This window comes from Spinacia oleracea, chromosome 1, assembly GCF_020520425.1.
Source record: "Spinacia oleracea cultivar Varoflay chromosome 1, BTI_SOV_V1, whole genome shotgun sequence".
Lineage (NCBI taxonomy): Eukaryota > Viridiplantae > Streptophyta > Magnoliopsida > Caryophyllales > Amaranthaceae > Spinacia > Spinacia oleracea.
This window is the reverse complement of record NC_079487.1, coordinates 100,781,626-100,853,714: the sequence shown is the minus strand read 5'-3', so window position 1 is coordinate 100,853,714 and position 72,089 is coordinate 100,781,626. Positions and strand designations below refer to the sequence as shown.

Genomic DNA, 72,089 nt, shown 5'->3' with positions numbered 1-72,089 from the left:
ATTAAATACTCTATCTATGGATATTCGGAATCGACGGATCTTGGTTTCAGTGGGAGCTGAGATCGTCACAAGCAAGAAATGAATACTCCGGAAACGATGATATTGCCGGAAATGGAAATATGGATCGTATCGGAAATATAAATATTATCCAAGTCGTAGATGTTGCCGGAAACAGAAACATGGTACGTATCGGAAAATATTATCGGAAATGGAAATATTGCCGGAATCGGAAATATTGCCGGAAACGGAAATATTGTCAGAATCGGAAATATTATCGGAATCGGAAAATAATTCCGGAAACGGAAATATTAAATATTTGTTCGAAACGGAAATTAATTCCGGAATCAGAAATATTAAATATTGTTCGTATCGGAAATGAATTTCGGAATCGGGAATTTAATCGGAAGCGTATCGTACGAATTAGCATCGGACGAGGCCCGCTAGACGAAGGCCCAGCACGAAGCCAGGCCATCGCCCAGCGAGCCACACGCACCAACGCACGCCTCGACCAGGCCCAGCGCAAGGCCAGGCCCAGCCAAGGGCGCGCGCGCGCGAGAGCACAGCAGCGTGGGCTGTGCGCCTGTCGTGGGCCGCAAGGCTTGCGCGGGTGCACGACTTGTGCAATGCTTGTGCGGGAAATCCTAATCCTATTAGGATTTGTGCAAAGATTAAAATCCTAATCCTATTAGATTTGTTTTGTTATTTAGAGTCCTAATAAAGTTCTAACTAGCAAATCCACATCCTAGTAGGATTACAATTCCTTTTCCATACTCCTATAAATAGGTGCCTAGTGTCACAATTTATGGGTACGATTGAAGTATTCAAAGGGTAGGTTTTTGAAATAAAAATCAGCCATACACTTGCAAACACTAGCCGAAATTCCTAAGCACCTTAATGGCGATTCTAGTTGGTCTAACTTGAGGCGGATCCGGACGTACTGTGGACTATCTACGGAGGGACGACATTTGGAGTCCTAAAGACTTGTTCTTGTTCGGTTCGGACGCAGCTAGGGAAGGCACGCTACAACATGTATGCATCTATTCTATGCTAAATGATTATGTGTAAATAATATGCTTTCCTGGCTTTATGGTTTTTTCAGCATGATTTATGAATTGTCATATGTATCATAACATAACAATGGTATCACGAGCCTCTTATTATTTTCATAATCTAAATTGCATAAACATGGTTAAATATTACAAATTTGCAAGAATTAAAAGGGGTGATTAATTTTCGTAATTGTTATTAATTGCAAATTGCGTTTATTTAATTATACGTACGCATTTTTTTGGCAGTTTCTTCGTTACTCATCCAAAACGAGTGATTTTTGTGTCAATTCCGCATGTAAAAGGCATTCTAAAATTTTGACAAAAACAAAATTTTTCGGCCGAACCCAGAATTCTCAAATTCGAAGCCTAACTATGACTTTTCGGAGGTTTTAGTTTTTCGAACGCAAAATTTCGTAAATTTAAGATGTTAAATTAAATATTTGCGATTCTTGTTGATAAATCTTGAATTTTTGATTGACCTACTGTATATGTTTAACAAGTTTGAATGTCTAGCCTTGTTAATTATGCAATCTAATTTGTAATTATGATTAATTTGTTGAAAATTGGAATAATTTAGAATTAATTTGATTTTCATAATTAGTTAATAATTTAATTAGATACCTATGATTAAAAACCACCATAAAAATTGTAAATTTGTGTTAAATTTTAAATTTTTATGACCTAGACTTGAATCCATGTTAATCGGAAATCAATTAATTAATAAATTTTCGATTTTTCGCCCTAAAATTATGAAATTAATATGATTTATTAATTTGTCATTAATTTTGAAAATAAAATTTTTAATTTTTATGCAATCGCTCATATAACTTGCACGCACAAAGCAATGGACGCTACGTGTTACCCTTAAGGGGTGTTGTATAGTGCGGGCGTGCGACGACGAGCAAGGGAGCTCGTCGCCCACGCGGTACGAATGCAGCGAGCAAGGCGATGGCGCGCGAGCACAAGGCAGCAGTCCTGCCTTGTGTCGAGCGCTGTGCGCGATAGGCGAAGCCATGGCACGCTGTGGGCGCACGAGCGAGCAAGAGCTGGTCGCCCAGCGATCGCTGCTCTGCGCACCACAACGCGTGGCCTCGAGCGAACGAGCGAGCGAGGAGCATCGTAGCTGCTGCGATGCTATGGGCGGGCAGGCTGCGTGCAAGCGTGGCTAACCTTGCTGCCTTGCGCGTGGCTGCTGCGACGTTGTGCCATGGACATCGATGGGTCGTGCACTCGACGGAGCTTGGGCGCAAGCCCAAGTGCTCGTCATGTCACGATTGTCGAGTTTTAAAATTTTAATTTGAAATTTTCAGTTTCCGTAATTGTAATTAATTTTAAAATTAATAATTTAAATTGTTTTCTTGGATTTTAATTTTGAATATTATAATTATAATAAATTTCATTTATTTTAATTATTTTACTAAAATTAAAATCATGAATTAATTTAAATACGACTGAAAAAAAAATTAAATAAGCGGATTCAATTATAAATTTATATGAGCTTTAAATTTTGATTAAATTTGTATGTTTCCGGTTAGACTAGAAATACATTTTTATGTTTAAAATTAGTAAAGCATATGAATTTATTGGTTTAAGTGGGAGCCCTTTTAGTCATAAACTCTTGATTAGGTCTACAAATCCTTAAGGTTAAAACAACTTGATTAGAATTAATAAGGACTGAATAATTTGTAGATTATTGGTGCCCTTGATTAATTGCTGCAAATATTTATGTGATGCATAACGTGTTTTACTAACCAGCTATGTGGGCCATTCATGATAATGAATGGGTGAATGGTATATATTGTATATGTACTGTTTTGCAGGTTATGAAGTGACTAGTATGGCCCAAATAGGATAGAAAATATGGTTTGCGTACCATTAATTTGAATGTAATTGGTCTAAAGTACCAAAATTGTTTTTCAATTCAAATATGGTCTGCGTGCCATCAAATAGTTGTAATTAGTTTTAATTATAGTTTATCCTATTTGAAGAAAATGGTGCCTCCAACGGAGATTTTCAAGACGGACTTTAAAGTTGAAGCTTCAAGATGAAGTCGGGCCATACTAGATCACATTTATCTTATGCATGCTTTAAGTTATTTATTGCTTTAAATATGTCTTAATTATGCATGAGATTATGGCTTGATTATGTTGCATGATTAAGGATTTTAGTTCACTTAAAATCTAACCAACATAGTAAGAGCCTTAAGTTCCAAACTTAAAAAATTGAGTTAAAAGGTGCCATGCCAAAATATACACTTGCTTGGATATCCTTTACATCAATCTAGTAATAGTTTTCGCTCAGCGAGGTGTTACTTATTGGTCCTAAAGGGGCAAGGTACACAAATAATTGTGAGTACATGTTAGTTTTGGTGAAACTCAACGATATAAGTAAGGAGTCCTTTTATGTCGTGGCAAAATCGATAGGTTTACCTAATAAGTTCTTAGACGTACCTATCAACCAAGAATATTTTCTAGACTATTAGCAAAAGGTTTTTGCTTACCTAAGATGTTTTAGGATTGAGTCGACAAACTGTGCTTAATTCTTTAATGATTTTAGGGTCTTGGAATCATTTTATTCACACCTGCCGGAACAATAAAATCGAATAAAATGCTAATAACTTGTTTGAATTGCATGATTGCTTTAATTTCAAGTTATTATTCATGATAAATGTTTAGACTTTGCATGCTTCAATGTATGTTTTAATTATTGTTTATAACTAAATATCTTGCACCGCAATAAATCCTTTTAGAAAGGGAACAATAAAATTCCTTGATTGGTAATGAATCCAAGAACGATTCACGGAAATGAGAGAAAATGAGCAATTTAAATGTACGTTTCTTTTAATGACTTTTATGGTTGTTTTCGAGTATCAAAATCGGATGGCAAACCGATTGGTGCTTGTGAATTCAAAATACAATGTAGTTTTGAGATCATAAAGCATTGAGTTTAAACACTCAGCTTTACCAATGGTTAACAACCTAATATCTTTGTCCATTTAATTCTCGAATGAGTCTAGTCCCTAGACATTCGAATAGATCGATGCTTAGAGAACTTTAGAAGCTTCTGGTAAGATCATCTAGTTGAAACAGAATATTCAACATAAATTAAATGGTAAGAACCTTGTTGGAGTGACATTGGACATGTCTAACAAAGTATAAAAGTCAACACTAAAGAAATCAATTCTTAAGACTATAAGAAATGGTACAAGAAATAGGAAAACGAGAAACAAATGAAAGGAATTTACGATTCCGTTTCTACCTATAAGTTTATGTTTAAAGAGAAGTGACCTAGCAATCAAACTTCCTTGGTATCATATACCGCTTGAGGTTCTTACTTCGGTAATAACTCAAACAATGGAAGCTAGGATACACTAATGACCTACAAGTGGGAAATGAAGCATGGCAATGCTACATTAGTTGTAGGGTCATCTAGTTTGTTTTAAGTCCTTTCAAAGGCTGGAACTTAATGGCTATTTTGTTCCATAATCAGCATACCTAAATTTCTGTTTTCAAACACAGAAAGACTCACATTCAAGAAAAACAAAAACAATGTTTGTTTGTTTATTTGAATGAAATGGTCAATTACGGGTTGAGTCAATATGCTTGATTAAAACAAACAACTCTTTAACAAATAAGAACTTTACTAGGTTCAAATCAACCCCTTGATTTGTGTTCCACTAATCTTTGGCATTGTTACTTAGACCATGTTAACAAGTTAACATTCAAAAGCTCTGTTTTGATGGACTTTTGAAAGTTGATTGATTTCTAGATCATTCAAGACAAGCTAGTCTTACTTGTTGAAAGTAACAAAAGATATGAACTATTGTTAGAACGCCTAGACAATAGAGTTCAAAGCTAAAGAAATGTTTTATGACTTTATTATTTCACACTGATTTGAGTGAATATAGGTTTATTTACTCAATGATATAAGTTTGAATCTGTTTGGCTAGTTCAAAGATTCAGAAGTATAAATCCCACTTGGCAAGAAATCATAAAGATCTAGGTTAGATCATGTTGTTGATTACTTATACCAAGAATGATCATCAATGATTGTGTGTTGTAATTTCACGATCTAGCTCCATAAGATATGGTATATCTAAGTTGGAATGATCGAAGTCGATTATTACTTGATTCGATCAATGATGAATCATAAAGACTTTTTCTATAATTTCTAAAACAAAATGCTCAACTACCACCAAACTAAACCAAATTCGTCAAAGCTATTGAAAAGTAATTTCAAGATATCTTTTCGATCTAAAGAGTTGCTAAACTCAGTGGGAGCTTAGTGTTTGTCATTCGACAAACTAAGACCCAAGAATAGATATATGTTTCATTGTGATTTATTCAAATAAGACACACGGGTATTGTTTCTACCACGAATTTTTGAGAACATAATGTTTGTTTGCTCGAAATAATATCCTTTTGGAGATTCGTTTCCAAAATGACAAGTGGGAGAAAATAGACCTCGAAAGTCTTCGAGACGAACAACAAACATAGACGGACATTCCGGAGGCTTTTCGAAGTTCTTTAGAAAATCCGAACACGTATTCTTTAAGGACTTTAGAAGTGGCTTTAAAAAATAGACATCTCTTAGAAGACTTTACAAGTGCTTCAAGGAGAACAGAATATTCAAAGGACTCTCAAAGTGCCTGTTGATATTCTATTGTTTGATGTTCTATACCCAAGTAGGCATAGAGTTCAGGTCAATGAAACTATGAGATTCTTCTATTAATAGTGAAGAAACCTACAACTTGCAGTCAAACTATTAATGAGTTTGTGACCTGTAAGAAAGCTATGACGAAACCCAGATTCCCTAAAATGGTTAGAGGCCATATATAGACTCAAATGTTTTAGATGGTTAAAGGCCATAAAACATAACCAATGTTTTGATGACAAAATTGAAATTTTGTTGATTTGCAAGAATAGTTTCACACCTATTGGTTGCAAGTTTGTTTTAAGGATAAAAACCATCAAACATGGAATTGTGTTCACACACAAAGCTAGATTAGTTGCTAAAGGTTACAAGCAAATTCATGGCATGGATTGTGTTGAAACCTCATGCATAATCGTAATGCTCAAGTCTATAATTCAAGCAATGATTGCATATTGGTACATATGACAATTGGATGACAAAACGTATTCCTCAATCAAATGTTGGAAGAAAACTATGTACATGGCATGTCATAGGATTTGTGGATCAAAATAAATGCTTGAAAAGGAATGCTAACTTATGAAATCTAAGTACAGATTTAAGCAAGCAATTGGGAATTGGAACTGTATTTTAGTGAAGATAATAAGCATTTTAGTTTCATAAAATGTACATGATTCTTATAGATATATAAGAAGTTTAGTGGGAGTACGTAAAACTTAATTGGTCCTATGTGTATCACACATATCTCTCTATTGTGGAATAACATTCAAATGCTAATGACTTAGATTTGAAATTATTCATCAATGATGGACCATGGCGAAACTTAGTACATACTGGGTATTAAGATCTATTTACAAAGATCTTATGATATTGTTTTGGATTAAGTAATGGCATTTACTAAATCAAACACGAAATACTCCATTGGAGATATTCGACCCATATGAATAAATCTAAATAAAGAATGTTTGAACTATGTATAAGCATTTACTAAGTTAAAACATCAAAGGATCTAAGTGAGATTCTTAACCTATATTATATGTCAAAGAATTTAGCTGGATTCAGTATCTACTGAAATTGAATGAGCTAAAGTTACATGAATAGAATTCAATTGAGAATTATTCTGCAAAAGAATTTATCATGTATGATATAATATGAGGATCGCCAAAAATGTATCGTATGACTTTAGGCATGACGAACATATACCAATCTCTATTGATCTAAGTGAAGATCAACTAGATTGAGATCAAGAATACTTATGGTACTTAAAAAGGTACATAGGAATAGTTCTTGATTCAAGGAAATAAAGATGTGCTAAATATTGATGCTACACGCATAAACACTAGCAAAGGATCAAGCAAGACCCTATGGAGTTAACCATTGACAAAGACGAGCTATAGAGCATCGTGTTTTTAAATGGCAACATGGATTGGAGACCATGAGTTGTTGCGTGGGAAATTAAATTTCTAAGTTCTAAGATATAGTTGGAAAGTCTTCCGCACATCTGTGAACTGCTTGGATAAGTAAATCCAAACAAAGCATCACTAGCAACCTATACAGTTGAAGTAAAAGTACTTATTGCCTAAGAAGAAATAAAATAGAGTTGTTTATATTAAAGAGTTCTTCATTGAACTTGGGAAGATCACATGTTTGTTGACTTAATGGTTCTTCATTGCAAAATGCGTAGAACCACTATTGTAGCAAGAAAGACTAGATCACAAAATAAACATACTCAAAAGATCTTATCATCTATCTCGAAGAACATTCGATGAAAAGGATATTAAGATTGGCAAAGCATGATAACTAAACCTATGCAACAAGTGAGAAGCAACACTCACATTGTAGCACTGGAAATCAAGCATAGCTTTGAATTCCATGAACTGTTTTAAAGATGGGTTTTGAGGCCCATGGTTCTTAAACAATGGGGTTGAACATTTATCATATATGAAATGTATTTTCATATTCCATTTAATCTTGGTTTAGTATTAAATGACGAGTCCCTTCAATTTGACGATATATTCAAGATAGACTGTCAGGACCAGTCCTGTGACTAAGAAATGTCTATCAAGTGAACTTGAATGTCAAAAGTTGAAAATGGTCCCTGGTCGGAGTTTTCTATAAAATTGGACGCATAGAATACGTTAGACGACTAGAATGCAAGATGACTAGTAGTTCTGTTTCTTGAACTATGTGGACATGGCAATGTCATAATCATTTGCATAGATACTTACTTTGGGAAGACTAGTATCGGACAGACCTATGAAACTTTACTGTAAGAAATGAAAATCTGTCATAAGTAAATTTCATTAAAATTATTAGACACTAAATCCTCAATACCTGAGTGATTTGAGATTACTTGTTTGAGAACTGGTTGCTTTGACGTTGACCAACCGTCGCACCGTAAAAGGAGGCTATAAAGGCAACGCTCAGGTAATCACCTATCAAACAAAGTCTAATCTCAAGATCGCAAGATTGGGATTGTCTTCCCATAAATCGGGATGAGATGCTTAAAAGTTGTACAAGGCCACTCGGAGAGCTAGAAGCTGTGAAATGCATGGCCGTGCTCGGATGAATCATAGGCTATGATTATCTGTTAATTTGATCAGTTGAACTCTGAAACCGAGAAACACCTCTGGACATAATAAGGATGACAACTCTTACCTTATGTTCAAGAGCAAGCATCGAGCGACAAAGGAATTAGGAAATGCACACTTGTCCCTAAGGACAAGTGGGAGACTGAAGGAAATAATGCCCTTGGTCCAAGTATGCATTCAATGTTAAGTCTAATAAATGCGGTTCAGTATTAATTAACAAGTTAATAATTCAGTGAGATCAAGTGAGCTGAATGCCTAGCTAGAGGCCGCTTCAGTTCAAGTGGAATTAATGATATTAATCCACAACTTACTCTTGACTGAACCCGTAGGGTCACACAAATAGTACGCAAACGGATCAAGTATTTAATGGCATTAAATACTCTATCAATGGATATTCGGAATCGACGGATCTTGGTTTCAGTGGGAGCTGAGATCGTCACAAGCAAGAAATGAATACTCCGGAAACGATGATATTGCCGGAAATGGAAATATGGATCGTATCGGAAATATAAATATTATCCAAGTCGTAGATGTTGCCGGAAACGGAAACATGGTACGTATTGGAAAATATTATCGGAAATGGAAATATTGCCGGAATCGGAAATATTGCCGGAAACGGAAATATTGTCAGAATCGGAAATATTATCGGAATCAGAAAATAATTCTGGAAACGGAAATATTAAATATTTGTTCGAAACGGAAATTAATTCCGGAATCAGAAATATTAAATATTGTTCGTATCGGAAATGAATTCCGGAATCGGGAATTTAATCGGAAGCGTATCGTACGAATTAGCATCGGACGAGGCCCGCTAGACGAAGGCCCATCACGAAGCCAGGCCATCGCCCAGCGAGCCACACGCACCAACGCACGCCTCGACCAGGCCCAGCGCAAGGCCAGGCCCAGCCAAGGGCGCGCGCGCGAGAGAGCACAGCAACGTGGGCTGTGCGCCTGTCGTGGGCCGCAAGGCTTGCGCGGGTGCACGGCTTGTGCAATGCTTGTGCGGGAAATCCTAATCCTATTAGGATTTGTGCAAAGATTAAAATCCTAATCCTATTAGATTTGTTTTGTTATTTAGAGTCCTAATAAAGTTCTAAGTAGCAAATCCACATCCTAGTAGGATTACAATTCTTTTTCCATACTCCTATAAATAGGTGCATAGGGTCACAATTTATGGGTACGATTGAAGTATTCAAAGGGTAAGTTTTTGAAATAAAAATCAGCCATACACTTGCAAACACTAGCCGAAATTCCTAAGCACCTTAAGGGCGATTCTAGTTGGTCTAACTTGAGGCGGATCCGGACGTACTGTGGACTATCTACGGAGGGACGACATTTGGAGTCCTAAAGACTTGTTCTTGTTCGGTTCGGAAGCAGCTAGGGAAGGCACGCTACAACATGTATGCATCTATTCTATGCTAAATGATTATGTGTAAATAATATGCTTTCCTGGCTTTATGGTTTTTCCGCATGATTTATGAATTGTCATATGTATCATAACCTAACAGGTTTAAGGCAGACTATCCCCTTTTCTGATACGGTACCACCTAAGGTAGCGGCCTTTTCACAAACACGGGTCTTAGCGTGGGCTAAGTATTATGATGGTCTCCCGCGTTGGGCCGTAGCTACAAATGGCTTTGTGGGTCTTTCTGAAAATTACAAGTTGTGGATGAGCTCCGATGACAAAGATGTGAGGACCGAGGCTCGTAATGGGGAGCCGGCTGAGATTTTGATACCTCGTATTCGTGTTAAGTATGAGGGTCCTGATTCTGCCAAACCTCGTACCTATAGTGTTAAGACTGTGAAAGCTCGTCCTGATCGAAAGCGAAAGGAAGTTCCTCCCCGTTCCAGTTTCAGGCCTAAAAAGATGCCTAACATGAAGGGGCCTGCTGTTGTCAAAAGAAATGCAAGCTCTCGCGGAGATCATCGCCGGAACAATGTATGGGTTAGGAAGGCTCAGCCGCCTGTAGAAACAGCGGCTAGTCTAGTTGATGATAATAATTCTTCTCCCATCATTGCCTGTGCCCTTGAGGCTGAGCGGGCTATAACTGAGAACGTTTCTGAAGCCTTGGCATCTTTGGAAGTTAGTGTCCAGGAGCCGGTTCTTATGGAGATTGACATTAGGGCAGCGCAGAGGACTGTGGGAGTGGATCCTGCGAATATTGCCCTCTACAAGACTTTATTTGATGATCCAGAAGAACTAGAGTAGTGTAGTTCTTGCTAGGGTGTAGGTGCCCTCTATTTATTTCAGTCGTGTTTGTTTTTATTTTTAGGACTCTTTTTTCCTTCTTATTATATTTTAATAAAGGCGTATTTTTAGTTTTCATTTAGTTTTCTTTTTAACACTTTTTTACACAAAGAATATTTTTTTTTTTTTATTATTTGGACCGAATCCTTGGTAAGGATTGCCTACGTATCTTGTCAGAATCAGGTCGCGCGTAGTTCTAGCTTTAGAATAAGTTCTAGTATGCCGGATTTCGGTAGATATGTCCTGAAGTGGAAACATATTACTTAATTGGTCAAATGAGTGAAGTATTTATCATTATTTTCATCTGCCGTTTTTTTGCCATAGGTTGCGTAAAATTCGACTAATTTATATAGCTATATTCTTGGTAAACCTATTTGGATACGTACTGTACCCCCCAAGTGTTCGTTATTTTTCCGTTGTGTGTGGATAAAATGACGAGCACTTTCGAAAAAGAAAACTTTTGGCAGGCAGAGAGTTTCAACGCCCAGGCTGGGGCGTCAGAAATTTCGGCGCCCAGCTCTGGGCGCTGAAAATGACTTGGGCGGTCAATTTTTGACGCTTTGTTTCACATGTTCTTGCGTTTATTTTTATTTCTTTTTTTTGTGCCTTGATATTTTGCTTCGTATTTAAAGTTAATTTTGAGGCTGTTTTGGAGGCCTTTTTTGACTGTTAGCTTGAAACGCATTTTTGTCCAGATTAATTTTTTCTATTGGTGACTCAAAACAGTTTTGAAAATGGAGTTAGGGTGCGGATTTTATGGAGATCTTTGTGTAGGCTTTGGAGGTGTTGTTAGTGAAGGGTATGATGAAATCTATGTTTTATGAATCTGTTTATTTGGTAACATTTGCATTGTTTTTGGATTTTTGATTTCCTTTGATTTTGGGTTGCATGGATTGGTTCTGACACTGGTTGGCTTTTTAGGTTTTGGGGATATGAATGGGATAGTGTGGTTTATTTTGTGGGTTTCGGGAATTGGTTTCCATGGCACTATTTCAAAACCGAGTGGGCTTTGTTTGTTGGGCCTAGAGTGGGCCGCCTCTTTATTTTTTTATTTTGCAAGTACATTTGGTGTTTATTTAGTGTTAGAATAAAAAATTTAGGAGAAATATTACGCCTTTATTGATTCGGAAAGTCAGGAAAACACACTGAAATAAAACTGACCCATATTCTAAAGGGTCTTAGGACCATCTAAAGTCTCTATTATTTTTTTCTATCAATCTAAAGAACTACTAGGCGCTTTTTACTAATGGTGCTCTATGTGGCTCAAGCCTGGGGTTTAGTCTCATAAAACTTCGGTCTTTCACCGGTACTCATCTTGAATTCCATTCCTTTTGCATTGACCCACTGATATGTCTTCACCCATCCGTTCTCGACCTCTTCTAGTGTTGATGCAGGAGAGATTAACCGGCTTGGATCGAAATCTTCATCTTGTAAAGCTAGGGTAGTCATCACAGTCTCGTTCTCCATAGGCCTCGATTTGTTAAACAACGTCCATAGAGCCTGGTTGTCCAATATTTCAGTTGTTTTAGTCTTGGCGAGGTGGGGTGCCTCATCCAAGGTGTGGCAGTCATGGAAAATTTCAAATCCGGGTTTTAGCAAGCCATCTTGAACGAAGGGTTCAGGGAAATCACAGCATGGGTGTTCTTCTCCTTCCCGAATGAACATCCCGTTAAGGGTCCTTTGATATGGGGGAAGGAGGGTGGTTTGTTTGGTTTTGTTAAGGCGTAGCCTGGATAGGCGGTCAGCAATATCTTCCTCCGTTGGTTCATAACCTAAGCCAAAGGGAGTAGATTTGTCGGGAAAAGGATGGAATGTGCATTCCTTCTTCCTTATGCCTAATGGGGTTCCTGGAAAATAGCCTTGAGCTAACAGCATTCTAGGGATGACTCGGGATGCATGCGGGTCTAGGAATGCTGGATCATAATCTTCGATGAACTGGATTGTTTCTTCCATTTGAAACCCATAAAGGTCGTCTGCAGTTTCGGCCGTTCCAACCATAGTACAACTGACGTCGAGAGGAGGGGCGCGGATCTCTAGTATTACCCCGTTATGGTTAAGTTTAACCATTTGGTGCAAGGTAGAAGCCACACCTCCTAAGGCATGGAGCCAAGGTCGCCCCAAGAGGAGGTTGAAAGTGGGCTTGATGTCGATTATTTGAAACTCCGTGGTGCGTGCCACAGGCCCGGTTTGTATGGTAAGGTTGATTTTCCCCAATACAGGCCTTCGGGAGTTATCATAAGCTCGTATCCCTTGCGTGGAGGTTTGGAAGTCATCGCTTCCTAGCCCCAAGCAATGGGAGGTTCGCAATGGGCAGACATTAACCGCCGAACCATTATCTACGAGCGCTATGGGGATGTTTTGTCCTTTGCATCCAACCACTAGGTAAAGGGCTTTATTGTGAGCACCCCCCTCTTTGGGTAAGTCTTTATCAGTGAAAACTATGGCCTTTTCTCCGGCATCTCTCGTGACATGCCTAACCAATGAGTCAGGTGTGATATCTGTAGGTACTGAGATGAGGTCAAGTGAGCGAATAAGCTTTTTGCGATGTTCCTTTGAAGTACACATAAGATCCCAGATGGTAATCTCAGCCTTGGTTCTTTTTAGTTGTTTCAGGAGAGGATTTTCAACGACTTCCGCGACGGTGGCGTGCCGTCCATTCTCAGAAGTTTGCCTAACCGGGACGTCGTTCATGGGAGGTGGGTGAATGTCCGGTTGGTATATTCTTCCGGATCGAGTGAGGTTGTCGACCTCGGGCTCCTGAGGGGTGGTGTCAATGAGAGCATACCCGGGCCAAGTTTCAGTGAAGAAGTCCTGGCCCGAGACTTGAGATAGGTAAATATCATCAGCATCATCGTTCCACACACCGCACACTTCCCTCTCGATTCGATCCATAGGGACCACAGCGAGTGGTGCACCTTGAGGTGTAATATACACCGTGGGGTCGAAATTCTCTGGTTGGTCGAGAGAGATGTGACAAGAGCCGAGTGGGCTCTTGTTGTTGTTGGGTTTGCCAACGTTAGGGAGAGGTATTACTTCATCCTCTATCATGTCCTGGATCGTATGTTTTAGAGTCCAGCAGTTTTCAGTGTCATGCCCATTTCCTTGATGGAATTTGCAGTAAGTACCTTCGACCCAATATTTGTTTTTGACATGAGGGTCACGGGTGGGGCCTATAGGTCTCAACTTTCCTTGATTGGTTAGTCTTTCAAAGGCTTGTACCAAAGTTGACCCGAGTGGGGCAAACTTTCGGTCTCGGACCCATCTTACAGGGTTTCTTCGGGCGGGAGCCTCTTCTACAGCATGGACTTCTTGAGCTTGGGATGTGTTACCTCGATTATAGGTGTTGGTCTTATATGTGGGTTTGCTCTGTATGGTTTTGGCGAGGTCGTCCTCAATCTTTATTCCCACATCATAAACTCTTTTGAAAGTGTCGAGTCCCCGGTACCTAAGGTGTTGTCTGTAAGCCGGGTCCAGGTTGTCAATGAATTTTTGGACCAATCCTGTTTCGGGAGGCCTATTGATTAGCTGGGCCGCCTGGTCCCTCCATCTAGCAAAGTAGGTTGTGAAACCATCATTTTTCTTTTGGAAGAGAACTTCCAGCTCGCGCATGGTGACTTGGAAATCCATGTTCGACGAGTATTGCTTGATGAAGACATTGAGAAAGTCTTCCCAAGTGGGGAAGAGCTTAGGGTCCTGGTGATAGTACCATTTGAGCGGCACAGGTTCCAAGGACAAAGGAAAGGCAGGTAAGTACATGGACTTGTCCACGCCTTTCAAGTTCATGGTATTCACAAAGCTCAGTAGATGATCACGGGGGTTGTCCGTGGCCTTGAACTTTGGTAAGTCAGATGAACTGAACTTTTCTGGTAATTTGCCAGGAAAAGGTTCAGGATCGAGGGAGAAGTATTTGCTCCCCATGGTTTGCTGTAGGACCATTTTTTCAATCCTCTTCTCGTTTTCGAGGTCATTTTTGGCTTGCGCAGCCGCTAAAGCTTCATTTTCCATTTTCAGTTGGCCCATAAGTTGGGTCATTTGGACCATCTAGTCTCGCAAATCTTCGATGGACATGTTTGAAGGTGCGAATCGAGGTTGGGGAAGCAGAGATCCTTGAAATGAGGGACGACGGACGGAGCTTGGGGCTACTAAACCTGGTGTTGGTGATGTATCTTCGAGACGCACTAACCGTTGATTCCCTGATCGGCACCACGTGGCAGGACCAGTCCTAGGCATAAGATAAGCTAAAGTTTAGGTTCCCAAAGTTTCAAGCATTACTTAGTCTAGACTTCGACTCTCTAAGTTGGTTTTTCACTTTTTCTTTTGTCGGTACACTTTTTGGTTTTTTTTTTATTTTATTTTTATTTTGGTCATTCTTTGGATTTTCGAAACACTTGCCCGTGTGACATTCATAGTTGTTAAAATGTTCGGTTTTGGTGCCGAGCATTGCAGTCGTAGGAGGCCCAACAATGACACAAAGAGTTATTAATTTTTTCACGAGTCGCTTTTTGAAATCGAGTGCTTTTCTTACGCCCTCGTAGCAATTCTTTTGATGAACATTTTTTTTGCGCTACGTATGTTCCTTTCGCTCGGGCACCGAGGCTGCCGCGCCTGACCAGGAGGCCAAGCAGCAACTTCAGCGCCCAACTAGGGGCGTGAGAAATTCTGGCGCCCAGCCAGGGGCGTTGAAAATGCGTCCCTGGCTGGTTCTCGTTTTTTGTCTTCTGTTTATGCGACTTCGACTTGCGTGCTTGCCTAATAACGTCCTTTACGCGTAACAGCGTTTGTGGGATTCGTTACAGGCCATCCCGAGTGTCGCTTATTTTGTGGCGATCATTCGGGTTTGCGGAACACGTGTTTCGGTATAACTCTTTGGCAAATTAGTCTATGAATGTTAGGGCAGTTTTTAAGGTCGTTGGTTTTCTAGGATACTTTGTCACACACAATCACATATTTCTCTACACATAACTACATTACAAACATGGATTTGAAAATTAAATATGTCACGTAGTTTATGATAGGCTTCTATGGGTAGTTTATTTGCGCCTGGCTTGGTACCTCTTCTATCATAGATCCAACACATGCCCCGGTCGAGGTAGTGTCTTCAACAGACGAATTTCGCTCAAGAGGCCAACCCGCAAGTGCAAGCCAAGGGGGCATGCAGGCGAGAGGGACCTAATGGACGAGCGATTGGGTTCGGGATAGGTGTACTACCTGCACAAGTACCGAGTGGGAAACATGCGCGGCGTATGCACCCCCTATTGGCGAAAAAAGGTATCCTTAGTCCCAACTCCCGAGGGAGCCGAGATTCGTTATGATGTTCTGCCCGTTCACATTAATATGCTGATTTTCAGGTCGTCCCAACTTGATGGAGAAATAAACGCGGGGTAGGATCGTTTCACCCTTCGGCTATTTTGATTACCTACAAGCACGAGTATTTCCTTCACTATCCCCAGCAGAGTCGCCACTGTGAGGGGGTCGAAAAAGCGCGAGGCTAATGCGTGACCTCGTCCCTCGTGGGTGTGACGATTCTTTTTATTCAATCAAGTGTAATTGGATTTCCTGTGAGTTTACACCCAATTGACTAGTAATATAGGAGTCGCCATTCAGTTTTTAACGACAATGAGAAAAACTGACAAAACCCGGTTATCGTGACATAAAGGGAGTGCAATTATGTTTGACCACGACGGCCGTAGGTTCCCTTGTGATCCCTGGTGTGGGGATCTCTCAATATACACCCGCAAGGTAGAGATTGAGGGTTCGGGGGACTGTAACTACCGAGAGGAGTACTTCGCTCGCCGATAACTCCAGAGGCAGGATATCCTTACTAGCACAGCATAAATAATTGAAGGGACATGCGTTAACTATTAAACTAATCTGAGTTGATTTTAGCAAATATGCAACATATAATACTAATTCGATCGTGATTATCTGATTTAAATAGCATTAAGGGACCTAGCATGATAATCCGATTTCCCAAAAATACTATATTTGTTAGGCGTGATAGAACAATCAGATTAGGTTAGTTTAACAGTTCATAAAAAGGGCGAGGAAAGTAGTTAAATCATCGAAAACGGACACATTACGACGCACCCTTGAGAGGTGCGTCACGGTTCTCAGAAAACTAACCCCTTTGACTTTGCTATTTCTCCTTTTTATTTAACGAATCTCAATTATGGGACAGGATACGTTCTGTTCGATTTATGGATCGATTGCGACAGAACGCGTGAACAATTTCGCAGCGAGAGGCTTAGGCTAAGGGTTGGAGTCAATACTCAGAATATAATTGTGTGTTGTTGTGTGTTGTTTCACGTCGAATTTAGGGGCCTATTTATAGGGAAGAGTTCGTGGAAAGATAGAATTGCGGAGTTCTAATCCACAAAGAATTAGGAAAAAACACGTACCCAGGTATTTTCAGCGCCCAGGCCTGGGCGCCGAAGATTTCGGCGCCCAGAGCCAGGCGTTGAAAATAGGGTCTGGGCTGTTTTCTTTAGTCAGATTCGGATTCCTGAAACCCGTAGAGTTTGAGATTAATTTGAGTCTTTTAGCGCGTATCAATTTTATGACGGAATGCGTCTGGGCCCGTTACGAACTCTAGGCTCGTTAGGATTTTAATTAATACGTGACTCTTATTTTCGAATCCTATTAGGAATAGGATTCTCGCGGTTTTCTATCTCATTTAGGATTTATGTTGGAGTGCAACATCTAATTCTGACAGGTTTCTATCTTTTATGATTTGCCACTTTTAGAAGCTACCTTTTACGGCAGTTACTATTTTTAGCAGGTTTCCATAAATAGCAGGTTTCGGGTGAAATGAAATGGGGAATCGAGATTCGTTTATTTTATAGGAGATGCGTTGTCAAGTGGAGTTTTTATGTTTTCATCATCGAACCTTTCCCTTGCGGGAACGGGGACAAAAGTAGGTGTCTATAGGGATGTTTCACTCACTTGTACATATTAGGTATGTTTTTCCTTTTATTTTTGCGTTTACTTATTTTTGTTTTCTTATTTTGGTGTGTTTAATGTTTTCTAGAGTAGTTTATTGCTTTGAAAAAAAAAATACAAACATACGCTCCGATGAATACAATATCATGCTTCCCTGTGCCCCTTGAACGAAAATTGTTTTGATTCTTGGTATTTGATGATGGGCAATGTAGATGTGTTAGCCATGATTTGATATTCGATTGCTTTGATACCTTAACATGAGTCAACTCCGACTAACTATTTGTGGACTTGGTGCTTGACTAGTTGGTTTGGTTAGGATGTGTGATAGCTTCCTGGTGTGTCATTGATTTTGAGTATTGATTTGCAACTGTTAGTAGTGTTTTATGACTCATATACATGCACATTGTGGAGGACGAAGGCATTTTTCTGATTAGGTAGCCTTCAGATGAATCTAGATACATTTGTTCCCTTCTTTTCTGCCCATGTTGTTGCTTGTGCCCTTTTATTCGGTGACTAGCCATATTACAATCCCATGAAAACCCCATTGGTTACTAGTCCCAAGCCTAGATTGGGGGAGCTAATAGTAGTGAGGTGAGGGAGTTGTAGTGTGCTACATTTTGAGCACAAAGTGGGTATTGAAAATGGAATTCGTCTTATCATGTTTGACATTGAAAATGAGTTGAAAATGAAAAGAGATGAAAGAACAAAACAAATGTGAAGGTTGCTAAAAAGAAAGAAAAAAAAAGAGAGATTGAAAAAGAAAAGAAAGAGAAAAATCTATTACTCTCATAAAAAGTTCAAAGTATTGTTTCAATCAAGTTCTGCAAATTCATATCCTTTTGAGTGATTGGTTACAATTTTGAAAAGAGGCAAGAAAGTATGGTGTTGGCTATTTGTTGTTTTGTCATGTGTTGAGTGGGAGATTATGGTCATTATGTTGGTTGATCATGATTGTATTTAGGATTTATGCTCCCCAAAGCCAAGGCTTTAAAGCTCACATTATACCCAAATTTACCGCACCCTTACCTAAGCCTAACATTACAAGCTTTGAAGACCTTCCGACCTTTGTGCATATAGTCGTACTTATGTGAAAATAGTTGTTTATCAATGCAAGTTATGACATGACGCATTTCGAGTCGACTACTAGGTCGAGTGTATGTTTTTCTAGACACACGAGTGTTGTGAGTTTGGGAGGGCATTGTTCACTTATATGTTGGGAGGAGAGCGAACGGGTACATCTTTTATCCGCCACATAAATGAGTGACGAGTGTGTGAGCACTAGTCTTGAATTCCATTGTGCATTTGTGGTTCGCTTTGCGTGACGATTGTTAGGGTGGATTAGTGGTTGAATGGATTTGATTGGTTGACATTGATGCGTGCTTGTTGGATTTTGCCTTGAATTATGTTTTTCATTTTGAAATATGTTGGGGGTGAAGTTGGTCTTGTATTCATCGATGATTTCCTTGCTTAGGAACAAGCAAGGATCTAGCTTGGGGGAGTTTGATATGTGTGTTTTATATAGTGTTTCACCCCCGTCCCTTAGTACTTTTATGCGTCAAATGAGCTCTTAGGAGCAATTTTTAGTACTAATATGTGTTATTTAGTGTGCCTCGAGTTTCAGGTTCAATTATGAGAAATTGGTCTTTTTAGACCCGTTTCGTGTTGATTTAGGCCACTACACCAGCCCGATGAAGTTCGGGACCTTTTTCTTCGACTTTCGGGAGCCTTAGATGCTTATGGTTGAGCCCCGAGAGTTAGACTCGGTAATATAGGCGAAGGATATTGAAGATTGCAAATCGCCGTGTGAGCTGAGGGCGAAATGCTACCATCGGGCGAAAGGAAGAAAGAATTAAAGCCTTCAACGCGCGCCCGATCGGGCGCACTTCGCCCGGTCCGGATCGGGCGGCCTTCTAGAGTTGTTCTGAGATTATTGCAAACCGCCCGATCGGGCGGAATTTGGCCCGATCGGGCCGACTGTCGAGCACTTCGCCCGATCGGGCTGAGCATCGCCCGATCAAGCGACGCCAACCTCAGCAGTATTCCGCGTGTATTCTTTTCCGTTTTTAATGTTATTTTTGGGTAAACTATATAAGCTAGCCTTTATTATTTTGTAGGACATCTATTATTCTAGTTTCGAATACTTAGTTTATTTTTAGTTTCTCTCTAATTTGTTCAAATACTTAGTTTAATTCCAAGTAAAAATTCAAGCTTTATTATTTCATTGTTCTTCAATTCGGTATTTTTCTTACTTTAATTTATTTTATTGCTTTAATCATATTTTCCATTATGTTAATTGTGTTGTTATTTATTATCATGAGTGAGTAGTTTAATTTCTAGGGTTTAGGGGATCCATGAATGCATGATTGGGATTATATGTGGACTTGATTATTGATTGATTGATTATAATTTCTATAGCTTATTATTATTGCTCGTCAATTCTGTTCGGCCAGACTATTTTGATTTGAGTTTGATTAACCTTAGATTATGCGCCGAGAGGTATAAATCTGATGTTTTTGGTCTGTGGCTATTAGATAGGAATTATTTCTAGTACGTAGCGAGAGCCCGCTAGTTGTTCTTTCCTAAGGAATTCATAAGATTCGAGAGATGCATGTTTTCCTAGTTATGATTGTTAATTGATTGTTACTGTCCGTTGTCCAATCCCGGTCTGCATTTATGGTGAACCGCTACCCTACATTCCTTTAATATTGTTATTTTCCGATTTGATTATTTGCTTTAGTTTAATATACAAACCAATCCAATTCTCGTTACCAGTAGTCTAGATTAGTCTATTAATTGTAGAAAGAACGCCTGTTTCCCTGTGGGTACGATCCCTGCTTCCCTTGCTATATTTTTAGTTGGTGAACGTTAGGTTTATCTTTGATAGGAGTGCGATTTAGCCTGTCATTAAGGGCTATTAATCCTTCTGATTATGGTGAGATAAAATGTGTTTAAGTTCCTCTTGATTAAGGTGGATTTAACTCTTCAATTTCATTATCAAAGATTATATGTCATGATTATGGTCATTGGATTCCTTTGAATCTCTTGGCTTTTATTGGTTGTTTTGATTCCTCCACTAATCCTATACATACATGATTCATTTCTTGCGTTGTTTACAGAAAATCATTCTCTTATCTTCTCATTTTGTTCCTCTCTTTTGGGAATAAGTTCTATTAATTTCATCTCACGCCCAAGAGTGTCATTATGTGTTGAGAGTTGTGTAAACCTTAGTGAACGGATCGGTGAATACAATTGTGAACCCCGGTTGCACCGAATCTCGTTTTCAACGCAGTGTTTTGGTTACCACGACACAACAAGTTTTGTAAGTCCTTAATTTCTTGTTCTTCATATTAACCTTGAAAATACTTAAAATACAATAACCAACGTTGATAGGTCCAAAATCGTGCATGCGCTTGCATCGGCTCGATGGATGTTGCGCGCGTGTGTACAGTGTTTGTGTTGATGCAAGCATGTGTTAGAAATTCTATCCGGATTAGATAATCCTCTTGGTTCTCTGTAAATACGAGGCTTGTCCTCATAACTCGTAGATGGACGGTATTCATATGTCATTGACAGTGAGAGTCCTCGATCGTAAGCACCTTATCCTAAGTTAGTATGTATATAATCCAAATTAGTACACTTGGAGTTGATTCTTTGTCGTGGACTATCTACGAAGGACCGAAATTTAAAGTCTTAAACACCGTGTTTATCTTCGATTAGGCAACACCTAGGGAAGAGACACGTCGTTTCTCGTTATGTATGTATTCATAGAACAAACATATTGGTTGATTGAACTCTTTGGATGTAGATCCGATTAGGGTTATTTCCTTTGCAATTAGATTGTATGTATCCAAATGGGTGGAGTGCACAGTCCGTTTGAACTATTCGGTTTCAAGTATAGATCAGGTATGGGTACGTCATTAGCTAAGCTGAGTTGGTTCTACAAAGTTGATTGGTTTATTGTTGAATGAGGAACAAGGGAATTAGGGGGGAGGGGGGGAGGGGGGGGGGGGTTCGTGCATGTGCCCTATTGAAGACACATGATGTGATTTTAGTGGTTTGTTAAAATAATTAATTATTTCACGCAAGACTTTATTAGCTTCGTCTATTAAATATTGCTTCATATGTCAATCTTCACTTAATAAGAATTAGGCAATGTTGTGAGTAGATGAAATTGCACATATAAGGAAAGAGATAGACAAAGAGCAAGTGACAAAACATTCTAAAATATGTACGAAGCAAGTTCAAAAGGCCATCTCAATATAGTAAGTGAGACAATATTTAAGGAACAAAAGAAGAACAAGTTAACATCTCACAATCCTAGTCAAGTTGCGGTGGATATTCAATTAATTAATTTAAAGGAGTAGTTAATAATATCGAAAAATGCAAGGCTACAAACTCACACTACTTGTACACTAGTTAAGTAGAAATAAAATCCCTTTCTCGTGATATTCAATCAAATCCATTCCTTTCAAAACGATTTATAATATCTACCAATTGACAAATGAATTGTACATCATACCGACAAATAGTGTAAAATTCAACTACAAAGATTGATGGGCGTGGCTTTATAAGTTATTAGTGTGTCGGTTACTAAAATGCCCATTTAAGGAGACTAATGGTCATTAGGCACTAAGCAACGTTAAATTAAACCATGAAATAGATGGGAGTAAAAAGTTTGACCATCGTAAAATAAAGTCATAATTGTGTGTTTATACATGTAAAATCAATCGATACCTAGTATTTAAAAAGCATAACCATCACCATTTAATGATACATAAGTAATACTATTTTGATGACACGTGTGTCAATCTTATTAATCTTTCTATTTACTTTTTGTTATAAAAAAAAATAATGGTCATTCATTATTCTACTTTATTGTCATTAATTATTACGTAGTATACTACTAAACTCCGTCTCTTTAATTTACTAGAATTGTACTGCATCCATCCCATATTTATAGTATTATTTGACTAAAAACACAGGTTTTAAGAAAAGTGTAATATAGTACACGAAAATTTAGAATATAGTACATTGATAATTGATTTGTATGAGAAAGTGAAATATAATACTCCCTCCGTTTCTTTTTGTTTGTTACGTTTGGACTTTTGCAGTTTATTAACGTATAACAAAAATTCTTTTGCTTTTTTATTAAAAAAATAAACCCAAGTAATACCCCAATCCACTAATCATTACAACAACCAATAAGATTGTTTTATTTATCAAAATGAACCAATAATGGAAAAACACAAAGATTGCTAACTTAACATACTTGGGAAATTGTAAAGAAATTTAATGAGTTGAGAAATTGGACCAATTAAAATTAAAAGTTGGCACAAAAATGATAGTACAATAAGTTTATAAAAGGAAAGATTCTTCCACGTAACAAACATTGTGAAACACCCTAAAAGGAATACGTAACAAACAAAAAGAAACGGAGGCAGTACATGGAGAAGTTGTGTTGGGTTTTCAGTGCATTTTTAATTAATATAGTACATGGGAAAGTGGAAAACTTAATGGCTAGAAATAGAAACATGATTATAATTTTGGGACACTTAAAATAGAATTAGGACTACAAAAACGGGACGGAGGGATTACCAAAAATTAGGATCGATACTCAGCTTGAATATGCCTAAACTACCGTCCCCTACTTCATCTTCCCCATTCTTCACCTTCCCAATAACTCTCCAAGCTTAATTATTTTCAATGTCAATTTAATTCAATCCCCGAATCTTCTCCCCTTCTCCTGTAGCATTAATTCAAAATTTAACCTCACTAATGACTTTTTGACTAATCGTTTTGAAATGGTAGGAGATTATAGGGTGCTTTAATTCAACATTTCTATTGTTTTTTTCATGCATGCAATTCAAGCTGTAATACCACCTCCCCCCCCCCCCCCCCCCCCTCCCCTCTATCTCTCTAAGCACGTTGTTCTTGATTTTTCTTAATCACATTGGAAGTATGTTGTTTATTTTTCTTGCTTAATTAGTTGCAATTCATTTTGCAGAGAAGGATAATCTTATAAGTATGGTTTCCATGCAAATGATTAAAGGTGGATAAATCGTTATCGATATTTTGAGACTTTTAGGTGAGTTTTATTTGTATATTTTTGTTGCTAGGGGAACTTACAATTAGTTTTAGTTATTCTATAAGAAAAGTATTGTCAGTATAGTTCAATAGTTAGACTTTGTTAAGTCTTTCCCTTAATTGGATAACATGAGTATAGTCGTAAACTGTAACAGTTGCAAATTTGTTTGGTCTTTGTACAAGTGATATGTTATTGGTGGTAATAAGTGATTTAAAATGGATCTATTTTTACAGGGAAGATGAACATAAGTAAAAAAAAATGTAATGATTAAAAAGGCACGACTTCATATGTTAAAGTTTTACTAACACCTACTTAAGAACAACATAACTTCTAAATTCCATTATCCGACCAACATATAACCAGCCCGTTCGTCGAACGGGCCCAAAAACTAGTAAGGTTAACAAACCGGCCTCATCATGAACACCTCCCTCTCTAGTGATATATAGTTAGAACGAGAGATGTCCTAAATAATGCTATAAATATGTTAATCTATATAATATACTAAAAGAGAGGAAATTAATGTGGTGATGACATTTGTCACTCATTGATTGGCTCTCTTTTAATATATTATTATATAGATTAATTTTTTTTTTTTTAAAAAGCAAGTAATATTTCACAGCCGGCTAATATAACACAATTTATGCTAATTATCCAAAAATATATGGGGCCATATCCCACGACGCGTATCTTTTTACCAAAAACTTAACTCATAAAGGCCCATATAGATATATCAGATTGTTTAATAAAATATAGAACCCATAAGTAATTAACGGATGCAGCACATACAAAACGCATGAGCAAAAATATACAACCCTAAACTTTAAAGCAATGGAAACAAAATTAAGCAACATATTAAATTCACATCTTAGTCAAACGTGAGGATAATAGGCATATTAAAATAAAGGCTAATATTCTATTTTATAGCCCTATTATTCTATATTTTAGGCTATAATAATGGAAACAACCTAAAACAAAATATTAATAAGGCTGAAAATATATCACACTAGGTATAATGCTGCGAAATCTTCAGTAAAATCTTCGGCTCTTCAAAAGTTTGTCAGCAAAGAATATTCCGGAGATGAAATTTATATGACATCTTTTCAACTTCTGCAACATATAAGGTATGAAATATTAGATGATTATTATTATATAGATATTTACTCATAATTCACCTTCAAGCAAAAAATACATTCCATAATAATAATATACAGAATATACTACATTATTATAAGCCCTATATAAATGACTCACATTTCTGGGTTAAATTATAAGTTTCTACACAACTATTAACAGTACTAACACTAAATATTATGGCATTCACTGTGATAAAAAGACATCACTCCCCTAACTTAGTAAGTTAGTATATACTAAGAACAAAAAATAATCTCATCGGAAAAATGATATTTTACAAGTTATATAATTTAGTAAGTTAGTATATACTCCGTACTAAGTTAATATATTTTAAATAGAAAATAATATAAACTCATCGCAAAAATATGACCCATAAAGAATTTTTTAACTTATATATTAAATTATACAAAGTACACATTTTTTGTTAGAACACAAACTGCAAAATGATATGTATCCCTATTGCCTAAGTATTTAATCTCATCCCAATAAATTTCATATGCGAAGATTGCTAATATTTTATTTTTATTTTTTTACACCTAAGTATAGAACGATCTTATATCGTAGTATTCTTCAAAATTCTTATTCAAAATTTAATAATGAAAATAATAACATACCAGTATAACTCATTTTCCAAATAAGAGAGAATAATTTTTTAAAGTATTAATAGCCGTATCGATATTGGACATCTGCACCCAACTCTTATTATATATTTATGATTTATTCAAAATTATGATGGCAATGGCGCACAATAGTACATAAACTAGGGTTATTATCACTAGTGGAAAAAACCCCTGTTGTAGCCCCCTTGTTGAGGGGGGCATACATAAGCGCGCCTCAATAGCTACTTAGTCAACGCGGGTCAAATATTTTACTATTCTGTTGAGGCGGGCTTTTTTGGTGTTCGCTTCTACAGAAGCTGTTGAAGGGGGCTTTCCTTGCCCGCCTCAATAGATAGAAGCTGTTGAAGGGGGCTTTTAATTGCCCGCCTCAATAGGGTCTCTCTGTTGAAGGGGGCTTTTAATTGCCCGCCTCAATAGGCTACATTAAATTTTAAAAAAATAAAACCACCGCCAAACAGATCGATAAGCTTCTCTTCTCTTCACATCTCGTCGTCGTACTTCACATCTAGCTCTTCCAACGCATACCTATCCTCACCGCGCGACTCCACCACCACCATAACCACCACCACCACCTTCCTCACCGCGCGGCTCCACCACCACCATCTGAAGGAGAGTTTCCCCACCGTCTTCACACAGTGCCGCAATATATCAAGGTTAGGTTATAATTGATTCTTGTTTTGCTTGGTCTTAAAATTCAGTTTCTCTTCAATTAGTTGAGCATAATGAGTTGATTATGCAGAGAATTTAGGCTAATGTTTCAATATTGGATGAATTTACAAATTAGGGTTTGATATTTGTGGTTTTTCTAGTTCAGTTACAAGAAGGGTGATCCTAACATTACCAAGTGGTTTTTGATCCCATACCATCAAGAGTAAGTGTTAGAGATTGATCGATATTTGGTAAATAGCTATGTTATTGTTATTTTCATGCATAAGGTTGCAATAACATTTATATATAATGCAGAAATCATTGGATTTTGTACGTGTTAGACCTACGTAGAGGTTGTGCGTATATTTTCGACTCTGCGATAGGTTCCAACCGAGAAAATAGTGCATGGGGAATCTTGTGTTTGTAAGTTACTTTCAATTCTTTTTACGTTATTTCTTTTCGTGCCGAATCAGATTCATGAAGTTTTACTCAACTTCCAGGGCATACCAAGTGTACAAGTTTAATGATGGGATTTGTCCGAATAGAGCGACTATGCAGGGGTTGAAAGGCTTCCATGTAAAGGTATATCATGCTTACTAATTAGCTTTACTTTTTTTTTGGGGTAACTACTTGGATATATAATTTATGATTTATCTCCAAATCAGTGTGCTCAACAAGTCGGCGCCCACGAGTGTGGCTATTACGTTATGAAGTTCATGCATGAAATAGTCACGTTACACCATAACACTGATGAGCGGTTAGACAATGTTCGTTCTTTTACCATATGTTAGTTGAACTACTAATACTAGTACTTTTACGTAGTAGAATTCTTAATTTACAAGTAGCATTACTTATCATGTTACTTATTTCAGGCTTACACTCCAAGAAATGCGCCTTATACCGATGAGGAAATAGATGTGGTTCGTGAGCAATGGGCTAAGTTTTTTACAACCGAGTATTTATTTACTTAGGTTGTTTAGACACAAAGATGGAAGCGTTTATATCTTCATGGATTTGGTAAAGTTCTTTAATTTTTCCATAATTACAAGTCTGCTGGATTTGCTAATTTATTGCTTTGAATACTAATCTGCTGGTCTTGCTGCTGTTGCATGTGAATTCTGATCTGGTGGTCTTTAGAATTTCACTTCCATCTGTGTGTTTCTCCTCCGTTTGCTTCTGTTTAGAGCTAAAATGACATTTCCGCTCCCAACTTTGAACTAAAAAACCTAAGGACTCATTTGATTCTTATTACATGTCTAATATGCATAGTATTAACTTTCTAAAACTCATTCGAATCTATTTATGCACATTTAAGGCTCATTAGGTCGTTATAGGTCATGTTTAGAGCTAAAATGACATTTCCGCTCCCAACTTTGAACTAAAGAACCTAAGGACTCATTTGATTCTTATTACATGACTAATATACATAGTTTTAACTTTCTAAAACTCATTCGAATCTATTTATGCACATTTAAGGCTCATTAGGTCGTTATAGGTCATGTTTAGAGCTAAAATGACATTTCCGCTCCCAACTTTGAACTAAAGAACCTAAGGACTCATTTGATTCTTATTACATGACTAATATACATAGTTTTAACTTTCTAAAACTCATTCGAATCTATTTATGCACATTTAAGGCTCATTAGGTCGTTATAGGTCATGTTTAGAGCTAAAATGACATTTCCGCTCCCAACTTTGAACTAAAAAACCTAAGGACTCATTTGATTCTTATTACATGATTAATATGCATAGTTTTAACTTTCTAAAACTCATTCGAATCTATTTATGCACATTTAAGGCTCATTAGGTCGTTATAGGTCATGTTTAGAGCTAAAATGACATTTCCGCTCCCAACTTTGAACTAAAAAACCTAAGGACTCATTTGATTCTTATTACATGACTAATATGCATAGTTAAAACTTTCTAAAACTCATTCGAATCTATTTATGCGCATTTAAGGCTCATTAGGTCGTTATAGGTCATGTTTAGAGCTAAAATGACATTTCCGCTCCCAACTTTGAACTAAAGAACCTAAGGACTCATTTGATTCTTATTACATGACTAATATACATAGTTTTAACTTTCTAAAACTCATTCGAATCTATTTATGCACATTTAAGGCTCATTAGGTCGTTATAGGTCATGTTTAGAGCTAAAATGACATTTCCGCTCCCACCTTTGAACTAAAGAACCTAAGGACTCATTTGATTCTTATTACATGACTAATATACATAGTTTTAACTTTCTAAAACTCATTCGAATCTATTTATGCACATTTAAGGCTCATTAGGTCGTTATAGGTCATGTTTAGAGCTAAAATGACATTTCCGCTCCCAACTTTGAACTAAAAAACCTAAGGACTCATTTGATTCTTATTACATGACTAATATACATAGTTTTAACTTTCTAAAACTCATTCGAATCTATTTATGCACATTTAAGGCTCATTAGGTCGTTATAGGTCATGTTTAGAGCTAAAATGACATTTCCGCTCCCAACTTTGAACTAAAAAACCTAAGGACTCATTTGATTCTTATTACATGATTAATATGCATAGTTTTAACTTTCTAAAACTCATTCGAATCTATTTATGCACATTTAAGGCTCATTAGGTCGTTATAGGTCATGTTTAGAGCTAAAATGACATTTCCGCTCCCAACTTTGAACTAAAGAACCTAAGGACTCATTTGATTCTTATTACATGATTAATATGCATAGTTTTAACTTTCTAAGACTCATTCGAATCTATTTATGCACATTTAAGGCTCATTAGGTCGTTATAGGTCATGTTTAGAGTTAAAATGACATTTCCGCTCCCAACTTTGAACTAAAGAACCTAAGGACTCATTTGATTCTTATTACATGACTAATATACATAGTTTTAACTTTCTAAAACTCATTCGAATCTATTTATGCACATTTAAGGCTCATTAGGTCGTTATAGGTCATGTTTAGAGCTAAAATGACATTTCCGCTCCCAACTTTGAACTAAAGAACCTAAGGACTCATTTGATTCTTATTACATGATTAATATGCATAGTTTTAACTTTCTAAAACTCATTCGAATCTATTTATGCACATTTAAGGCTCATTAGGTCGTTATAGGTCATGTTTAGAGCTAAAATGACATTTCCGCTCCCAACTTTGAACTAAAAAACCTAAGGACTCATTTGATTCTTATTACATGTCTAATATGCATAGTTAAAACTTTCTAAAACTCATTCGAATCTATTTATGCACATTTAAGGCTCATTAGGTCGTTATAGGTCATGTTTAGAGCTAAAATGACATTTCCGCTCCCAACTTTGAACTAAAGAACCTAAGGACTCATTTGATTCTTATTACATGACTAATATACATAGTTTTAACTTTCTAAAACTCATTCGAATCTATTTATGCACATTTAAGGCTCATTAGGTCGTTATAGGTCATGTTTAGAGCTAAAATGACATTTCCGCTCCCAACTTTGAACTAAAGAACCTAAGGACTCATTTGATTCTTATTACATGACTAATATACATAGTTTTAACTTTCTAAAACTCATTCTAATCTACGTATGCACATTTAAGGCTCATTGGGTCGTTATAGGTCAACAACGTACTTAATTATCTCTATAGTCTGCAACTATATCTTTTAATTTTATGCTTCAATGGAATGTAAAGACAATATCGTGAGTGTAAACTTTGGTACTCATATATATTTTCCTTCCATGCAACTTGCAGGCTAGGGATCGAGTCGATTGGAAGAAAGTCAACACGACCTTACTTAAGGTTTGTAATGCATGATCTAAAGGGACCTAAGTGGCTGGATTAGAGACATTTGTTAGATTAGCTCTCTAGCCTTTTGTCTTTAGTTGTTAATATTAGTTGTAATTTGTTAGACTAGCTAGGTGTTTAAAAATTGTAAACATACGTACTATATATACGCTTTGCTCTGTTGGGTTAATATAAATGAAGTTAATGTAATGATTTATTTATCAAAGATAAGCAGATTCATACCTTTGCTATTTTGGTGTTGATTGGGTACAGGTTTCAATACTCAATGGAGTATATATCTAGTTGTGGTTATTGCCGCCTATTTTATATTTTAAAAGAATTTGGAAAAAAAAAATTAATGTTGTTGAAGGGGGCTTTTAATGTACGCCTCAACAACATATGAACTTTTGGCGCAAAAATAAGGACCTGTTGAGGGGGGCATTTAAGAAGTGAGCCTCAACAGAGGAGGCTGTTGAGGCGGGCTTCTTAAATGCCCCCCTCAACAGGTCCTTATTTTCGCGCTTTCTGTAGAGGTTTTTGAGGCGGGCTTTTGAAAGCCCCCCACAACAGATCACCTGTTGAGGCGAACAAAGCCCGCCTCAACAGATCACTGAGCTGTTGAAGCTACGTCTGTCGCAGCGGGCCTTGTTCGCCTCAATAAACCCAAAATGCCCCCCTCAACAGGTATTTTTTCCACTAGTGTATACTGCAATTGCACGGGTATTATACGATGGAAATGGCCCACAATAGTACATAAACCAGGGTTGGAAGAGAGTATGAGATTGTTTTGAAAAAAATGCTAACAATTGATCGATAATGGCTAATTAATGGCAAATGTATTATTTCAGAGTTCTAATATTAAAAATACTAAAGTTGATCGATAATGGCTAATTCTTGAAATATAATATGTATAAATCAAGATTATTAACTAAAAAAACAGACTAAGAATCTACTTTAATATCACAATATTTACAATATGACAATAATCTGTTTAAAATAAAAAATAAAAATATTTTAACTAGGTTGTCCAAAATATCGTTTTATTTAAAATATTTTAACATCTCTTAGCATGTATTAAAATATTGAATTTAAATTTATTAATGATTAATTGCATATATTGTCAATTTTTATTTAAAATATGTGTCTTATATTGACTGCGGATATGTATAGCGAATATTTACCTTTACTTTAATATTTGAAGTAGCATTTATCAATGTTGTGAAAAATATGCTTATTGAAAAAACAATTGTTTAATAACTTTGTACTTTTTCTTTCTTGAAATTTAAATTTCTATGTATATATGCTTTTATTTAGTAGTTCCTTAATATTTTAAACGAAAAATATTTTTAAGAGTTTTTTAGTTTCATTTTATATTATTAGTTTATTTGTATTTGATTATTTGATGGGTAATATGTTTGCCTTTATTTTACATTGTAATCTAATGAAAAGTCTTTGCGCGTAATTTTGGATAACGGAATCAATGTGGAGCTATGTTGCTCTCTGATTTGTCGTTCATATACTTTATTCTATAAAAGGAATTTCACTCTCTCTCAACATGCCTACTTTTCTATTAAATTATAATATATAAGATTACAATAACTTATCGCATAAAAGTCCGTGAAAAGACTATTGTAACGATTAAATTTGGACGGAGAGAGTACATAATATAATGTTTTGTTTATTTACTCAATTATTATAATAAGACATTTACATTGTAGAAGACTCTATAGTAGAATTTTAAAATTCAAAATTCTCTTACCAAAACAAAAATAAATATGTTAGTCCAGGGTGGTGAGTGTGAGGTGAGTGTGAGGTGAGTGTGGATACACATGTCGGTGATAGATCGAGGATGAGTTTTATTTTTTACCCTTTAATAAGGAGATTGGTAAGGGTGAGTATCTTTCCCATTGTGAGTGACGGGGATATGGATGAGAATTTTAGACGAGTACGAGTGCGGAGGCATCGGCCAACCTCAAAGTCATGACTAGATGAATAAAGGAAATGGTAGAGTATGTGTTAAGTGATCGGGTAATGGTGTAAATATAAAATGATTAAATAGGTGTGACTATCGAAGTGAAAGGTTGATGAGAATAACACTATGATTGACACATGTGTTGAATAGATGAAAATAATTTTATTTATTACCTTTATTTGTTTTTCCTTTTTCAATAAATGAGACATCGTATGGGGTAATAAAAAATTTATCCATCATTAATTTTAATTGGGGGGATATCCATAAGATACATGTGTCCAAAGCATAGTGTAGTCAGAGATTATCAAATTATGAAAAGAGTTTTAAAATTAAAAACTCTCTTACCAAAAAATAATGTCGGGTCCAACCGTCTAGGGCAAGGTTTGACACATGTGATGCATGAGGATGAAAATAATTTTGTCTATGTACCCTTATTTGTATTCCATTTTTAACAAAAAAAACACCAAATTAGGTAATAATAAATTTTATCCATCATTGGTTTTAATTCGGAGAATATCTTTAAGATATATGTGTCCAAAGTATAATCTAATCAGACAACCAAATTGTCAAATACTCTAGAATAGAGTTTTAAAATTAAAAAATATTTCTTACCAGAAAATAATGTCGAGTTCAGCTTTCTAGGACTAGGTTTAACACATGTGATGAGTGAGAATGAAAATAACTTTGTTCTATGTACCTTTATTTGTTTTCTGTTTTTAATAAAAAAGACACCGAATGAGGCAATAACAAATTTATCCATCATTAGTTTTAATTAGGAAAATATTTGTACGTTATATGTGTCCTAACTATAATGTAATCAGAGAAACAAATTGTGAAATACTTTTAAAGTTTTAAAAGTCAAAACTCTCTTGTCAAAAAATAATGCCGAATTCAGTTGTCTAGGGCTTGGCTTAAGTCGGGCGTGGATACACATACGGGTGATGAAGGGGGGTTAATTTATTTTCCGCCCGCGAGGTGGGGATTAGGACGGGGATGAGTATCATACCTATCGTGGTGACGAGCATGGAGATGAGAATTTTAGGCAGGCACAGGTGTTGAGGGACTAACCCACCCCGCTTCGAAGTTATCTCTAGATGAATAAGGTATATGGTGGGGTGAGTGTTAAATGATCAGATAATGATGTAGATGGTAGAGGAGTATTAAGTGGGTATGACTATCAAAGTAAAGAACGGATGAGAATAAATTTATGTTTGATATGGGTTATGAAAGGGGAAAAACGTAAATTTATCTATGTACCATTATTTTATTTTATTTTGAATTTGTTAAATAAATAAGGTAAGAAATGAGGCAGTAACAGATCTATCCATCATTAGTTTCAATAATAAGATTATCTATAAGCTCTATTTTGATGATAATTGTCTATAGCTATAGTTTCGTAAAAGCTTAGATATGCAAATTTAATATTCATATCACAAATCGTGCATCGCACGGGTACTATACTAGTAATTAAACTAGATTAGGTTATGAATACTAACAGATATTTAGAAGAAAAAAAAAAATTACCATTTTTAGTAAATTATTTGAGTAGCAAAATTAAAGAATAGTTCAAAAATAAAGTAGTATGGAGTACAAACGATCTTGAAGATTTTCAAAAGATAATACAATTATGAATAATTTTACGATTTTACAAATACTATTTTTGAGAAATAAAATTAATTACAGTTGAAAAATTATACTCTATATTGAAGATCAAATAAATAGGGAATGATAAAATTTTAGTCAAAAAACCGAATCTTTTCCATAAAAGTTAACTGGAATAAATAAATGAATAAAAAAGAAGAGAGCTTTTGACGAAAAAATTTCTCACCATGATGTGACTCATATCACTCCCGGTATCTGTTTTAGTATAACTAGCATTTTGACCCGTGCAATGCACGAGAGCATTTTATAAAGTTTTATAAGAATTTACATAGTTATATTACTCGACATACAATAACTTAGATATTATGAAATTTTAGATTATTTATGTGTATTCGTAATTTTTTGTTTGATGAAAGTTATAAATAAATAAATAAAATCACATTTTGTATGTGTTAAGGTTATTACTAAGTTAATCTAACAAAATTTAGTGAGAACAATCAATCAAGGGTGATGAAAATGTAGCATATAATATAATGTCTATAAAAACAAACGGCTATTAAAATAATCCTAATAAATTGACGAAAATTGATATTTAGCCATATATAAAAATAAAAAAAGAATAGACACATAAAGTAAACGCACATTACCTCTGAAAATGTGTGATTATATATAGTTGATTGTGCAAGTGATGTAACAAAAATAGTACGTGGTTAGTCAATTTATTTATAAGGAGTGCATTGAAGATGAGAAGTTGATGGCTCATCCTGACAAGATGTTTAGCTTCTTATGCCTTCTATTTAGTAAGAATTAATTTTTATTAATGTTATTGTTATGAAATATTAATAACAATTTAACTTAGCTTATTAAATTATGTTTATTTATTTGTATGAATGTCTTTTAGTTTTTTCAGGTTTTTTTTTTTGGGAGGGGAAGTCTTTTGAGTTTTCCCTCTTTAAACACAAGGACATGTACATTAATAATGATGTATTTGATTTTTGTCTTTTTTTTAAGAGAAGATTGTGTAGTGAAGACACATGTCACATTATAACATATGATTACATGTCACATTCTAACCTATGGTTTCAGTTTTTAAATACTAGGTATATATAGACTAGATACAGATAGATCTAATAGGTATGTAATGGGTTAATATTTAGATTGGATCATTAATAGGTACTTACTTATTATGATCAACTACAATTTGTAATATGATTATATAAACGACTCGATAATTAAAAAGTTAAAGGTATTAAAATCGTTTATTAACTATTCATATATGATCGGAGATGAAGAGTACAAATACACAAGTTATTGAGAGAATGGTGTTAGTCTCAATGTCTCATTAAGTAATAGACTAATGAAACCATCTCACATGTTTTAATACTTCGGGCCGGAAACGAATCAGGTTTGGATCTTAGTTTATCAGTTCTAAACGGTTTCATCGGTTAATTACGGGGCACATGTCGATTTCGGGTATGAGATCGATTATTTGAATGAGAACGATTTAGAAAGAGTTCAAGTCAGTTACAAATCTGATTAGAGCCTAAATTTTCTCGGTTCAAACCAGATAGATATGGCTCATTGGCTCTGGTAGGACCACTTGACAGGTCGGGTCAATTTTTGACCTCAAGGGGCCGAGAGTTTTCTGGTGAAGTGTCTTGATTTAGTTGATTATAATGATGAGTTAAGTAGTTAACGTACTATTGGCGTCTTTGGTGTATTGGCGCATGCGCATATGCATCACGTACCTAATTGATAATGAAAAATATAGATTAATTACTGTGGAAAATTGCCTTCCTGATTCAATAAAACAGTAAAGATAAAAGCTTTGTTGTGTTTTTATGGTTGGGAAGAACACCTCCTCAAACCTTTTCTTTTCATTCAAGCCAAGTGACGACAGTGCTAATATGGTACCCTGTCCCAAATACAACCTAGGATGTGCATTATATATTACAAGCCTTTCAATCCTGAGCATACACCTGTCCTTAAAGAAGACAAAAAAGAGAAAAAGACGGCTGGATGACAGCAGAAAAAAAACGACAGAAAAGAAGCAAAAGAAAAACTAATCTGATGTAATTTGTAGATAAGCAGGTTTAGCCTTGAAATTAGGAGCAAATTTCTTCACCCCCTCCTCAAGTTGGACTTGCATATGAGAGACAAGTCCTAAGTTGCCACATAAAAATTTGTGTTGTTGATCAGTGAGACTCTTAGTCATGATATCAGCAATCTGTAAGGAAGATCGAACAAAAGCAGTAGATATAAAACCTGCTTCCAGATGTTCACGGACATAATGACAGTCTTTGTCAAGATGCTTTGTGCGTTCATGGAAAATTGGATTTGCAGCAATATGGAGAGCAGACTTGTTATCACAATACAAAGGTATTGGACGATTAATGGTGATGTGCAAATTCTCCAAGACTCCATCAATCCATACAGTCTCACTAGTAGTGTGACACATGCATCTGTATTCAGCCTCACATGAAGACTTTGAGATTGTTTTTTGTTTCTTAGTCTTCCAGGATATCAGAGATCCCCCTAAGAAGACACAATACCCTGTGAGAGACCTTGCTGAAAAAGGGCAGGCCCCTCCATCTGCATCACAGTAAGCCACCAATTCCAATTTTGAATTAGATGGATAAAAGAGGCCAAAATCAGGTGTACCCTTGAGGTATTTAACAACATGGAGAGTTGCTTCCCAATGAGGCATCCTTGGACAAGCCATAAATTGGCTTAGTTGTTGGACAGAAAAGGAAATGTCTGCCCTAGTCAAATTCAGGTACAGAAGTTTTCCCACTAAACTTCTGTATCTCTCTGGATCACTCATGAGCTCTCCCTCATCTGTTGAAAGTTTAATTTTTTTGGGAAAAGGGCATGACACTGGTTTGCATTTCAATAAGCCAGTAAACTGTAGGATGTCACTCACATATTTTCTTTGGTTTAGAAGTGTCCCTTTTTCAGTTCTCGACACTTCTAAGCCCAAGAAATATCTCATTTCTCCTAGATCTTTGACAGTGAATTCTCTGTCCAGCTCAATTTTAAGTCTTTGTATGTATTCTTCATCATTTTCTGTAATCAAGAGATCATCTACATAGACCAGCACTATGCACATCTTTCCATTTTGCTCTCTGCAAAACATAGAATAGTCCCTAAAAGACTGACTGAAGGATCTTTTTTTGAGGAACTTTGTCAGCTCAATGTTCCATTGCCTTGAAGCTTGTTTTAAACCATACAAGGCTCTTCTCAGTTTGCAGACCTTTCTATCAGGAGCTTTGTTGTACCCCTTTGGAGGCTTTAAATACACTTCTTCATCTAGATATCCATGTAGAAAAGCGTTGTTGATATCTAGCTGATGTAGTTTCCAATTCATGGTTGTTGCAAGAGCAATGAGAATTCTTACAGTAGCAAATTTAGCTACAGGTGAGAAAGTATGTTTATAGTCTTTCCCTTTTCACTTGCCTGTCACCCCTCGCCACAAGTCTGGCTTTGAGCCTTACTACATTCCCATCTTTATCACTTTTGACCCTGTATACCCATTTGGAATCCAAGGCCTTTTTGTCTTTAGGAAGGTCAATAAATTCCCAAGTTTCATTCAATTCAAGTGCTTGAATTTCTTCTTCCATTGTAGTTTTCCATCCCTCTTGAGATGCAGCCTCATTATAAGACGTTGGCTCACTCACTTTCATCACATTATGAAAAGAAATCACATAGTCAGGACTATAATGTGATGTGTTGTTCAGTTTATAGGCAGAAAAGGAAGGTGTAACTTCATCATGTTCAATCAAGTTACTTGGTGGCAGCTTATAAACATAATCCTCCAAGTTACTTGGGATTTTTCTTTCTCTATTAGATCTTCTTACTGCTTGATTCTGATCCTGCAAATTCTGTTGTGTCGTCTTGAATTAAACTTCAGGGTTTGTCTCACTTTGTGAAGTTTCTTCACCATTTTCTGGAGTGGCTTGATCCTGTTGAATACTTGGACCATAATCCTACCTATTTTCTTCATCAGAATCAACAAGGATCTCTGTCTCTACAAGTGGCAACTGATTCATTTTTGCTTTCACTTCATTCAAATTTCCATTCAGATGAATGAAAGGAAATATGTTCTCTTTGAAAACAACATCTTTGCTCACAAAAACTCTCTTTTTTTGCAAATCATACAGTCTATATCCCTTTGTTCCAAAAGGATATCCCAACAAAATACTTCTTATGCCCCTTTCATCAAACTTATCACTGCTATTCTCAGTCCCACTTGCATAGCACAAACACCCTATTACTCTCAAATGATCATAAGTCGGTTTCTTTTTCATCAATCTCTCATAAGGTGTTTCCCAACCTATGACCCTACTTGGAAGCAGATTGATCAGATGAGTTGCAGCCAGAATATATTCCCCCCAAAAATATTTTGGCAATCCTGAATGCAATCTTAAGGCCCTTCCTGTTTCTCCTAGAGTTCTGTGTTTACGTTCCACTCTTCCATTCTGTTGTGGCACCCCTGGTACACTCCTTTGGTGAATAATTCCTCTCTTTGCAAACATGCTACTACATTCTCCCTGAACAATCTCAGTTCCATTGTCACTCCTTATCATCTTGATTCTAACATTGAACTGATTCTCAGTATATGCTAAGAATCTCTCTATTACCCCTTTGACTTGGTATTTGTTTGACAACAAGTGCGTCCAAGTCACCCTACTATAATCATCTAAGATAGTTAGGAAATAAGTTGATCCATCCACATTTTTAATCCTATAAGGCCCCCACAAATCCATATGAACAAGATCAAAAATATGCTTTGCAATGCTATGACTGGTAGGAAAAGGCAATCTGTGATGCTTTGAAATAGAACAAGTGTCACAATAAAAACTTTTCACATTCTTGCAATCGCAAAAACTCAAATGTTTCAACTTAGATAATGATCCATGCCCTAACCTAGCATGCATCACATCTAAAGTTACAGACTTATTACAAAACACTTCATTTCCTACCATATTGGCTCTCATTACACCATTATTTCCCACAAAACATCCATTTTGGGGATCAACTTCACTACAACTAAACTTGTAAAGTCCGTTTGCACTTCTTCCAAAAGCCACAACACTGTGATCAGTAGGGTCCTGAAAAACACATCCTTTTTCATCAAAGATGACTCTCAAGTGACTATGCTGAATCAATTTACTCAAAGAAAGGAGATTATGTTTGAACTGAGACAAATACAGGACGTTCACTAATCTGATTTTAGGTGTCAAGGTGACCTCCCCTATTTGTGATACTTTTCTCATAGTCCCATCTGGTAACATCACATTCAAGGGAGTCTCGAGAGTTTTCAAAAAATCAAATTGGTTTTTATTTCCAGCCATATGATCAGATGCCCCGGAATCAACAATCCATGAATTACAATAAAAAATGTCATGAAAAGTTGCTAGATTTGAGATTGTTATTATACCTGCAAAATTGCTCATTCCATTTGTTTTTCCAGATGTACTTGCACCTCCTTGCTTGTCCTGGAAAGCTTTCATGACCTCTTGCACAACTGCTGAAATTAGATTGGTATCTGGTTTGACATTCCCAGTTCTGCCACCTTCTCCATCGTGATCGAAAGGAGTGTCCTGTTGAGCACCTTGTTCAATTCTGCCTACATTAGCTGCTAGCTTGTTCACAGTCTTTCCTTTTGGCCCTTTGAACCAATCTGGGTACCCAATCAACTTGAAACATCCATCCTTCGTGTGTCCCTTCATGTCACAATGATCACACTTAAGTTCTTGCTTGATTCTCTTCATCTCTCTAAAATCTTTCTTCTGAAAATTTCCAAAATTCTGCTTCCCACCTTGAAACTGCCTTGAGGCTTGAAATGCACTCATCTCCACATTCCCTTGAATCTCCTGTAATCTCCTTTTGTTTTTCTGCTTGCAACACCAGATGGAATGCTTTGTTAACAGTAGGAAGAGGTTCTGTACCAAGAATATTCTCCCTGGCATTCTGGTAATCTTTCTTCAAACCCATAAGAAAACTCATCACTCTATCCCTTTCTACAATCTGCAACAGTTTCTTGTACATACTGCATGTACATTTTCCTAGCATACCGCAAGTACACCAGGTATGGGTTCTATGTTATAAATCTCATCCCAAAGTTTCTTGAGCTTGCAATAATACTCTCCCACACTCATCTGTTCCCCTTGTTCAAGCTTTCCCAACTCCTTTTTTAATTGAAAAAGCAGTGGTATGTTGCTTTCAGAATACCTCTCAATCAACTCATCCCACAACTCCTTTACAGTTTGAACAAGACTGAGCCCTCCAGCAACGTCATCTGTCATGGACCTAAAAATCCAACACCTCACCATATAATCTGCTCTTTCCCATCTATTGTAATCCTTATGTCCTGGATTCGGCTTACTGACCTTTCCTTCAATAAACCCGTTTTTGTTCTTTGCACCCAACACCAACTTGACGTATCTACTCCATATCATGAAGTTACTCCCGTTAAACAACATAGGAGTTAATGGGATTGAATGATTATCAGAATTTGCCACAAAGAGTGGATCTTGGTACGCATTATGAGATTCTGAAGCATCGTCTCCAGCCATATCAGAGTAAAGATGAAAACTTTAAAGAAAAAATGGAAAACGAAAAAAAATTCCAGGAATTTTAACCTGGCAGCTCTGATACCATGTGGAAAATTGCCTTCCTGATTCAATAAAACAGTAAAGATAAAAGCTTTGTTGTGTTTTTATGGTTGGGAAGAACACCTCCTCAAACCTTTTCTTTTCATTCAAGCCAAGTGACGGCAGTGCTAATATGGCACCCTGTCCCAAATACAACCTAGGATGTGCATTATATATTACAAGCCTTTCAATCCAGAGCATACACCTGTCCTTAAAGAAGACAAAAAAGAGAAAAAGACTGTTGGATGACAGCAGAAACAAAACGACAGAAAAGAAGCAAAAGAAAAACTAATCTGATGTAATTTGTAGATAAGCAGGTTTAGCCTTGAAATTAGGAGCAAATTTCTTCAATTACGATGCATATTAATTGAAGAAATACGTAATGATGGACATAAAAATATTATGCACACCAAGCACTTATATATACAAGGGGGACCATGAAAGTCTATAACAAAAAGGAATAAACTACATAATAAGTCATGATTAAATATGTTTAAAGTGATTATATGTTATACATGTACAATAAGGTTAATAGTTCCTCCTCGCCATATTTCATCTTCATCATCACTTCTCTTAACATGTAGAGAATGAGAGAGATGTGCTAGTGTACTACAAAGTATAAAGATCGATGTAAAGGATTAAGGTAACAGAAAATAAACAAGTAGGTCCAGACCATGATCATCGTCTCGCTCCAACAAGCTAATTAAGGAGTATAATACTATTACATCGATCATACATTAGGGTGATTCTTAACTAAACCAAGTACGTTACGTGGATGTTAAAAAGGGATGTGGCGCATACGTAGATGAACCACCTCGGCTTGAGCTACGGCTAATTGCGTTTGGAGAACGTCGATTTGTTGTTGGAGTGATGAAATTGCACCTACGCAACCATAAACCGGGTCGCGTATCCTTGCATTTGCCTCGTATACCATTGAACTCACTGCATCACCCCGTTGCTGCATTGGCAACTCCTACACCAATTTAATATCACATTTTTAGTGTATGATATTTATTTATTTCACTATATATCTTTGTTTAAAACTTAAATTTAACAGAAAAAACTAAATCTTTATAAATATGTTAATATACTATTCCAATTCGTTTCAAAAAGTTATTAACAAGTTCCCTTTTTGTTAATTTCTAAAAGTTGTTAAAATGTTTGATTTATTCCACTTTTGGCTTACCCTATAAACTATATTACTCCGTATCTTTGTTACCTCATTAACACATTTCGACTATTTATTTGAGTGTCTCATACTTTATCCACCTTTTTGTTATACACTTATACCATTCATTCATTTTTTTACACATTTTCTTCTATGTATTAATTTGTCCAAAATATTCTTACACTTGTTCACTCTTTATATCTTTTATCTTAATATTTTTACAAATTAGTAAATGATTAACAATATATAGAAGCAGAGGTACTTATGTAATTTTATTTTGTTATATATTGCTCAATATAATTATTAAAAAAAATATATAGCATTGCAGCAACTAAACATGACACGATAATATAATTTTTTAGCAGGTTTAATTAGGTGGAGAAATAATTATGAATAAATGCAAACAACCAACCTTTATGCATATCCTGTTTTTTTCTTCTAAAGTGTGGAAATTTTGATTCAATTTTGTTGGGGTTGTTGAAAGTATTGGTTGAATTGTGAACTAATCTCAAAGAATCCAAGGAAACATAAAAGAGCATTGGTGGTTCAAATACAATGATGTTGCTTAATTTACTTTTTGACATTTACATATTAACCCTAGTACCCATTGACTGAATAAGTGAATAGTTTCATCTTTTAGCTCATTGTGCTAGGGTGGAATTTTTTGCCCTTTGCATGTGACCATGTTATCCAAGGTTTGAACAAGAAATGTAAATCATAAAAGTCAATTACAACAATGGTGAAATTTATTACTCCTTTTGTTCTTAAACCTACTCCAGTAACTTTTCTCACTTGCTCTTGTTCTATATCTTTCTCGATGGCATGCGGAGTACTTTATCAACTTATGTACACATTTTATATCTAAATATTAATAAGGTAAAGTTTTCTCTATGGAATAAATTTATAGGGGCGAGAATTAAGGATTGGCCTAGTGGTTGGAGGCCTTCCTTCCACCCAAAGAATGAAATAAAGTAAAAGAGAAAAACTTTATAGAAACAAACTAACAAGAAAAAGAAGATTTATAGCAACTCCAATGATGAGCTACAAGGTGGTATAGCTAAGTTTGTCACATCAAATTTTTACACTTGAATATTTGAGATGACCAAATCAGTTATTGACTCGAACTTAACCCGTGTTCGAGAGTGAACCCAACCTGAATTTTAACCGACCTGAAAATTATCCGATCCGAACTTGACCCCAAACCCGAGATTAACTGCTACAAACCCGACTATATAAGACCCAAACCCGAAATTGAACCCGACCCGAACATGACTCGACTGGAACCCGACTTGTACCCCAATTGAAATGAGAAAAATCCCACATGACCCGACTGTAAACAACCCGACCGAACCCAACATATACCAGAATGATAATGTGACCCGATATGACTCGACCTGTTCATGACCCGAGATCCGAGATAACCTGACCCGAACTCGACACGATGACCTGTTTTGACAGATCTAATAAGAACGAGATGTAACTTCGATCTGTAAATTAGACCAACCTATGATGTTCCGAATTAGGTAAACACTTACAAAGTGCATCACCTACGAATCTACATGCCGAAATGTATTAAGCATTTTTACATCGTTATGAGACTTATGACGCCAGATAATGGAAATATTACTAGTAATAAATTCGAATAATTAATTTAATCATTACCTATATAAAAAAACGTCATCTAAATTATCATGATAGTTAAAGACTTAAAAGGCCGGTGAGCAATATTTATTAAAGTTAAAGGTATTAAGTATTAAAGCAAATTATATTTTGTTGCATGCTTTACAAATCTTAAGAAGCTTAGGATATACTCCTATGAATTTTCAACTTAAAAAGGCTATGGTGTGTGCACGAAAAGGCTTCTTAGTGCTCATAATTCATAAAGATGTTCCATGCTTTAAATAAATGAATAAATTATATGTGTACCAAATATCATACTTCATACTTCTGTTACATTGTTACTCACTTTATTTTTTTCATATTTTATATTATTAATATCTCAACTATAAAATAATTGAAATTATAAAAACCGATATAATACCGAGTATTTTAAAAATACCCTTGTAAAAAATCTAATAAAATTACAAATGATAATATTTTGTTCTTATACATAAGTCACTAGATAAGGACAAAGTATGTTTTTTGACCATAAATAGTAAGGGAGTTGAACATAGTAAGGGGGCGTTTGGTTGGGCATTTTGAAATGGGTTAGAATGGAGGTGAACATAATAAAAGCTACTCCCTCCGTTTCTTTTTGTTGTATCCGTTTCCTTTTTAGTCGTTTCATAATGTTGTATCCACTTAGAATCTTTTCTATTTTTGGACATATATTTTTTCCTAAAATACCCTTACATTTCAATCTAATTACCATAATACCTAAAGATTCTACCCATATTCCCACCTAATTTTCCCCACCCATAATATTTAATCAATTTATTTTCCCAAAAATAATTATTTAATTCATATTACCTTCCCATCACTTTCACTCTCTCTCCTCCCTCATATTTTCACTCTCTCTCTCCCTCCTGATTTCACGTCCCTCCCTCCCCTCCCTCTTCTGATTTCATTTTCTCTCTCCTCCCTCAATCTCCGATTCTCCTCCCTCAATCTCCTCCCTCAATTTTTTCACTCTCTCTCCTACCTCAATCTCCTCCCTCAATTTTTTCACTATCTCTCCTCCCGAAACCTCTCCGCCTTCACCACCACCACCACACCTCCGCCGCCTTTGTGCCTCCACCACCATCTCCGGAAAAAAAAAAACTCTATATTAAAGCTTTAGATGGTGAAATTCGACCATAAAAATTCTAGATCTAGAGTTTTCATGGTCGAATTTGACCTCTAAATCTTCAAAATCTTGGATTCATGGTAAAATTGTTGATTTTTATTTTATTTTGTTGATTTTTTAGGTTCGAATTTGGGTTTGAGTTTTGGGTTTTTTGGGTTTGAATTTCTGGGTTTGAATTTCTGGGTTCGCGTTCTTGTTTTTTGGGTTCGAATTCTCGAATTTCTGGGATCGAATTGTTGATTTTTTTTGTTCGATTTAGATTGGGTTTTTGTTGTTGATTTTCCGGGTTGATTTTTCGAATTTTCTGGGTTGAGTTTTCGAATTTTTCTGGGTTTTTGTTCTTGTATTTTCGATTTTTTCTGGGTTTTTGTTCTTGAGGTTTTGAATTTTCTGGGTTTTTGATTTTTTGTTGATATTTATGTTCGAATTATTTCTGGGTTTTTGTTCTTGAGTTTTCGAATTTTCTGGGTTTTTGTTCTTGAGTTTTTGATTTTTTGTTGATATTTTTGTTCGAATTTCTGGGTTGAGTTATGTTGATTTTTCTGGATTGATTTTTCTTGATTTTCTGGGTTGATTTTTCTTGATTTTTGTTCGAATTGATTTTCTGGGTTGATTTTTCTTGATTTTCTGGGTTGATTTTTTGTTCATATTTTTTTGTTGTTGATTTTTGTTCGAAATTTCTTGATTTTTTTTTTGTTGATTTTTGTTCGAAATTTCTGGGTCGATTTTTTGTTCATATTTTAGTTCGAATTTTCCGGTATATAAATCCTTTGAGTAAATCTGATTTGTTTTAGTAATAATAATAAATATCTCCATTGTTTTCTCTCTCCTTCTTTTATTCCAATCACTTACACACAATCATTTCTCTTACACCCAATCATTACACTTATATCCATACAAACCAAGATTCTATTTTTCTTAAAAACCCCCCCAAGATTCCAAATGGATACAACATTTAGAAATGGAGGGAGTACTTGATTGTCGCTGAACATTAGAATATTTAATAATGTTGGTGAAGCTAATATACGAAGTATTCCATTTGTTATTCACCCACTTTCGGAAAGTGGGAGTTTTTTTTTGCTTACACATTTCAATTTTATTATATTTTTGGCGAACACATTTTACCGTCTTAGCTCAGTTTCAAATTCTAAAATACTAAGTACTCCCTCCGTTTCTTTTTGTTTGTTACGTTTGGACTTTTGCACGTTTATTAACGTATAAATAGAGATTATTTTGCTTTTTTATTAAAAAATAAACCCAAGTAAAACCTCAATCCACTAACCATTACAACAACCAATAAGTTTGTTTTATATATTAAAATGAACCAATAATGAAAAAGCACAAAGATTGCTAACCTAACATATTTGGGAAATTATAAAGAAATTTAATGAGTTAAAAAAATTGGACCAATTAAAATTAAAAGTTGGCACAAAAAATGATAGTATAATAAATTTATAAAAGGAAATATTCTTTCACGTAACAAACATTGTGAAACACCCTAAAAAGAATACGTAACAAACAAAAAGAAACGAAGGGAGTATATAATTACACCTTTTTCGTTATTTCTCTCATATTTCACCACCTTTTTTCTTACATCTACTTACTCATCAATTACTCACCTTTTTCTTATGTTCACTCACTTCTCGTCTTATCCTAGAAACAACTAAGTCTTAAAGTAATTTGGTATATAAGCACTTTAGATTATAGATCGATTGAATCCTTTTACCTCCCTCCATTGTCCGATGGTCTATTCCTTTAAGTTGGTTTGCTTTAAGAAAATTTAACAACTCGTTATAAGTAAGCAATGTGAGTGCTCATCTTGTTCAAAATTTAATATTGTGTACTAATAGTCACATCATATTACAAAAAAAATTGAAAAGGGAAAACGCCATTATGGAAAGTGACAAAGTTCCTGATGAACAAAATGGACTAGGGGAACATATATGATATCTTATCAAATCATGTTAGTGGGGACTGGGGAGTGATTAATTGAGAATATGGGCTAGAGTGTAAATTAGGTTTTGAATTTATTATATGTCGGGTAATTTTTATCATAAGCTTTTAGTTAATTTTTAATATATTTTGATTAAATTTTTTGTCATAAAAGAAGAACTCCGTATTTTTTTTAATGATATATTTTGTAAAGGATTACTGCGTACATGGTTATCTTTCTACATAATAAGTTGAAAGAAATAAATAACTTTTACTATGGACATTTTATCTATAAAATTACAAGTACTTTTTAATTATTATTATTTTGGTGTACAACCTGGTTCATTTTTAAGGCTAATCCGGATTTGGGGCTAGTTATTAGTGGATAGGTTACAGTTCCCTCCCACTTGTTGTTGCGGGGAATCGAATATAGATCCTTCCCTATCAAGTTTAGCCTCAATCATCTCTTAACAAACATACTTAATTAAGAGCTCGTGTATGGTCATGTTCTGTTCACCTTATATCCACTAGATAAGTTCAATTAAGTTCAAATAAGATAAGTTCAGAAAAAATAGTAGAAATCAGGTGAATAGAATGCAAGTTAAGTGCAAGACATACAGAGTAGTCAAATAATTACCGAGTACTGTTAATCGGTGGATAATGTGTAAGCGGGACCTACTCCCTACAGACCGTTAATAACCGCTACAACCGATAAAGGCAAAAGGCAAAGGAGGATAACGACTTTTCTACCGCGTCAAATAAAATTTTCGGCAAACGACAACCTTAATTCTTTAATGGGCAAAGTTTCGATTATATGTCAAAAAAATGATGATACTAATTGTCAAAAATTACTTGATGATCATTGACCGAAATGTTTCGACCTAAAAGGAAAATAAATATGGACAGGAATATAGGATTTAGTAGCTTAATTTACGTATAAAATAAGTTTATAAATTGATGATATATGCGAAAATTATCCAATCTAGCTAAATGATCTTTACCTAATAATAGTCTTCTTATACACGTAGTACTCAATCTAAATGGACCCAACCAGATAATTTGATTGCGATATCTTTATTCAGACTCCGGCCTCCAGCCTCCAGAACAATAAATATTTATAGGGTCGAGTGGTGTAATTTACGTATACAATAGTTTTATGAATTAATGACAAATGTGAAAATTATCCAAGCTAAATGATCATGATAGGAACTACTCAAAGTCTCCTACACAAATATTACTTACAGAACTCAACCTAAATGGACCTAACCAAACAATTTGATTGACATATCTCTATCCAGGACCATGGGATCAAACCATGACTAGACATTGAACATTGTTCGTTAAAATTTCAATTGAGCAACCATCAAAATTCAACAAACCATTACATATATACCATGTCATCCGACACCCTGAATTAGTTAATTGACATATTATTTCAAATTTCAATACCTCATTAGCGAAAAATGTGTTATGATTTCAGTCTCGCTAATTTTGTTATAAGAATTATGGCTCTTTAACTAAAACGTTTTAGTAGGACCATTAGTGATTAGGTAAGGAAGATAGAGTACTCGAAATGATTAATATATCTTCATGTACTAATTAATTAAGGTGTCAATTTCCACCTTTCACAAAGTTGACTACCACCAAACTCTCACACCTCGCATACTCCGTATTATATGAACTTAACCAATATATTAGATATATACTCAAAATGATTAAATTAATTTATCTTCATGTACTAAATGCTACTTGTACTTGATTAATACAATCACATAGTAGTTGTTATAACATATACAAGTAGCTTTATTCCTCTCTTTATCGGTATAGTAAAGTTTGTGAGTTGTGATAAGAACAAACTCCACTAAATCAATAATGATTACATGTTAGTCAGCTCAGTTATACAGGCGTTCGTTTGAGTCACCTCCAAGCATTTTACAGTTAATGGGTCTCTACTCTCTGACCTCCAAATCACAGGGTGAATTGCCCGCCAACTTCACCAATTTATATATGTTTATTTTAGGTAAGAAGAAGAGACTATTGAACCTTAATACACAACACTGCATTTATACTTTTTCTTCACAAGAACAAGAACACGTACTCGAATGCAACAAGAAACAGAAGAAGGTAGATCCATGGGAAAAAAAACTTGATGTTTGTAAGGTGAATTTAAGAATTTAATACGTAGTATGTTTTTTTTATATATGTTGATGTATGAGAACTTGAAAAGACATAAAATCAAGACATGGAGAAAAGGGGGAAAAACAAAGAAAAAAGAAAAGAAAAGAAAACTGGTGTACATATATACGTACCTGTAACATCTTATTGACGTTGCTAGCACCAAAAACTCTATGGACATTAGCAAATTTCTGTGGCTCATCAGCTGGAAAGTAAGGAGCAAACACACAATCAGGCGCACACCTTCTTCGCAACAACTTGCAAGCTGCACATGGAGACACTGCCCCTTGTTTCCTCCCATTTTCCTTCATTCTTCCTTTTCTAGTTTTTGCAAGTTTAAATTTTGTAGGAACTTTATTTGTCTAAGTAATCCAATATATATGTAGCAATTATGCCACCAACTCTTGATTTTGTGTATAATATATGCTATTTTTTTTATAATATTATTATTAATAATAATAATTTGGACAAGAGTAAAGTGCAAGTTATTATATGATGAGGATTTTATAAAGTTAGAAAAGTAACACAAATGTTAGTATTTGTGCGTTTGTTTTAGGAGAATGAAAGTGGGGAAGGGGGGGCTATTGCTATGAAGTGAAAATTGGTGGATGTTTATATAGGAAAAGTTTTGTAGTGACAAGAGTATCTCTAATGGGTCCCACTTTTGAAGAATTCTAGATTTTGTTGGATCTATACATCGTTTTCTATTTTGATTTTTAGACCCACCCTTTTATTACATCTTGGGTCATGCTTTCTTTAATTTGTTTTTATTTGTCCCCTTTTAATATTATTGTTTCACTTTTTCTAATGCTTTTTTATTTTTATTATTTATTTAATTTATGGAAATAATTTTATTTTATTTATGGAAATACTAATAGATACTAATATAATTATATGATTCCAAAGGACATTTAATTAAAGAAGGGTTAATGTTCTTAGAAAAATATATTTTATCTGTTTCATAAAACTTCTCACCTTATTATTCATACGGTCAAAGTTTTTAAACTTTGAATATAATTGTTAGTTAATTAGGATATTGGATAAAGTATAAACTTTTTCAATATCATTGGATATGTTTAGATATAAACTAGTTAGTGTCTCGGGCGATGCCCCGGAGTGTTGCATGTAGTTTGATTTTTTTTTTATTCATTTGTAATTTACTTATAAATTTTTATATATATGCAATTTGAGAATAATAATATGAATTTTATTATATATGTAATTTAAGAATAAAATTATTTAACCAACAATTTTTGAACTAAATTTTTGAGTAATTTTATTTGTATAAAACTTTATTTTTTGTAATACTTTACTTACAACTTATCAAAAAAATTAAATTACAATTGTATATTGAGTTACAAAGTCGAAATACATTTTAGAGGAAAAAAAACACATTTGATTGGCTAAAAGAAAGCGTAATATTCTTTTTCCTATTCTTTTCTCTATCAATGTCATGGTTTTATGTTTGATCTAAATAAATTCCTAGAAAAGCTATATGATTTGGTTAGTAAAAGAAAAAAAATTAAGAAAAAAATTGTTATCATAAATTATTACTCAAATACATAAATTTGGGCATTAAATTTTTATACGACTTTTCTCCTTTTTAGTTGTTTTAGAGTCACAAGTTGTATCGTTAGTGTGATGGATAAAATTTGGCATTAACATACAAGAGGTCATGGGTTCAAGGATTGGTAGCAACCATTTTTTTAATGGTGAAGACACAATAAACAATCATGTGTGCGTATGATGTGGCGCTACGATGCCATGTCACTTGCCAAGTCATCGTGACACGTGGAGAGATGACATGGATTGCCTTGGAGATTTAATAATATATATAGATATAGATTGTTCACATATTAATTTTTTATAATACATAACTAAAAATGTAAATGGTCAAAGTAGTGCATTTAAAACGGCACATCATACGAAAGTGAATAATTTTATGGAACGGAAGGAGCATGACAAAAATTATCCATGAAAGTTCAATTATTCTTAACAATGGAGTGAATTGAGTACAATATTGAGCACTTGGAAGAAGACCTTTCGTTCTATCGGGCTGATTGTATGAAGTAGAGTACGTGATTGTCCCCATCACTTGGCGACGAGTGTTGTAATAGACACAAACCCCTTGAGTAGAACGAACAAAGTGTTGATTGGAAAATATGAGCGTCTTAGCGGTGCGTAAGACACACACATTGATGGCGGATTCGTTGTCCACTAAAATTATTCGTATTTCCGTCTTGCGACATAGAACCGTCAAGTAGAGATCTTTGTAATGTTCATCGCCCTCGAGAGGAAGGTCATCACCATAGAATGAAATACCATCCTTTGGTGGCCCCGATGCGAGATTACTCATGTCTGGAGCAATGTTGATCCTAGTGAACGCATTAATAAGTAAGACATTGTGATGCTCAACAGAGGATGTAATGAGACGTCAAATGTTGACTTCATCTTTGGTTCTCTCAGCTGCTTGATGAACGTATTCTCCTTGATGGGAGGGGAAATTGTCACAGCTGATGGAACCTTGGCGATGTTGTTTTGAATCCTTTCAGACCGGGTCAAAGCTTGGAAACTACTTTTAGCTTTGGCGTCAAGGTACAAATCAGAGCTAGCAATCTTGTGGCACTCATCAACTTCGGAGTATGCTTTGATGGGTACGACATGGTCGCACCATAAATCTTCGTCGTCCCTGACACATACTCTATTGACATTGTCATGTGACATAAAGATCAGAAACTCAGGCATTGCTTGTAATACCCCGTATTTTTAAGTAATTATAAATATATTTAATTATATTTATAGAGAATTTTATAGATTTTATAAATTAAAGTTGCATTTAAATATTTATTTAAATGTATTTTATTAATTAAAATGTTTATTGGAGAGTAAAATTATTTTATTTTTAATCGGAGAATTTTAATTGGGTTTTAGAAAAGTAAAACGAATTTTGAAACGTTCTAGTCTAGTCCAATTTCAATTGCTAACCCAAACAAATTAAACAAGCCTGTCTTATGTTTAATGAATCCCGTCTTGGAATATTCCTATGTAACACCCCGACAATTCTCCCTTTTCTAAAATAACCTTTTAATATAAAACTTAGAGAATTATCAAGGCATTATCGCCCGTGTGAAAATGTATCCGCTTATTCAGAATTTTGCAGCGGAAAACATAATAACTAACTTTAACTTTATAAATAGTCAACTACGGAATTAACTCCAAAACCATAAAACCAAATAACGAAAAGCAAAGTTAACATAACCAATTCAACAAGTTTAAAGTCCACGTAAAACAAAACCAAATCAACTTAGAATATTAAGATTAAACTACAAGCTCTCCAATCCCGAACCCAATGATGTATCATCTTCAAACCTATAAATGGACAATGCTTATTGATCCCTAGAGACTACTCACCAAAATGGGTCATCACAGGATCAATAAGGCATAGCCATGATCAACACACACAAACAAAAGCACGTAATCAACAAAGCTGAGTACTACATATTAAATAAATAAATAAATATTCATAACAGGATACTAATAAAACATGAGTAAGGACAACCAAACATATTAACTTAAAGACCACATTTGATTAGACTAGACTAGACTTTTATAGCATTAATATTATTTTAATTGGAGTAGTCAATGGACCGAGTTGTCTAACTAGAAGACGAGGTAAGGGCGCGACTCTGTAACCCCAATGACCTGCGATATCGGGGAACCTTTTAAAAAAAATAGAACGCGGTGATCAATCCGGTCCCAGAAAAAGTCATGGCTACCACCATGAACCCCAACTCCTGATTGTCTGTCACTTCAGACGTGCACAGTCTAAAGCTATTGCTATTCAGTTTCACTTTACATGATTTACCAATTAATACTTTGTTATGACTCGTCAATCACATAAATAATATAATCAACAAGTATTCACAACTGTTTTTATCTTGGAATTAAATAAGCGGTCACAAAGCTTTCAATCAAGAATTCATTCCAACTAATTCAATCTTTCCTTTACCAATGGTTAACTACCTTTTCTAGGTGTAAAGTATCAACTTACTAAATAAGATCCACGACCCTCATAAAGTAGTGAAATGCTAAAAGGCACCAACGATCAATCGTGATCTATACCAACGTATAAAATAATATAAAGTTCCCAAGCTGACATACTTGCACCAATCATCCATGCCAACACGATATAATTCTCATAATAAAACTCTATGCTCAACGTGTTCATCCAACGGCATTGAACATGTAATTTCAACATAAACAAATTCATAATTATATTCAACATGGTTTCAATCATAGTACCACATCCACAAACACACAGGTATGTACGTACCTTGTGTAAACAAATTGATATGCCATTTTAACAATCTCAAAAGTCGCCTACAGAGAATTCTCCGCCTAAAACAACCAATAAAATCCATATCAATTCACATTGAATTTTCATAAACATTGGGGTGCTTCAAACCCTTCCTTAACATAATTAAAACCTTTCTCAATATCAAAACTTGACTACTTAATCTCCTATCATAGTGATTACTTTACTAATGATCACCAATTATCCTAAACCCCAATAAAACATGCCCTTTACAATTTCCAGCAATATAAATTAATTTAAAACTTCTCCAAAACCTAATTTTACATGCTTAGAGTCATAAAATTCATAACTTTAATAATCTATAATCATCCTACCATAATAAAACCTTAAAATTAATGTTTTAAATAATTAAAACCCTTATTTCAATTCAATTATATAATATGAAAATTAAATTATTTAATTATGCAAAACATGAAATCTGAAATTCATAGTTAACTTATAAAAACTATAATTTAATTCAATAAAAACATGAATTATATTAATAAAACGTAATTAAAACATTATTAAAGGTTAAACTATAATTTAATTCAATAAAAACTGAACTTATTAAAGGTTATACTAGGAAGAATATTTCTCCTAGATGCATGATAAAAGTGGATCTTCGGAAAGCCTATGATTCCATTGAATGGACCTTTCTTGAAACTGTTCTTAGTGAGTTAGGCTTTTCTCTTTCTTAGATGGATCATGGAATGTGTTCAAACTGTCTCATATTCTATTCTTATGGTAATCCCAGTATTACTGTTCCCGCTAAGGCCCTGTTCTTTAGAGCTGAACTGAACTGAACAGAATATTACCGAAATAAATAATAAATAATAAATAATAAATACTTCCTCCGTCTTTTAATACTTGCAACGTTTTTTAGTTTCACGCATGCCAATGCACAACTTTGATCATTTATATCTTAAATTCTCTTTATGCAAAAATTAAAAAAAGTTGATATTTTGAAAATACACATTGAGACGAATCTAACAAGATCCCACATGACTATGTTTTATCTTGTATAAAAAGCATTAAGAATAGTCAAAGTAGATTATATGAATAGTGGCAAAAGTCCAAACGTTGCGAGTATTAAAAGACGGAGGAAGTAATAAATAATAACTAGTTAGTTACAAAATAATAATAAAAAATGTTAATTAATAACTAAATAATAATTAATAATTAATAATTAGTAATTAAATAATCAAATAACTAAATAACTATATAATAAATAATAATAATACATAATTGATTACTAAATATTATAATAAATGATAAATATTAATATTATTAATAATAATAATTCATAATTAATAATTATAACTAATACTTCCTCCGTTCCGCAATAGATGCATCGTTTATCTTTTGGACACTATTCATTAACTAACTTTGACCATTATTCTTTCTCATTATGTATGTAAAAACAAACATAGTCAAGTGAGATCTTGTTAAATTCATATCAATGTGAGGACTCGAAATATCAATTTTTTATAATTTTTACTTACACGAAATCAGTGATATTAATGTTCAAAGAAGTATGTTGGGATACGTGAAAAAAGAAATGATGCATCTATTGCGAAACGGAGGAAGTATCTAATAATCCGTAATTAATTAATAAAAATAATAATAAATTATAAATAATAAATTATATTAATTAATAATAAATAATTAGTTATAAATAATAATAATAATAATAATAATAATAAGTAATATAATAATATAAATATAAATGATATAATATAAATAATAATAATAATAATAATAATAATATTTTTATTATTATTATTAAATTACATTGAATTGAATTAAACTGAATTAAACTGAACTGAACTGAACTGAATGCTCATGAACTGAACTGAACTGAACTGAAGTGAAGTGAAGTTAACTGCCAAATAAGTTATGAAACTGAAATTAAGCCAAAAAGAACAGGGCCTAAGAAAGGTCTAAGGCAAGGAGATCCTATCTCTCCCTTTCTTTTTGCCTTAGGTATGGAATATTTATCTAGATGTTTTGATGACCTCACTCACAATCCTGACTTTCATTTTCATCCAATATATGAAAAACTCAACATTACTCACTTAATGTTTGCGGACGACTTGCTACTTTTCTCAAGAGCTGATCATATCCCAGTTGAGCTTATGTTTGATTCTTTCTTGAAGTTCTCTAAGGCCTCTGGTCTTGAATCTGGATAAAAGGAATATTGACCTAGGGGGTGTTTCTACAGAAGTGGCTTGTGACATTCAGAGTATTGTGCATATGGATGTTAGTTCTCTGCCCTCTAAGTACTTAGGGGTTTATCTACTAAAAAGCTCAACTTCAGTGAATGCAAACCATTAGTTGATAAGATTGTTGGCAGAATCAGGTCTTGGTCTGCTAAATGACTTTCATATGCCGGTAGAATGCAGCTAGTTAAATAAGTTCTTACTGTCAAGCCTACTGGACCTTTTGCCTAAGAAAGTCTTAAGAGAGATTCAAATATGTTGCAGGTTGTTCCTTTGGACAGGGTCTGATAACCCTTCTAAAAAAGCTCATATATCCCTGGATCAAATGATTGTGCAAGCCAAAAACAGCAGGTGGGCTCAATTTGAAGGAGTTAAGCACTTGGAACAAAGCTGCAACAACAAAGCTCTTTTGGTTGATATGAAGAAGGAGAAATTGTGGATTAAGTGGATACCTACTATGTGAAGAGGAAAGATATCTGGAGTATGAACATCCCTCCAGGCCTGTCTTGGATGTTCAAAAATATTCTGGGGAGTAGAGATGTTTTGGGAGATTATGCTGGTGCTCAGGCCTTTGTTCATCAAGGTTAGTTTGTTATTAGCAAACTGTATAAACGGGATTTTGCTCATGTTCTATGGAAAAGGTTGTTGTGTAACAACAATGCCAGCCCTAAGAGCATTTTCATCACACGGATTGCTATTCAGCAGAGACTTGGGGGATGAATGTAGACCCGCTTCGTGCTCTCTGTGGTATTGTACCTGAAATTGCTCAACATCTCTTCTTTCAATGCAACTACTTTGATACGATACTATTTGGCAGGAAGTTTTGAAGCTACTAGGGATGGTTAGGCCAGTTCAATCCTTTGAGATTGAGATTCAACTTGCTTACAAGGCCTGTAGGAGAAAAGGGAAGACTGTCATTTTACATAAAATTAGAAACTCTGGCCCTTACACCTTAGCTAATAGACCTACTATTATTAAGAACAAGCAACGGGTGACATGAAAGCCGTTGCACGTTAGTTACGTGTTATAGTTTTCTTGGTTGTAGAAGTGAGCCAAAATAGGAGCCTTGAAGCGAAGCCTTATTCTCTTCCAAAACTAAGAATTCAAATTCAGAAAATAGTGTTTAGTAACCGAAAGCAGAATGAATGAATTCAGTCATAAAAATGCTTCCTACGACTACATGCGATAGCTACCAGTCGGTTGCTCCCGAAATAGAAATGAAAGAGAATATGTATAACTCTTATTCCTATATAAATAGAGTCACGCATGACTGTGACCGCTCTTCATGAATCGCTAGCCCAACCTAGGAGCATTGGCCTCATGGTTTTGATTATCAAGGTAGGTCCCGAAGGAAGGAATAAGATTACTCCCACTTCGAAGAGTTAAGTTAAGCTCGATGGCGTCAGGGTAACTTGGCTGGCAGAGAACTCCCCTTGGCTTGACCGGAACATGCACTGACTACTGTTATCGGCACTATACTATACCAAAAGAGAAAGATGAAGAATGGCTTGAAAGAGACAGGGACTGGAACTCAAACTCGGTTGGTTGCCCTGAGATTCGATTCTTAGAGTGTATTACAGGGAAGAAGAAACGAGTAGGATGGAAATAGACTAACTTCTTGCTCAATAACTCGCTTGCCCGAATTGAAAGAAAGGAGGTAGCAATCCGAGGAACTAGGTGTGGTCACCTTTCAGATCTAATACCACACAGCAATCACCTGGTTGTATTCTACATTATTCATTTTACGTGATATTCTATAATATAAGTGCGAGTAACTTTGAAACCATGGTCTCTTTCTATTAAGATGAAGGGCACCCGTTCCACGAGATGGAGGATTTAGGAGACCTATTTTTCCATGCTGCTTGCTTTGATGAGATCTAACCCCACCGGCAACGACCAGGGATCATTCTATTGATATGTGTGTTTTATATAGAATTTTTACCCCCGTCCCTTAGTACTTTTTGATCTCAAATGAGCTCTTCGGAGCGATTTTTAGTACTAATGTGCTCCTTGTAGTGTATTTGTAGTTTCAGGTTCATCATTGTAGGAATTAGCATATTTTTGTGCATTTTCTACTCATTTGAATCAATACAAGAGATTATGTACTTTCGAGAGCACAAACATTAAGTTTGAAGAGTTTTGAAGCAAAGCGAATAACGAAGGAAGTACAAAAATAACTATAGTCCACTATTTTAAGCATAACTCAAGTCCTACAACTTCAAATGATGTAATTCCAATTGGGTTGGATTCTAGAATTCAATATCTTTCCAACAAGTGGTCACTCGCCTAATTCCAACGAGTAACGAAGGAGATATGACGTTTTGAAGATAGAGGATCGTGCAGTTTCAACACGCGCCTGATCGGGCGGGCTTCGCCCGATCCGGATCGGGCGGTCATTCTGGGCGCTGTTCTGGGCATTTTGTAACCGCCCGATCGGGCGTAATTTCGTCCGATCGGGCCGACTATCGAGCACATCGCCCTATCGGGCGAAGCGTCGCCCGATCGGGTGACGCCAACCTCCAGCGTATTTCGCGAGTTTTTATTTCCGATTTTGGGTTGGGCAAACTATAAATACTAGCCCCTTATATTTTTAGTGACATCTTTTATTCTAGTTTCTGATTACTTAGTTTATTTTTAGTTCTCCTTATTTCTCCAAACACTTAGTTTTTAATTTTAATCAAAGATTCGAGCTTTATTATTTCATTGTTCTTCAATTCGGTATTACTTCTTACTTTAATTCGTTTTATTGCTTCAATCATGCTTTCCATTATGTTAATTGCTTTGTTATTTATTATCATGAGTGAGTAGTTTAATTTCTAGGGTTTAGGGGATCCAGGAATGCATGATTGGGATTATATGTGGACTTGATTATTGATTGATTGGTTATAATTTCTATAGCTTATTATTATTGCTCGTCAATTCTGTTCGGCCGGACTATTTTGATTTGAGTTTGATTAATCTTAGATTATGCGCCGGGAGGTATAAATATGATGTTTTTGGTCTGTGGCTATTAGATAGGAATTATTTCTAGTACGTAGCGAGAGCCCGCTAGTTGTTCTATCCTAAGGAATTCATAAGATTCGAGAGATGCATGTTTTCCTAGTTATGATTGTTAATTGATTGTTATTGTCCGTTGTCCAATCCCGGTCTGCATTTATGGTGAACCGCTGCCCTAGATTTCTTTAATATTGTTATTTTCCGATTTGATTACTTGTTTTAGTTTAATACACAAACCATTCCAACTCTTGTTACCAGTAGTCTAGATTAGTAATTTAATAGTAGAAAGAACGCATGTTTCCCTGTGGATACGATCCCTGCTTCCCTTGCTATATTTTTAGTTGGTGAACGTTAGGTTTATCTTTGATAGGAGTGCGATTTAGCCTGTCACCTATCAATAGAACAAAAAGAATTCATTCCTAGGACCAAGAAAACGGTTTTAGTGACGTGAGCTATAGGCTTTCGTGGTAGTACCACTCACCCGTTGATTGTTCCTTCCATCACTCCTCATACTCAATCTATAAATTCTTCTTCTTCACTTCCTTATCCAAAAGCATAACTTTAGCTATTACATCTCCTGTTCTTTTCTATCCAACATCCACAAAAGAGTTCTCATCCTGCTCCTGACATCAGAAAATAATCAAGGCCTCATAAACCACCATCTCATCTCAGCATATATGATTGTTACACAACTCTTTCTGATGCATCAGAATCTGAACACTAGTGTAATTTTGTGAGCTTTTCATCCTTTCCATCATCTCACAAAGCCTTTGCAGCTCAGATAACCCAGATAGTTGAACCAGTGATATATGCTCAGGCATGTAGAGAGAATAATTGGATACTTGCAATGGAGAAAGAGTGAGAGGCCTTGGACAAGAACAACACTTGGGATATTGTTGATTTACCCAAGGATAAGAATCCCATTGGATGTAAATGGGTGTTCAAGGTGAAGTTGAAGTCTGGTGAATCAATTGAGAGGTTCAAGGCAAGGTTGGTGGAAAAAGGATACAACCAAAAGTATGGGATCGATTTCGAGGAGACATTCTCACCTGTGGTAAAAATGGCTACAATCAGGAGTGTCATTGCACTAGCTGCAAGCAAAGGCTAGAAATTCAATTAGACGTGAACAATGCTTTCCTCCATGGTGATTTGCATGAGGAGGTTTACATGAAACTTCCGGAAGGTATTCCGAACTCAGGAAACAAAGCGTGTAGGCTGAAAAAGTCCTTATATGGACTAAAACAAGCAAGCAGACAGTGGTTCTCAAAGTTGACTCAAGAATGGAAGATGCAAGGGTTTGAACAATCCCAGAATGATAACTCTCTTTTGATCAAGAGATCTAGTTCTGACATAACCTTGGCAGCAGTGTATGTAGACGACATGATTCTCACTGGAACAGATCACAAAGTCATCTCTGATCTCAAATCTCATTTACACAAGACATTCAGCATCAAAGATTTGGGTATTCTGCATTACTTTCTTGGAATTGAGGTTGGATATTCTTCGGATGGAAGAACTCTGACTCAAGGAAAATTCACTAGTGAACTTCTACATGACAGTGGCTTGGAGAATTTCAAACCCGTTGCAACTCCTTTTCCCATACACTTGAAGTTCTCACTTGATGAAGGTGATTTTTTTGCAGAACCAGAAAAGTACAAATGCTTGGTTGGTAAACTGCATTTTCTGAAGCCTCATTAAATCCCCACTTAATTTTCCAAACCCTCATAACTCTCTTCTCTCTTTTTTCTCTCTTCTTCATTCGGTGCTCTCTCCTCTCTTTTGCTCGAGCACCCGCGCGCCCAGCAGGCCAAAGGCCCCATCGTTGCTCAATTGGTCCCTCGCATCTACTCGCGTGCTCGCCCGTCCCCTTGCCCTTACTCGCGTGCGTGCCCCTGCCCCTGCCCCTGTCCGCGTGTGCACGCCCAACCAAGTAGACGAGCAGCAGCAACAGCAGCGTTGCCGCTGCTCGTGTCCCTTTTTCTCGTCGTCCGTGCACCACCGCCGACGATCGTCTACACGCCCTTTGGCCGGTCGGTATTGCTCTCTTCCTCTCAATCTATCTTCTATTTAAATTATTGTTTTAAATTAAGATTAATTATTATGTTGATGATTTAAGTTGTTTTTGGGGTTGATTATGAATATTAAATTATGGATTTTGATGTTGGATTATTGATTGTTGAAAGTATTTAAATGAATTACAATTTTCGGATTCATTTTAAATATTTAAGCATTATTTTTATGGTTTTTAAGGATTTTGATGTTCAATTAGGGTTAGGGTTTAATTAAAATCACATGATTAATTGATTACATAATTAGATGTTGATTTTAATTATGATAATCAATATGAATTTTCATATTCTTTTATGATCATTAAAGTGTCAATTTTAATGGTTTTATGCATGAAATTAATTAAATTTCATGCTAGGGTTTTAAGTAATTAATTTAGAACTATTATTTACATTAATAATGATTAATTTCTAATTAATTCAAGCGATTTAAAAGTTAATAATGTTGCTAGAAATATAATGAACATGAGAATTAATTAATACTATTTGTTTTATGATAGGAGGAGATTTATAGTTAATTTGAATTGAATCACAGAGTGGCCCCTCTACTTAGGCATTCAAGGTACGTACAAGTTTAGGGCAACCCAATTAATTCATGTGAATACATGTTACGTTTATGATGTTGTGATTCATGTTTACTTGGATTATGGATTCATGTTTGAGTATGCGAGCAAGCATGTTGGCATGGTTTATGTTTGTTGAATTTTATAGCAAGCATGTTGTCCAAGTATGATTTATGCATGTATCGTGTATGGTTTATGCGCATGCAAGGAAGTTTATTTATGCTATAGTACGTAAGGTCTAGCATACTAAGAGCCAAAATTTATTTGTTCCATCACTACTACAAAATAGGCGTATAGAAATGGCAATAAACTATTATCATATATCTAACCGTTGTAATGAGCCTATAAAAACGGTTTAAAAACCGTTACCAATATGGGGCGTTGCTATTACTCTATGAAAACAATTTCCTGGATTTAAGCAACAACTATGAAAAATCGTTGCCATAAATAACTATGGCAACACTTTTATATGCAACACTTTTAACCTCTGACAATCAGAGGCAGATCCAGGAATTTATAAATGCGGGTCCAAAAAAATTTATAATTTCTTGTATTTAATTTGCTCCTTTTAGAGAGGTAAAGTTGAATGGTAAGTAGTTAAAATTAAATAAACGCTTAGTATAATAAAATATGTGGAAGATTTAGAAACTTAAATTTGTGGGTTTCATAACAATAAAACTCAAAACCTAATATAAATTATATGGTTAACTTGACACGATTTCAAATAAAATGGGGAAAAAAATGAATATATGGGACAATTTTTCATACTTTGAAAGATATTTTTTTTATTATAGTTGTCATTGAACGTGAAATTTCATACAACGACACCAATAAAAAAATAGGAACATCATTTTTAATGTATGGAGCATTATGCTATTATATAACTAGTCGTTTGACCCGTGCAAGACACGAGCTAGTCTTAAGATATAGGATATCTTATATGTGTGTTATTTGTTTGTAATATTTGGGTGGTTGGTAAGTATTCGTATTTAGTTTTTATGTTTTATTGTTATACGTCGTACGAGTAATTATTATGTAATTTAGCCAAAATAGGTTATAACTACACTAAAATAAACCTATGAAATGAACTTAAAACATCTTTATTTTATTGACAAATTAGTTATCTTAAGGGTGTTACATGTCTTCCTATTTATATAAGACTTCTACTCCAAATATTTTCTTGGAGTCATTGTATTTCATCCGTAAGGATAATTTCAGATAATCCGCCTAATTTTTATTTCCTCATAAAAATAAAAAATACAAGAATTGTTCGACAAATATAATGCAGGCACCCGAGGAACGTTGATGAGAATGTCTTAATACATGAGTTTGTTGATGCCCAAACTTGAACCTCGCTATTTTCACGAGTCCTAAAGTACATCATCCACTACAGTCATGTACAAATATTTAACCATTAAAATGTAACCATACTTCTACCTCATAAATCATAAGAAAATACAGTACAGATAAGTGCAACTCTAATAAAGTTCTTCGTATGATATTTTAACTGATATTCAAATCAAGGAAGGATCTATAAACAAATTTTGTGTGCGTACGTCTATTATCCATCTCCGATGTATACATGATGTGATTTGCTACATAATACTCTATGTAGTAATTATACTAATACGACCATTAAAGTCAAATAATTTCACTTATAATTTGTCTGCGTAAAATTTATTGAGTATGGTTCAATAAAGTAGACGCCCCCAAAAGTATAATTGTCAATAGAAACAACCTGAAATTGTTTTGAATATGTATGTAAATCGTTGTGAACCACTAGCATCATCGTTAATCTCGCCGAACTTTCCCCTCCTTCTTCCACTGTTAATTGGTCCATGTTTTCGTTGACATCTGTCTCGACAAAGGCAAGACAAGATGATGATCAACTCGGATTTTTTAGCCAATAGTAGTCTTGTACTCTTGTATATGCATTTAAAGCCGCCATTGACATCGGAGAAGGTCAACCATTCTCTTTGAATGAACCGTGCATGCTAAAGTTTCAATAGTAAAAGACAAAATTTATGACAAACTACACCAGAAAGAGAGAATTAAATTTGTACAAAATTTCTAAATGAACAATGACGATACTTTTCTAAAACTCGGTTATTCAACAAAAAAACCCAATCAATCTAAATAAAACACAAAATAGAACCCAGGGAAAAACATTAATTTTAAGTAATACCAAAGAAAGAGCCACAAAAAAGTATGAGTTTTTGCACAGCGGTTATATCTGGTGACTTATATTTCCGGTCACGTACGTGAAAAATAACAATTCATATTCTCACCAATCAATCCTATTAATAGCTAACTACTTCAAACCTCACAAACTCCATAAGTCTCGAATATGCTAAAATGATAAATAATTGGGAGAATAAGAGTGAAATTTGAGAAATGGATAATTTCTCAATTCAGAGAAAAGAAATAATTGTCAATTTCAACTAAAAGAAATTTGAGAAATGTTGAATGAATGAACCAATGTAGCGGATAATTAATTTGTTTGGAATGTTGAAAGAGGAAGAATCAAAAGATGAAGGAGTTGGTGTTAGTTTTATTTATTTATTTATTTATTTATTTATTTTACTTTTAAAGGGGAGTAATAGATGAGACACATGTATTTCTATGTATAAATTTTGTTGAGACACATGTCCTCTTATAAAGTTTGGTTTTCTTTTTGAAATATTAGGTATAGACTAGGTATAGATTAGGCCTCTTAAAGTTCAAAGAAACATGCAACTTCAAGTCTATAAAATGGAGTATAAAATACATTACATATATACTTATACTATATCTTATGGCAATTACAAAATTATTTTGAAGAAAAAAATAATGCTATTAGTATTTTATATTTTTGTAATAGAAAAATCATGAATCATTATATATAGAAACAACAAAATAATAAATAAATAAAAGTGATGAAGGAAAAAACGACCAACAAAGGGGAAAAAACGAAGAATTTAGAGGATCAACAAAGGACAAGTAAAAGGAAAAATAAATGGAAAAGACATTATTGAACATCCTCTTGGTAGGATTCAAACCCGGCATCATCTGCAGCACAATAATCAAGCAACCACTAAGCTACAAATACATTTCATTATCTTTATTATACCTTAATTATTAATATATTAAATACTTCAGTGCAATTTATTACTTCAATATCAATTTAACAGTTTTTTTAAATAATGGGGGTTCCTTTGGACCCCTTCAGGACCATATAGGTCAGCCCCTGTTGACAACAATTATTCAATAACTTAAGCTAAGATTAACACATTTAAGACAACAATTTTCGTCAACTTAAGGCAACACTTATTGGCTTGTTGTTGGTTAAAGTTTAAAACTAATGGTTGCTTCCCCATTCTAAATTCCAATTTACTACCATAATGAAGAACACCACACATATTTTTCCACTATGTACCATATTTTCCCCTCTCATCTTTGTTTTTACAAATATCAACACCGTAACCAAATTATCTCCGCATTACGATCATCAAACTATACACAGTTTATTTTGAAATTTGGAAAATATGGAATTTCAAAAATAAATAAATTAACTTGATCAAAATTTGAGGGATGGAGAACATTGGAGTTGTCAGTTTACTTTTAAGGAGAAATCTCCATCTTTGTACCTGTACCCACCGGGGCGGTTTACTTTGTGGGATAAGGAGGAAAGGATAGAAGAAATCAAGTGTTTGTTTAGGAGGTTGAGGATAAGAGGAGGGATGCAAATAAGGATAAAAATGCCTATTATCCCTCTAATCATATACCTAAGGAGGGGTGGTATAAGGAAAGAATAAGGATTATGTGATGAAAGACAACATTGCCCTTAATGAAAAGGAAGGAAGGTGAAGAGAACGAGAGAGTTAGGCCCGGTTTAGTTCACCTTATTTCGGGACTTTATTCCTTATTTCATATCAGATCAAAAAAAATAAGTTCAGATCAGACGAGATCAGAAAAAATAAGTTCAGATCCGTTCTTATCAGATTATTATTATTACTATTATTATTATTATTATTATTATTATTATTATTATTATTATTATTATTGCTTTAATAAGAATAATATTGTTGTCTAGATTTGAACTGATATGTCAACATCAAAACCAGTATGATTTGATCATGTCCAAACCATAACTGATATGTACATATCATGTTCAGATCATAACCGATATGTCCAGATCAGAACTGATTTGTACAGATCATATCAAGATCTAACCGATCTATATAGATCATGTCCAGAGTATAGATATGTCCAGATCATAACCAATCTGTACAGATCATGTCCAAATCATAATCAAGATGTGCAGATCAGAAGCGATATGTACAAATCATGTCCAGATCAGATTCAATATATCCAGATCAGAACTGATATGTGGAGATCATGTCTAGATCTGTACAGGTCATGTCCAGACTAGAATCGATTTATCCAGATCATGTCCAGACCAGAACCAATATGTGAAAATCATGTCAAGACGAGAACCGATATGTCTAGATCATGTCCATATCCGAACTTATATGTTCAGTTTAGAACTAGTATGTTCAGAACCGGTATGATTGGTATGTGCAGATCATGGCCAGATTAGAACCATCATGTCCAGATTAGAACCTTCATGTCCATATCAAAACCATTATGTTCTGATCAAAACCGGTATGTGCAGATCATGTCCAGATCAGAACCGACATGTACTGCTCATGTCCAGATCATAACCGATCTGTACAGATCATGTCCAAATCAGAACTAGTATGATCGGTTTGTGCAAATCATGTTCAGATCAGAATTAGAACCTTCATGTCCAGATCGACACCATTATGTCCATATCAGAATCGGTATGTGCAGAGCATGTCTGTATCAGAATCGATATGTACAACTCATGTCCAGATCAAAACTAATTTGTAAAGACCATCCGAATCAGAATCAATCTGTATAAATCATGTTTAGATCTGAACGAATATGTCCAAATCAGAACCGATATGTCCGAATAATGTCCAAGTCAGAACCATTATGTACTTATCAAAACAGGTATGTACGTCCAGTTCATGTCCAAATTAGAACCGACCTATCCAGACCATGTCCAAGTCTTTCTAATAAAAATTGAAATAAGGTGAACTAAACGGGGCCTTAGTAAGGATATAAAATCGACTTTGCTACTTATCCCAATCATTTCCCAACTCACATCAACCAATGGATAATTCTTTACCACGTCTTTATCCCAAGTACAAATTCTTCATCCTTATCCTCTCATACCAAATGCCACATGTACATGATTGGAGGAATAAAGACCTCTTTTATCCCTACCCGCAGGCTATCCCTATCCTTATAAAAGACCAATTCCATCTAAAAAACATGGAATAAGGGAGAGTTGGGATAAATAACTTACTCCTACGCACTATCCATCTAAATAAACGAGCCCTGAAAATTTAAAGTACGAGTTTTTTTTTGGTTATAAATGAGTACCAGGCATCAGGCATACCAAAATCCTAAAAATTATCAATTAAATCCATACCTTATAAGAAAGTACGAATACGAAGTACAGGAGGTATTGAAGAAGAAAAATGTCTAGAGAGAGAAAGAGAAAGAGAAAGAAACATGAGAGGCTCAAGTTTTCTTATGAGAGAAGGAAAACCCTACTTTGGTCCAGCCCCCTTCCCAAACTCCCCATTTTTTCAGATCTTGGTTTTGCTCCCCAAAACCTTTCGTCTTCCTCTTTGTCCCATTTTCTGAAAGAGATCCCCCTAATAATCTCTAGACCAAGCCTTAATAGGGGTAATTATGGCTGCTGTCTTCACGGATTGGTGCCTCGTTGGTATCGAAATCCGCTTTTACTGTTCCGATCGTCTTTTTGCCTTCTTCACCAAGGCACCGTTGATCCAAGGGTGGAGAGTTCTGCTGAGTCACCAAACCTTGGGCCTTTCAACAGTAATGATGGATTAGTTGGATTAATTAATGTTTTTACTCCACTAATGCTAATCCACCGCCCAGCTTGGACCTATGGAGGGACTTATCCAAATGCAGAAGTTGCAAGATCTCCACTTTTTCGAAAATCTTCTCAGGGAAGTTACTCTCCAAGCTCTTCCTTGCCTTTTCGATTCTCTTCTGTCATTTACTGCTTGTTTTCACGTTTTTTCAATGCATGATTTTATTTGATTTATGTTTTATTTCTAGCTTGATGATGATTACTTTTTGGTTTTATTTTTATTTGGTTGTTCTAGATCCTTCTGTGTGCAAGAATTGGTTTAGGCAGAGTTGTAGTGTGACCCTTGATCTTACTAAGTCCTCTAAACAAGTCTATAAATACAGTCCCTCTTTTCCTTACATGCACAATTCACTCTCCTTCATAAGCCCTCTCCTGTCCCTTGTTGATCACTTCTCTTGTTCTGTCTGTGTTAAGTTCAGTGTCTTTGTGTTTAACCACAGTAATCAGCTTAGTCTTTGGGTTTTAATGTCAAACACTCCTGTAGAAACCAGCTATGCCTCACTTCTTAAGAAGAACCATTCTGCAGTTCCCAATGAACCTAAACCTGCCAGCTTACCTGGTAATTCAGGTTCTTCCAGCTTCTTCAGTAACACAACCCATAGCTCATTTCTCCTGGGAGGTTGCAGTTTTGATAATGATCCCAATCCCACACCTAAGGTGTGTTCACACAATTCTCCACCACAGGTTCCTAGTTCGAATAATTCCACCATCACATTAGAGGCTCCTAAACTTGACCATGACCAAATCAAACTCATGGAAGCCACCTGTCTGTTTGGGAAAGTTTGGGGTGAGTTTGTCCCTCAAGCTGCTGTCACAGGAAGAATGAAAAGAGACTGGTCTTTTATGAGGGGGGAGGTTTCTTTTAGGTTTATAGGAAATGGTTGGTTTCTCATCAAGTTTTCTAACCCTCTAGACAGAGATGAGGTTTGGGAAAATAGGCCATGGTTTGTTCAAGGATTGAACTTTGTGTTAATCCCTTGGAGAGCTTCTTTTAAGGCCCAGTTCAACTCCATCACTCATGTGGATCAATGGGTGAAAATCCCATTTCTCCCCACTGAGTATTGGACTTGGCATTACCTCAATCAGATTGCTAGTTGTGTGGGTCATCCTATTAAGCTTGATAAGTTTACCTCTGAGAATGCTGAGAAAGGCCAATTTGCTAGGGTGTGTCTCAACCTTGACATTACCAAGCCTGTCCCTAGATCCATAACCTTGAATTTTGGGTATGATATTCAAGAGTACTTCCTCTCTTATGAAGGAGTATGGGAAGTGTGTCCTCTCTGTGGTGACCCTAACCATTTTCTTAATACCTGTCCTAAAAGGCCACCACCATGTCTGGAGTTAGTTGTGGCTCAGCTGGATGAGGCTAAGCTTTCCATGGGTGTGACTGGGGAGGCTAGTGGGAAAGCTACTCCTACTGACTGGTTGGCTGTGGTGCCAAAAAGGAGAACTAAACCCAGAAACATTCCAAGGAAAAACCAGGCTAAACCCTACCATCACCCCACCATTAATCATACCAGGCCAACTGCTTCTCCTCTACATCAGTCTGGACCTGGGTTGCCTGTTATCCCATTAGCTAACAGCTTCCAGGGCCTCCAGGACTTCCAGGTGTCCACTGGTGATACTATTACTCTCAACCCTCCTAATGTCCAACCTTATGAGGATATTCTTCCTGATTTTGACCCATTGGAGCTAGCTTCTCATGGTGTCAAAGAAGTGCAGGAAGATGATGAGCTTGATATGGACTTGGAGATCTATGATGGAGATGGTTTTGATGAGAATGACCCGGTTTTTCCTGACTGCATCCCTCCCATGGAAGCTGAGAACTCTAAGAGAAGGAAGAGAGGTGATGGTGATCTCTCTCCTTCTCCTTCTTCTGGATGACCTGGGTGTCTCCTTCTTCATCTTTTTGGATGTTAAATATCTCAACTTATCTTTTTGACCAGTTGTTACTGGTTGTTATGCCTTTAGGGTTTAGTAGTTGTATGCTCAGCTTTTTCTACTGGTTAAATTTCTCCTACAGGTTCCTTTTTACTTTCTTTTGTAAACCTGTAGGTTATTTCTTAGCTAAGCATACTACTACTGTAGTTTTTAATTAGCTGCAGAAATCCTACAATGTGCCTAATTGTAATATTAATGATATTTTGACTTTAATGTTTATTGATTTGAATTGGCCCTACTTTTTTGGTTGTATGCCTTGGCTTCATGTTATCATAGACTTTAAACTGTGGAATAGATCTCTTGCCTTGATCAGAATCAAGGTTAGACTTTAGACCACCTTATGGTTCCCTTTCAAATGGAGGAACCTAATCTACAGGAAGCTCTTTGTTTGGTGCCATTTGGTTGAGTCCAAAGATAGCCCCTGGTTCATTTCCTATGATGTTGTAAGAAACATTGTATGTTTCCTACCTGAGGATCTTTCTGTTTTAATTAACCTTCGACTCTCCATATCAACTTGGTTCCTTTACATGGTGACTTGGCCAATTTTTCTAAAGTTGCTTAGTAACTTCTGGCTAACCTTCATTTCTGTTTCTTGCCTTCTCAGTTGGTATTTTACTCATACTTTCAATGCACAAGTCTGGCGTTTCCACTCCTGGATTTCGAACGGTTTTTACTCCTTCTCCTGGAATATCATTGATGTACCTTTAATCTCTGGTTCTGTAACAAACCTTCATTTTCAGTACAAAAGTTCTGCATTAATGCTTTTGATCTTAGCCTACCTTGTTTGGGCTAACTGGAACCGGACTTTGTTCCGCTTTGAACCATATGGGCTAAAGGCCTTTTATTTGTGCTAATTCATAATTATGAAAGTTCTCACATGGAATATTCAAGGAGGTAAAAAACTCCAATCAATTGGATATCAATCACTACATCACCACCTTTAAACCGGACATTTTATTTATCCTTGAAACTATGACTTCTAATTCCACTAGCAGAAATGTGATTAAAGGTTTTCGTTTCCAAAAACATATAATTATCGACCCTATTGGGCATAGTGGTGGACTCTGGATCTGCTGGAATAACGACTCAATTCTGGTCCAAAACTACACGCTTGTTGATCGGTGTGCTCATCTTAATGTACTGTATAAACCAACCAACGACCAAATTCTAGTATCAGGGGCATACTTCCCTGCTCAAAACTCAGACAAAGACCCCTTCTGGGAATCAATGTCTACTTTTTACGAAAATATCCACACCCCTTGGATCCTAGCTGGCGATTTCAACGAACTTTTACAACCTTCAGATAAGCTCGGGGGTAACCCTGTCACCCAAAACCAATGTCAAAGATTTCCCAGATTTATCAATCGTATCAATGCTACAGACATCGCTTGTCTGCAACAGTCTTTCTCCTGGAAATCACAATCCCACCCAGGATTATATCAACGACTAGATCGCGCCATCGCTAGCAATAGTTTCTCCCACAAATTCCCGAATGCTTTAATAAAGTATGGTACCTTCACGAGCTCAGACCATGCCCCCATGTTCTTCGACACAAACTCGGAGGCGCTACCGTTTAACAGAATCTTCAGATTCCAGAACTCGTGGACTCTTTATGAGGAACCAACTAAAATTGTTAATCAAAAGTGGAACTCCAACATTCAAGGATCAAGATTCTTTAGAATAAGAACCAAACTTTCCAACATTAAAAATGACCTAAAACCATGGGCCAAGGAAAGATTTTCCCATAAAACTATGAAACTTAAAGCAAACGCAGATAAAATCCAAGAATTGGAAGACAAGCTGATTTCACAACCTTTCAATCCTATATGGAGAAATCACCTTCTCAGAATGCTAAAGCAGCGAGAGAGAATTCTTATACATAGACAGTATGCCTGGAAAAGCTCAGCATAGAAAACCTGGCTTAACCAAGGCGACAGGAACACTAAATTTTTCCATCAAATTATGAAACATAGAGCGGCTAGAAACCATATCTACAGACTAAAAAATGAGGACAATGCATGGGAAGAAGGTCAGGAAAATGTTCAAAAAATTCTGTACGAATCGTTTAAAAACAGGTTTAAATCCGCAGTCCAAAATGGTAGGACTTTTAATCTAGACTTTCTGCCACATTTAGTTACTAATTCAGAGGGTGACAATCTAGTTGCCCCCTTCTCCGATGATGAAATTAAAGAGAGTTTCTTTAGTATGAATCCACTAAAGGCACCAGGATCAGACGGGTTTGGTCCGAAATTTTTCCAAACATACTGGAAAACTATTGGGCCAGAGATCATTTTAGCGATCAAAAGTTTTTTTTTTTTCCCACGGTCATCTACCGCCTTTTCTCAATCACACACTGATAGCCCTCATCCCTAAAAATGATAATCCTGAGAATCCCAACCACTTTAGGCCAATTAGTCTTTGTAGTACGATCTATAAGGCTATCTCTAAACTCCTAGTCACTAGACTTAGCCCTTTTCTTAAGAAACACATTAGCCCCTTTCAAAATGCCTTCACCCCTGGTAGATCAATTCACGATAACCTCCTGTTGGTGCAAGAAATTCTAAATGTCTTTAGAAAATCAAAATCGAAAACTGGCTGGTGTGCGCTTAAACTAGATATGGAAAAAGCCTATGATAGGATAGAATGGGACTTCTTATGGGCAGTTCTAGACAAATTGGGCTTCCCGTCAACCTGGATCAACTGGGTCAAAGCAACAGTCACAACGGTCTCTTACTCCCTTAAAGTTAATAACGGGACGACTAAGATCTTTACCCCATCTAGGGGCTTAAGACAAGGCGACCCTCTCTCGCCGTATCTCTTTATCATCTGCATGGAAGTCTTTATAATTATGCTTAACAAAGCTAGTGCTAGGCCCAGCCTGGGACTGGGGTTTAAAATTGCCCCGCAGACCGCTAAAATTCCATGTCTTATGTTCGCAGACGACGGTCTACTCCTTTGCAAAGCCACTAATTCCGCTTGCCATAACCTTCTTAAAGTCATTACTGATTTCTGTAAGCTCTCAGGACAGCTCGTTAACTTCCATAAATCGGCTATTATTTTCTCAAAGTGAAGGAAATAATGCCCTTGGTCCAAGTATGCATTCTATGATAAGTCTAATAAATGCGGTTCAGTATTAATTAACAAGTTAATAATTCAGTGAGATCAAGTGAGCTGAATGCCTAGCTAGAGGCCGCTTCAGTTCAAGTGGAATTAATGATATTAATCCACAGCTTACTCTTGACTGAACCCGTAGGGTCACACAAATAGTACGTAAACGGATCAAGTATTTAATAGCATTAAATACTCCATCTATGAATATTCGGAACCGACGGATCTTGGTTTCAGTGGGAGCTAAGATCGTCACAGGCAAGGAATGAATACTCCGGAAACGATGATATTGCCGGAAACGGAAATATGGATCGTATCGGAAATATAAATATTATCCAAGTCGTAGATGTTGTCGGAAACGGAAACATGGTACGTGTCGGAAAATATTATCGGAAATGGAAATATTGCCAGAATCGGAAATATTGCCGGAAACGGAAATATTGTCAGAATCGGAAATATTACCGGAATCGGAAAATAATTCCGGAAACGGAAATATTAAATATTTGTTCGAAACGGAAATTAATTCCGGAATCGGAAATATTAAATATTGTTCGTATCGGAAATGAATTCCGGAATCGGAAAATTTAATCGGAAGCGCATCGTACGAATAAGCATCGGACGAGGCCTGCCGGACGAGGCCCAGCACGAAGCCAGGCCATCGCCCAGAAAGCCAAGCGCGCCGCACAAACAGCAACGCCAGGCCCAGCACAAGGACAGGCCCAGCAGGCTGCGCGCAGCGCGCAGCGCGCACAGCGCGCACAGCACGCGCAGCGCGCAGCGCGCGCGGGCGCTGAGTGGGCTGCTGCTCGCGCGCACGCATGGGGCCCATCGTGGCTGCCGTGCGTGTGTGTGCAAGTGTTTGTG

At 35.7% G+C, this 72,089-nt stretch overlaps 3 protein-coding genes and 1 long non-coding RNA gene across 4 annotated transcripts; 1 reads left to right on the top strand and 3 right to left on the bottom strand.

The window, feature by feature from the left end:
• Nucleotides 1-26,136: 26,136 nt before the first annotated feature.
• LOC130466074 (uncharacterized) lies at nt 26,137-29,833 on the top strand. Its single transcript, XR_008926095.1, has 6 exons — nt 26,137-26,184; nt 26,277-26,384; nt 26,462-26,543; nt 26,627-26,728; nt 26,834-26,978; nt 29,684-29,833. It is a non-coding gene; the product is annotated as an uncharacterized lncRNA (long non-coding RNA).
• Nucleotides 29,834-35,352: 5,519 nt separating this feature from the next.
• LOC130465563 (uncharacterized mitochondrial protein AtMg00810-like) lies at nt 35,353-36,657 on the bottom strand. Its single transcript, XM_056834371.1, has one exon. The coding sequence runs from the start codon at nt 36,655-36,657 to the stop codon at nt 35,353-35,355; it is 1,305 nt and encodes a 434-aa protein (XP_056690349.1).
• Nucleotides 36,658-38,125: 1,468 nt separating this feature from the next.
• On the bottom strand, nt 38,126-40,278 carry LOC130468070 (uncharacterized). Its single transcript, XM_056837629.1, has 2 exons — nt 38,731-40,278; nt 38,126-38,401 (listed from the first exon to the last, which is right to left on the bottom strand). The coding sequence occupies exons 1-2, from the start codon at nt 39,260-39,262 to the stop codon at nt 38,391-38,393; spliced, it is 543 nt and encodes a 180-aa protein (XP_056693607.1). The 5' UTR covers nt 39,263-40,278; the 3' UTR covers nt 38,126-38,390.
• A 145-nt stretch (nt 40,279-40,423) lies between these two features.
• Nucleotides 40,424-48,606, bottom strand: LOC110793736 (LOB domain-containing protein 4). Its single transcript, XM_021998635.2, has 2 exons — nt 48,141-48,606; nt 40,424-40,919 (listed from the first exon to the last, which is right to left on the bottom strand). Exons 1-2 carry the CDS (start codon nt 48,315-48,317, stop codon nt 40,725-40,727), a joined length of 372 nt encoding a protein of 123 aa, XP_021854327.1. The 5' UTR covers nt 48,318-48,606; the 3' UTR covers nt 40,424-40,724.
• Between the last annotated feature and the right edge of the window lie 23,483 nt (nt 48,607-72,089).

Excerpts from the sequence above, each read along its gene's own strand:
- LOC130465563 (XM_056834371.1), bottom strand. The coding sequence starts at position 36,657 with ATGAATTGGAAACTACATCAGCTAGATATCAACAACGCTTTTCTACAT.
- LOC130468070 (XM_056837629.1), bottom strand. The coding sequence starts at position 39,262 with ATGCCAGGGAGAATATTCTTGGTACAGAACCTCTTCCTACTGTTAACA.
- LOC110793736 (XM_021998635.2), bottom strand. The coding sequence starts at position 48,317 with ATGAAGGAAAATGGGAGGAAACAAGGGGCAGTGTCTCCATGTGCAGCT. Across the intron at positions 40,920-48,140 it reads ACGTCAATAAGATGTTACAG|GAGTTGCCAATGCAGCAACG; the intron begins GTACGTATATAT and ends AAATTGGTGTAG.